Below are 72,089 nucleotides of genomic sequence, written 5' to 3' on the forward strand. Positions count from 1 at the left end.
AACTAGAACAGAAAGTACAGGTGATGAGCAAGCTTAGAACAATTGATTTTTATCTGCTGATCTTAAACTGCAACATAGCCTATCTCATTTATTAAATATAGTAGCTTTTTTTGTAAATACCATTGGGCGTTCTACAAAAAGACTCATGTTGCTTGTGAATAAAGACTTCTTTTTTTCCCTAATATGAATCCCTTTCTTTGTGTATTTATTTTGCTTGCCTTATTGTGCCAGCTAGAGCCTAAAGTATAACATAGAATAGACATGGTACAAGCAGATACTCTTATTTTACCCGAATTTAGGGGAAAAGCATTCAGTCTTTCCCCATTAAGTGTGTTAGCTATAGGGGTTTTGTGAATATTTTATTAGGCTTAGGAAATTCATTTCTTTTCCTAGTTTGCTGAGAGATTTTATCAGAAATAGTTATTGGATTTTGTCAAATGCTTTTCCTGCATTTATTGAGAAAATAATTAGTTTTTTATTTTTAAATGAGTTAATATGATCAACTACATTGTTTAATTTTTAAAAATATTCTTTTGTCTTTGTGGTATAAAGCACATTTAGTTATGATGTATTATCTTTATATTGGTTGGTTTGATTGGCTAAAATTGAATTTAAAATTTTTGCAACTATGTTTATGAGGGATAATGATCTATTGTTGTTCTATTTTGCAATGTCTCTGAGCTGTTTTGGTATCAGAGTAATGCTGGTATTATAAAATGAGTTGCAGAATGCATCCTCACTCTAGTTTTCTGGAAGACTTGGTATAGAGTTGCCAGATGTAGTGAGTCTTACTTTGTTGTGTATATAAGTATAACCATATCATACTACTTTATTAATACTTACTTTGTTGTGTATATAAGTATAACCATATCATACTACTTTATTAATACTTACTTTGTTGTGTATATAAGTATAACCATATCATATTACTTTATTAATACTTGCATTTTATTGGCAAGCAATGTAAATTACATAGAGGTTAAATAACTTAACTTGCCTAAAGCCACAAGTTGACAAATGATGACTCCAAGATGTCAAAGAGGAGGACTAACTCCAGAATTCATGATTTTAACCATTATCCTATACTCTCTCAATTATAGCAAGATTTCCTAGGTCTGTCTGCCTCCTTAGGATTTTAAAGAAAATAATACTGTCTCTCCCAGAATGATCCAATGTTATAAGACGGGCCACAGAAATATATTTTTTAGCCAACTTCTCGTCTCCTTCCCAATATCCTTTCTTCACTATGCTAAAATTAGGAATATCACCTCTCAGGCTAACATAACACATCAGCTTGAACATAGAGTAAGTACTCTCTAAGCTTGCTGTGTCTACCTCATAAGTATTTGGCAGAAAGGCACTGAAGTAATTAAAGGCTTTGTTTCCAATATTACTTTTCTACTTGATGAGATGCATTCTGGGGAAGAAAGCAGCTATTGAGCTCAGCTTCTGCATTTTTCCTCTTCCCATAGCTAAAGACACTTGACTTCTACTTGTAGGCTGAGTCCCAACCTGGTCTTTAGAAACACTTCTTGGAATAGACAGGAGAAAGCAGGAACTCAGTCTCATATCACTATTATTACCTCTAGTGCACATTTCGTGGTCTATTTTGGTAACTACACTCCTACTATATTCCCATATTATTCCTTGACTTGATAAAGATATATGGTCTTTTCCTAAACATCTACCTGATTGTGTCAATCTTATCTCACTTTTCCAAGACTCTCTAGTTCTAAGACTGGAAATAGACAAACTTCTAGCTCAGAATTAGCTGAACTTTCACATAGATGGCATTAGATAACATTATGCATGAAGTCCTTGACTGTGGCCCTATTGCTTTGTTAGTAGGTTTACCATCTACTGAGATACTTACAGATGCCAAGGACTTAATCTGCTGCTTGACTCCCTGGCTTCATCTGCCCAACCCTCATGTAACTGCATGCCTGAATTAATACCTGAAGTCTAGTGTCAGGTTCTATAACATTATATCCCACTCTGAGATTGCATTTCTTTCAAGCAATTGTAACTAGGTCTTTTACCCTGACATTAAGTTAGCCAAGTGGATTGTGGTGGTTTCAGGCCCTTGATTTCTTGTTGCCCAGTGTTATTGTAGCTAACCTAGCTATATTAAGCCATGAACAGAACAACAAATCCAAAGCAAATAGCACTTGAGAATTTATCACCACCTAACTGATTGTGAAATTTCTTCTCTAATTCTGCCCACAAGTCATTATTCTATCTCTGCTTAAAGAAGTCTGGGAACAGAAAACTGATTGTCTAAGGAGCCGCTGTCTTCTAGCAAGGTCCCTTTGAAAATTAACCATTCCACGGAGTCAGATATTGCTTTCTTTTAGTTTTTACCCCTTATGAAGAACCCATCATCAGGCTTAAGGCCATTAGTTTTAACAAAACTTTAAACTTACACGGTTCTTGAGTTTCAATACAATTATAAAGCAAAACTCATAGTCTAGACAACAGCCTGCTGGGCTTGACTTTGGAATTAACAAGCTGGTAACCATGGGCAAATAGCTTAGATCCATTTCTTTTTCTTGTAAATTGAGAAGCTGAACTAGATTAGTGGTTTCAAAATTGTTTATTGAATTTCTTAAGATGGTTATAGACTTTCTAAAAAATAAAAAGTGCTCTGACAAATAGGAGTAGAAAATTCTGGGTTAAAAAAATTAAAGAGGTTTATTCACTGAAGGATTTCTTAAACCTTTAATAAGCTGATATGCTTTTAGAAGTCTTAGAATGAAATGCATTAAAAATGTTTCACAAAATATTGATCATAGATATTGTTTATTTTTCATTGACTGCCTATTAACAGAGTTCTACTGAACACACCAGAAAATGTTGGATGTCTGATGTCTAAGGCTTAAGTGATAAGTATTAGCCAGGCTTCTTCAGAGAAACAGAACCAATAGAATGAATGTGTGTGTGATGAATGTGTGTATGTGTGTGTGTGTGTGTATTCACATAAACACACATAATATATATATATATATACACACAAGCACATATAATATATAGGGCATAAATATATAACATGATATTTATTACTCAATATTCTCACTGATTATGGAGGTTGAGAGGTCCCATGGTCTGCTGTCTGCAAACTGGAGACCCAGGAAAGCCAGGGGCCTTGGAGCTGGAGAACTGGTGGCACAGATTCCAGTCTGGGTCTGAAGGTCTGAAAACCAGAAGTACCTAGGGCAGAAGAAGCCAAGTGTCCCAGCTCAACAGCCAGACACAGTTAATTCAACCTTCCTCTGCATTTTTCTTCTGTTCAGGCCTTCGAAGGATGGAATGGTGTCCATCCCAACTGCTTTACTCAGTCTACCAATTTAAATCCTAATCTCTTCTGAAAATATCCTCACAGACACACACAGAAAGTGCTTTACCACTTATCTATATATTATGCAACTCTTAAGATTAAAATATCAGTTACTATACTTTTCAAATATCCCCTTTAAATCATAGTGTAAAACTTACATATTTTAGTAAGACTTCCTTGATTAACACCTATGTATTCAGATCACTCCTACACTCTGTGCCTTCAACTGGTAAGGAATCAGTATGCATTTTTTGATTCTTGTTACAACCATGCTTACCCTGTCTCCCTAATTAGACCCTTTCAAGAGTAAGAATTACCTGTCCAGCTTTCTTTTTTGTCAGAGTGCCTAAAATAGGGCTCAGAGTACAACAGAACTTCACATGGAGATGCACTTTTTTGTGATTTATATATTTTCCATTTTACTAATAGACCAATGTTTCTTTTCTGAGCAATTTCTTTCCTGAGAGTTTATTTAGTCTCATGATTTTTTTTTCCAATTTTGGGATATGAATTTTATTTAAGGCATTGTTTTATTACCTAGGACTTTTTTTCTTTCTTGACATTTCTTTTTCTTATTGTAAAGATGTGGGGTACAATTCAGGGTTAGGTATATAAGTGGTCATAGTACAGGTGAAGTTTGGGCCTCCTGTTGGTCCTCACTTCGCCTGGGTTGGCATCAGGTACCCTTATTAGTCTTATGTGCCCCCTTCTCTTCCCTGGCAGTAGCTTGCTACTGCCAATCCCTTTCATGTAGTATTATGATTTTTAAGAAGTGACATTTGCAATTGCTTAAATAATTCCTGTCAATTGTCTAAGTTGTTCAAAAGATGGGTTGAACTTTAGGTGGTATTATTTTCTGAAGAGAACTTTAGTCTCGTTTAATACCATTCCCCGAGAAAAATATGCCATGCCATTTCAGACAGATTTCAAACTTCCTGTTTATCCCTCCTCCAGTGTGCCAGCTCCTCTGCAGAATGAAATGTCTCCAAATTGCTGAGACTGTAATTTCCATGACAGTGTCGTCCATCTCATTTCTTGCCTGTCCTTTCAGTTTTATGAAGGTTAGAGACATTCTTCCTGGGTGTTTGTCAAATTGTTTATCTGGTCTGGAACCAGCTACCCATGCTTCGCTCAGGCTCAGAATATTTTATGCAGATTTTCTCTTCTCTTGTTGCTGGGTGCCTCTGAAAGCCCACAGCCACCGAGTCAGGAAGAGAAACATCTTTGATGGCTGTTTCATTTGCTTTTAACCATATTCATTCATGTCAATGTCTGCTGCTTACTGGTTGGGCTCAGAATATATGCTGCATCAACAGACTGGGGCATTTTCTGTTTGGTCACGAGTCTGCTGTATTTTTCTGTCTCACTCCAGTTCAGTGCACACAGTGACTCTGAGGTTCCACTTCATCAATATTCAAACCTGTTGTGCCCATAAGGAGGACAAACATACATTCACATATTCCCTCTCTCCTCTCTCTCTACCCCCACACCAAAGGATATTTTGCAAAACTGAAATATTGTTTTTCTTACTGAACTACTCTAAATATTTCATGGAAAGTGGATTTACATAGTAATTTACTGATTAATGCACTTGACAAAGGGTTATTGAGCATAACTGTGTACCAGGCTTTTTAAAAATTTTTTTGGACTAGGAACAAAAAACAACTAACAACATTTTTGCCTTTGAAGAGGTAGCAGTGCTTTGTTTGGGGGGGGCAAACACTGTAACAAAAAAATGGAATTTCTAGTTAGGGATCAAGTTTTTGAAATCTTTTTGGCCAGAAAAGATAAACTTTTATTTTAAAATTGGTGGCAATTCTTCTGTTTCTATGGGGGAGAGATTTGACTTCCCTGAAAAGAAATTTTCTCTTGTATTTGGGCAAATGTTTTCATGTATTTTATGTTTGTTTCTTTGTTTTTTTCCAGTATGAAACTTTTATGAACCATCATGTAGAAATAAAAACAAAAAAATTATAAATATTTGATAAAATTTTTAGAGTTAGTTTGTTCTATGATGAGTTTTTAAAAATTATTATTATTTTAGATTCAAAGCTGGGCTCAAAGGAAAATTTATAGCACTTAAGGCCTACATAATAAGACTGAAAGATCATATATCGATAACCTAACATCACTCCTCAAGGAACTGGAAAAACACGAACAAACCAAACCCAAAGCTAGCAGAAGAAAAAAATAATGAAAATCAGAATAGAACTAAATGAAATTGAAAGTCAAAAATTCAAAGGATCAATGAAACAAAAAGTTGGTTATTTGAAAAAATAAAATTGATAGACCACTAGCTAGATTAATTAAGAAAAGAAAAGACTCAAATTAGCTCAATCAGAGATGACAAAGGAGACATTACAACTAATATGACAAAAATTCAAAGATCATCCAAGACTATTAAGAACACCTCTATGCAAACAAAATAGACAATCTAGAGGAAATGGATAAATTCTTGGAAGCATGCAACCCACTATCCTTGAATCAGGAAGAAATAGAAACCCTGAAGAGATCAATAAGGAGTAGCAAGATTGAAACAGTAATTAGAAGTCTTCCAACAACAACAAAAAGTTCAGAACCCGATAGACTAACAACTGAATTCCACCAGACCTTCTAAGAACTGGAACCAATTTTATTGAAGCTATTTCACAAGATTTGACAATGCCACTATCACTCTGATACCAATGTCAGGAAAAGAAACAACGAACAAAAGAAAACTAAAGACCAATATTCCTTATGAACACAGATACAAAAATACTCAGCAAAATATTAGCAAACCAAATTCAACAGCACATACAAAAAATAATCCACCACGGCCAAGTGGGTTTTATCTAGGATATAATGGTAGTTAAACATATGCAAGTCAATAAATATGATCCACTACATACATAGAATTTAAAATAAAAATCATATGATTAATTCAATAGATGCAGAAAAAGCATTTGATAAAATCCAGTATCCCCTCATCTTAAAGACCCTCAACAAAATTAGCATAAAGGCATTCCTCAAAATAATAAAAGCTATATATGACAAACCCACAGCCAATGTAATTCTGACAGAGAAAAGTTGAACACATTCCCTCTCAGAACTTATGCAATTTTGGATATGCAGAGGTGAAGCTGTGATACTATTCCAAAATGGCAAGGCTCTAATCCAAAACATTCTCATAAAACATGAACAATTATCTTCACTATTGGTAGAGCTGCATTCCTGCAAAAAGTCTGATAGGAAGCCTGGACTACTTTGACTTAGAGTAAAGAGATTTGGAAAGTTAGAAACAGAAACATGTTGTTTTGGGGGTAAAACAGGATGTGAGGAGCCGCAGCAACTCATTATGCTATGACAAAAGGTGACTGAGGGAGCTGAACAGCACTTGGACACAGTCTGTCAAGCTGGGTACGTGTAACATGGAATTGTTCTCCACAAATGCCCAGAGATATCAGACAAAAAAACACAGCAAAGGACTGGACTTCTTGCAGTCACATGATATGAGTTCTCAGATTATTGCTGTTTGAGAAATGAAAGGAAAGACCACTACTTTGGAGGAGGGTCCAGAAAATTATAGGTATCTTGGTGAGGTACACTTAAGGAGTACTTAAGGAGTTAAGGAACCCTCCATGTACATTACATCTAGATCCTAAATATATTATAAGAAAACTACCTTCTGATGATTTCTATGTCTCTAATGCGAATACAGTAAGCTCCCTACATATGTATGAGTTCTGTTCCATGGCTACATTTGTAAGTCTAATTTATTCATAAGTTCAACAAAGTTAGCCTAGGTACCTTACTAACATAATCGACTATGCATACCAGCTACAGCACCACTGCTTTTACACTTACTCTTGAACATCCTTGGTTTGAAATAAAAATACTGTGCTACTGTACTCTATACAGTACTATACTGTAAAGTACACAAAAGCATAACCACTTGTAGAGGATGCATGTATGTGACAACGTGCACTAGACATGTGAACTAACTTACATAATTGGACATGTGAATGCATTTTTACATCTTTGAAATTTTGCAACCTGAAGGTTTATATGTAGAGGACTTACTGTAAAGAGAACCCCTGAGAGTCAAATCAACCACAGTTGTTTTGAAACATAGTGAACTGAAACTGCAATGAGTAGCCATGAGCAATGAGCAGTAGCAAGCACTAGGATAGCCCTGTCGACACTGGGATTGCAACACTAAGTTTTGTGCCCAATTCAAAATGAGAAAATTGAACTTGAAACGCAAATTGTTCCCAAACCTAACCTCTCTATTCCTCTGGGATGGGTTGAGGGGGATGGGGGTGGGGGTGGAGACAAATAAACATACAAAAATAAATTCCTCTCTGTAGAAAAATACCTTTAATTTAGGACTCAGAATTTCCCCAGGCTACATTCCGTGATATGTGAGCCCATAATAACAATATCTAACATATAAAGAAATAAGATATCATGAGGAAGAGTCAGTAGAACAAAAGGAACAACAGATATATGCCCCTACAACTGAAGATACTGTGATTATCAGGTACTTATTAAATATTGGTGTGAAATGTTTAAAGAAATACAAAAGAAATTTAGAAAAGCAGGAAACAGGAGACTATAAACAAACATATTGAAATATAATCAAGTATAATATTTAAAGATAAATATAATTTAAAATTATTATTGCTGAAGGCCTAAACAAACGATTAAAACTAGCTAAACAGAATAAGCTAGAAAAGCACAGGAAAAATATAGAAAGCATGAAAAAGATATTAAATGATATGAAAGACTGAATCACTAAATTTAACATATATCTAATCTGAGACCAAAAGGAGAGGACAGAGTAGAGAGGCTGCAGAGGAGGCAATGTCAAAATAATTTCTAAGAGTTTTCCAGAACTGATAAAAAAACATAAATCCATGGATAGCAGGAAGCTTAACTTATGCATGTATGTATGTGTGTGCACGTGTGTGTATGACAAAGTGATCATAAAAAAGAGTCAACGAAATAAAGATGTATAATTTTTAAAGGAATGGCCATTGGACTGATAACAGTTTTCTCAACAGAAACAATATTTGGAAAATTTTCAGACATGATTTATAAAAAACTGCTCTGCTCATACTTTATCTTTTCATTTGGAAATTCAGTTCGCTATGTTGGGCTTCTCATCCTTTTATCCATGGATCTTTTTTCATATCTTTGTATCTCTGGCTACTTTCTAGATATTTTCTTCTTCTTCTTCTTCTTCTTTTTTTTTTGATAGTTTAAAAGTCATTTAATATTTTTCAGTTTTCACTTGTGAATATACATACAACGTTTCTGCCTCCCCCATCCAGGGCAAAACTGGAGTCATCAACACTCAAGACTTCTATTCTAAGCTTGTGGGTGCCCCTTTCCAGAGCCACTCCCTTTCTAAATTCTTGGTCTGTCTCATTTCCCTCGGGCTTTTGTATCTGACCTGGTATCTCTTTCCCAAAGGCAGGTGACCTCAACAGTAATTTATGTGGTATTCAAGGGCCAGTGAAAGGCTGAAAAAGAATTTATGTAGGAGGAGGCTCTCCAGGTTGAAAGAGAAGCAGCTTCTTCTACCACCTACTCTTTAAGAGTAAGGAGAAAAAGATGAGCTCTGTTTAAATTTGTAATACAAAAATTATTCTCTACAGAATTAAGATTTCTTCAGTTAAAAAGCAAGCAATCTGTCAAGAAGAGTATTTCATTTTTATCTAGTGTATGTGTTTTTAAAGTATTTGTGATTTGGGTAGAAAGAAGTAAAATATATTACACATAGAAAGTAAATATTTAATAGAAGAGCTTTTGAAGGAAAAGATAATAGCATTACGTGAGTAGTTCCTTAGTTTAAATCATATAAACATGTATATTTTGTATAATGCCTATTAATGTAATATAAGATTATTTTAGTAAAACTTCTCCCTTTATCTGCTATTGAGATATTACTTTTACAAGACCTGTCCAGTAATGCTATTGTCTTACTCTTCTATTTATAATATTATTCTCAAAGAAACATTATGGAAAACAGTCTATTAAATATTGGGATATCTATTAGTCAAAATTTGTTAAGGCATTGGATATATTATCAACACCACAGAGTGTTGATTATATTCTGTACACCATTTCAGACTCTGTTCTGAGCATTTAGTGAAGGAATACCTTTTTATAAATATTTTTTAAAGATATGGGGTACAATTCAGGATTAAGTATGCAAATGGTCATCATACAGGTAAAGTTTGGGCCTCTCTATGGTCCCAGCTTCGCCTGATTTGAGATCAGGTACACTTATTGATGGCGTGTGCCCCCCTCCACTGCCTCCCTTGGCAATTTCCCACGACTACCAATCCCTTTCTTATTGTATCATGGTAAATGTTCAGGGTCTGCTTATGAGTGAGAACATGTGGTACTCAGTTCTTCGTTTCTGTGATAGGCTCTAAATCCATCCAAGTTGCTTTGAAGTCCATAATTTTGCTTTTCTTTATGGTTGCATAATATTCTGTCATATATATATACCACATTTTTTAAAATCCAGTCCAGTTTCACTGGGCAACACTGTTGGCTGCATGTTTTTGCTATTGTAAATAGTGCTGCAATAAACATGCCTAGGTATCTTTTTTTGTAGAGTGACTTGAGTTCCTCTGGGAATATTTCCAGAAGGGAATTGCTGGGTCATTTGGAAAGTCAGTTTGTAGTGCTTATAGGAATCGCCACAGTGTTTTTCAAAAAGGTTTAACTAGTTTGCATTCCCACCAATAGTGTAGAAGCGTTCTCTTTTCTCCACATCCTCCCCAGCACCTGTTGTTTCTTGTTTTATTAATGATGGCCATACTTACTAAAGTTAGGTAATAGCTCAATGTGGTTTTGATTTGCATTTCTCTGATGATTAGTGAAATTGACCATTTTTTTATGTGTCAGTTGGCTACCTGTATGTCTTCTTTTGAGAAGTGTCTATTCATGTCTTTTGCCCAACTTTTAATGGGGTTGTATCCTTTTTTCTTTTTAGCACATTTGAGTTCCTTTTAGATTCTGGAAGTTAAGCTTTTGTCAGATCTAGATTTGGCAGATTTCTCTCCCTGTTTGTGGGCTGTCTGCTTGCTCTGTTGATGAGTTCTTTTGTTTTGCAGAAGCTTTTCAGTTTGATGAGGTCCCACTTGTTTATCTTATCTCTTATATCCTGGGTATCTGGGGTTTTGATCAGGAATTGGTTGCCTATTCCAATCTCCATAATGGTGTCTGCTGTGTTTTCTATGATTCTTACAGTTTGAAGTTTTATGTTTAGTTCTTTGATCCATTTAGAGTTATATTGAAAGTCTTAGCTAGAGCTATCAGAAAAGAGAAGGAAGTCAGGGGTATCCAAACAGGAAAAGAGAAAGTTAAGTTATCCCTCTTTGCTGATGATAAGATTCTATACCTCAAAAACCCAAGAGAATCTGTCAAAATCCTCCTTGCACTGATAAAGGACTTTGGAAAAGTCTCAGGGTACAAAATCAACATGCAAAAGACAGTCACATTCTTATACACCAACATCAAACAGACAGAGAACCAAATAAAAAGCACAATACCATTCACAATAGCCACAAAAATAAAATAAAATACCTTGGCATCTTCCTTATCAGAGAAGTGAAATATCTTTACAACAAAAACTACAAGACACTGCTCCAAGAAGTCAGAGATGACACAAACAAATGGAAAAATAGTCCATGTTCATGAATTGGAACAATCAGCATTATTAAGATGGTCATTCTACCAAAGGTAATCTACAGATTTAACGCAATATGCATTAAATTACCAACATCATTCTTCTCAGGCCTGGAAACAATGCAAAAAATCATATGGAAACATAAACAACAATAAGTAGACAAAACAATTCTCAGTAAAAGAAACAAAGCAGGAGGTATCACACGTCCAGACTTTAACCTTTATTATAAGGCTATAATAATCAAAACAGCCTGGTATTGGTACAAGAACAAGCATATAAACCAATGGAACAGGATAGAGATTCTGGAATAAAAACCTTAATTTTTCAACCAAATCATCTTTGACAAAGCCTCCAATAACACCACTGGGGAGAGGAAAACCTATTTAGTAAATGGTGCTGGGAAAAGTGGCTGACCACATGCAGAAGAATGAAACTAGACTCCTACCTATCACCATATATAAAAATCAACTCCAAATGGAGAAAAGACATAAACATAAAGCCTCAAATGTTAAGAATCTTAGAAAATGCAGGAGATACCCTTATGGAACTTGTAATAGACAACCCGTTCTTGATCAAAACCCCAGAAGTCCATGCCATAAGAGATGAGATAGACAAGTAGGTCTTTATCAAACTGAAAAGCTTCTGCAAAACAAAAGAAACCATCAAGAGAGTGGGAGACAGCCCACAGAATAGGAAAAAACATTTGTCAACTTTGTATCTGACAAAGGCCTAATATCTAGGATCTATAAGGAACTCAAACATGCTGAAAGAAAAAACTCTATATATTTTCTTCCAATCTATCTTTCAGTTTATGAATTTCTCTTCATTTGTGTTTAATTTACTTTTAAGATAATTCATCAAGATTTTTAGAATTCTGTGTTTTTTAAAAAATTTAGGCATTTGATATTTTTTTCTAACTCAAAGTTTCAATTTCTTTTTTATCTTTTTCTTTTCTTTTCTTTTCTTTTTCTTTTTTTTTTTTTTTTTGAGTTGAAGTGTCACTCCATCATCCAGGCTGGAGTGCAGTGGTACATTCACTGCCACCACAGTGTTGACCTTCTGGGCTCAGGCAATCCTTCTGCCTCAGTCCTGTAGCCGAAACTACGGGTGTGCACTATCATGTGACATCTTTGGTTGAGGTATTCTTGTTTTCCTGATAACTTTGCTAATGTGTTGTGAAAGATTGAAAAATTGAGTATGTTGTGTATATGATAAGTTGTGAGTTGGTGGGATGTATGTAACAGCTTATCAACATTTGAAGATACTGGTAATTGATATCCTCTTAAGGAAAATTTGTCTCCAAATTTTAAGCCGGAAAGTCACTGGAATAACTTTTTAAAAATAGCAATACATGGCCTTTTCGATTTTTGGTACATATGTTAAGAACTGTGTACAGACTGAAATGTCTGTACTGATCCTTGACACAACCAATAAACTCAGTTATGAAAGACAAAAAAAAAATTTTTATTTTTTGGATTTATTGTAGAGATGAGGTCTTGCCAAGCTGCCCAGGCTGTTCTCAAACCCGTGAGCTTGGGCAATTCTCTCAGCTTGGCCTCCTGAAGTGCTGGGATTACAGGCTTGAGCCACCACTCCTAACCCTTTTTTTATCTTTTTAAACAAATTGAGTACATTTATTTTGTAGTCTATGTTTGATAATTTTAATATATGAAGTTTTTAAGGCATGATTTTTATTTTTCTGCTGTCTTTATTGTGTTGTATTTGAGAAGGAGTGTGTGTGTGTATGGGTACATGTGTTGTGTGTTATTGTGAGCTCATATTTCTATGAGTTTATTCCATGATAATACCTGGAAACCATCACAGAAAGTGACTTCCTTACGGAAGACTCTTCATTATCTCCTACCAAACACTTAATTTTAAACTAAATTATAAACTCTAGGTTTTTCAAAGTACTTAGTAGAATCCAAGCTTCATATTTGCATGAAGGTCAACTTGTGGTTACAAATATTCGGATAATATCTTCCCTTTGTTCAGTACTAAGTTCAAGATAGATAATTTTATAAACAGTTCCCTGCAGAGTAGGCTTATTTCTTATTTATCCTTATATCGAGAGCATAGAGCATTAGAGTTTTAGTTTTAGAGTTTTAGACTCCTGACATTGGGTAATGCTCAGCTGGGGCTTTGTGTCCAATCCCCTGTCTTGAGCAATGAAGCTGAAGTCCATCCAATTTGATCAATTTACTCAGTGTGAAAGACAGTTTGGTCCTCTTCTTTCTCCTCAGGATTTTTTTTTGCCCCTAATAATTTTTTTTTTTTATTTTTTACTTTATTGCTAATTCAGTGTATTTTAAAAAATTCTTTACTTATTGAATTAGAAAACCCACAATGATACATTTTTTTAAAAAGATGTTATTTGCCTGTTACTCAGCATTTTAGCTGTTTTTTGGGATGCTTTATTCAGATAAGTTCACTTCAAAACTGGAAAAATGGGAGAAAATATGTAATCAATAAAGAACAAAGTAAATAATTAAACAAGGACTGGATATTTTAATAACCACCATGTACACAAGTAATCAGAATCAGCATTTAAGGCAGAACATGACAAAATTGATTACAAAAAACAAGTCTAGACATAGCCTTCTTTCTGGATATACATTTAAATAATACGAACCCAGAAATAATAAAATTTTTAAAAAATGGAAAAAGTTATGCTAGTTGAAAATTAACCAAAAATACTCTGGAAGTTTATATTATTAACATATAAAACAAGTAGCCTTATTAAGAATAAAGATAGTCACTGTGTAATGATAAAAAGAGACTTAACTCACTTAGAAAGGCAATATACCTAACTTGATTGTGTTTAATGAAATAGTCTCAAAATATATGATGCAAAAAATTGATAAAACTATAAGGAGAGGTTGACTAATTCAAAATCAGTTAGACAAAATTTTAAAATATTTAAATACCAAAAGTATTGAATATTTAATAACATCGACGAGCTTGATTTAATGAGCATATCTAAAGCCTCACAGGTAATGGATACAAAAACACATTCTCCTCAATCACATATAAAATATGTACACCAGTGAACTAGATATTAGAGTATGGAGCAAATTTTGACAAATGTAAAAGAATTGGCCACAAGAATGATATTCTCCAACCACAGTGCAATTAGGTTAGAAATTAGTATCAAAAAAGACAGGTAAAAACTCCTATGTTTGAAAATTGCAAAATATTTCTAACTAACTTGTAGATCAAAGAAGAAATTATTTTAGAAATTGTAAAAATAAATTTTACAATTGTAAATTGTAAAAATAAAGAAATTATTTTAGAAATTGTAAAAATAAAGTAATAATGAAATATTGTGTATACAAAAGTTGTAGAATGAAATAAAAATGGCACTTCAAATAAATATATAAGCTTCAATGCTTACTAGGAACACAGGCAGAAAATGAATGTGTTAAGTCTAACAGATTAGGGAAAGAATTCCAGAATATAGCCAGTTAAAGTAGAAAAAAGGTTATAATAAAGCTAAGTGCTAAAATAGCCCATATATGGCATTACTGATAAAGGAAAAATATCTCTAAGAAGTTCCACCAAATTTTCAAGAACTGGGTAATTTTTTATTCAGATGGTGAAATAAAAGAAAACATTTCAAAATTCATGTTGTGAGACTAGAATAACCCTGAAATTAAAACCAGCTAAACACAGCAAGATGTTGAAAAATTATAAATCATGAAAATAGATTCCAAACTGGATCTACTAGAAAATAGATCAAAACAAAATATTATTAAATCAAATTCAGAAGTGGATAAAAATATAGATAAAACAACATGATTCAATGTGATTATTTCAGGAATATAAGGAGAATATAATATAAGAATGTCTAAAAAATGCTTTACCAAATTAGTTTACTATTTATTTATTTAATTTTTGAATTGGAGTCTCACTCTGTCACCCAGGCTGGAGGGCAGTGGCACACCCCTGCTCACTGTAGCCTCAACCTGCTGGGCTCAGGCGATCTTTCTGTCTTAGCCTTTCTAGTAGCTGGAACTAAAGGCATGTGCCACCATGCCTGGCTAATTTTTTTATTTATTGTAGAGATGAGGTTTCGCCAAGTTGTCCAGGCTCAGACAATCCTTTCACAACGGGACTTCCTAAAGTGCTGGGATTATAGGCATGAGCCACCATGCCCAGCCTCAAATTAATTTATTAAGGAGAATATATGATTATTTCAAAGGGCACAATATAAAAGTTTAACACCATTTGTGAAAAAATAAAAACATAATAAAACACATAACATTCTAGATGTAGAATTAAACTGTTTTAGCCTAGAAAAGAATATTTTTAAAAGTCTCATAAAAATGATCTTTACTTATTTATTTTTTTACCAAGCACAGTGTCTCACACCTGTAATTTTAGCACTTTGAGAGGCAGAGGAATGTCAGAGGATTGCCTGAGCCCAGGAGTTCAAGACCAGTTCAGGAAACTTGGTAAGATCTCGTCTCTACAATAAAATAAAAAATAAAAATTAGCCAGGCATGGTGGTGCAGGACTGTGTTTCCAGCTACTTGTCCGGCTAAGGCAGAAGGATCGTCTGAGCCCAGCAGATTGAAGGCTGTGGTGGCCGTGATTGTGCCACTGCATTCAACCTGGGCGACAGAGTGAGAATCTGACTTTAAAATAACAAAAACAAAAACAAAACACATTTAAATCTGAAGTATTAGAAATCCCTGCTAAAACTTCAGAAATGAAAAAATGGGTAAATGTTTTACTGGAGGTCCTAACCAGCAAAATAAGACAAGAATAAATACACAAAACATATAAATATTTGAAGTAAAGAATAAATTCTTAGCCTTCCAAATGATTTGACATAGAAAATCCAAAATAATTTGTCAATAAATTTTAAGAATCATTAAAAAATGTATTAAGTTAGCTGGGTCTAAAATTAGTATACAAAATAAAATAGGATTTCCAGATTCCAAAAAAAGCAGGCAGAAAGCCAACCTTTACATTATATTAACAAGATTTTGACAAATAGCTCAATGCAACTTAAAAAGCCTAGATAACACACATGTCAAAGTTGAATTATGATAAAATTAGTGCTTTATGACAGTGAAGAAAGGGTCATCTTTTCAACAAATGGTGCCACATGAAGGCAAGGATGTGGATGAGTGGGAACCCTTATACACTGTTGATGAGGGTGCAAATCATTTAAAATAGATCAGAAAACTATATTACCGTCAAAATTTATTTAAAATTAACAATTGAACTATCATATATTAGGTATTATTCTAGGTACTTGTGATTATAGGTGAACAAAATACGAAAAAATATGCTTTCGAGTAGGTTATATTCCCGTGAATATTCCCATAGTCTATGTCTTAGAAATTCCATGCAAGGACAATGCTGGAAGATTCCCCTAAGAACTAAGCCCTATTCCCCAAGGCATCCAGTGAGTCTAATAAATTAATTTTTTTCTATGCATTTAGAAAGATACTAGGTATATACCATCCTTGGGAAAATTGGGAAAATAATCACTTCTATAATTTTCTGTGTTCTGTGGTGCATTTGAGGAATCCCAGATGAGAAAGCCTGCAAAAAACCTTACAAATGTGCGTTAGAATGAAGGTCTAGGAATGTTGCTATGGTGGAATTGTCAGATCCAGCAAATAAAAAATTAGGACATCCAGTTAAATTTGAATTTGAGAAAAACAATGAATGTTTAGCATTAGGTGTATACTTTCCAAGAAATACTTGTATTTTACTGGCAACTCTATTCATAGGAACATTGTTAGACTTACAAACACTTACCTCTCCCACAAACAACAAAAATGCCAGCAATTAAAGAAACTGCATTTTGATATATTGACAGAGAAGGTACTCATGAACTAGGAACCTCACACATAGAAATGTCTAGAAATAGGAAAAATCAGATCAAGTCTTTACAGGATTACAATGAAAAAACAAAACAAAACAGAAAATGAGATACAAAATATTTCAACAAATAAAATGGCCCCTAAAAACTAACCATGAAGCAGAACTATGAAATGTTATTCCTAACTGGATTAAATATCATCAAGCAACCATTGTGAGAAATATAAAATATGTCTACTATATCAGAATTAAACCAGAGAAACAGAATAGGTATACATAAAACAAGGAATTGGCTCAAGCAATTGTAGAGGCTGGCTAAGCAAGTCTGAAGTCTGTAGACCACTACACCAGGAAAGAAAGAGAACAAGCAGATTAGAACTCCATTGGCGCAGCATAAAACTATTGTCTACAGTAAGGACTTCTTCTCTGTCTTGAGAAAGTTTCAACCCTGTTTTGAAGGTCTTTCAACTGATTAAATCAGGCTCACCTGGGATAATCTCCCTTACTTAAAGTCAAATGATTGGAAATTTTCATTCCATTTGCAAAATCTCTTCCCCAATAAGTAGATTAGCGTTTGACTGAATAATCGGGAACTGTAGACTAACCAAGATGACTCATCAAAAAACCATTACAGTCCTCCCTTTGTCACAGAGCACATTTCCTTAACCATTCTTATTGTCCAAATAAAGGCAGGGATAAAATTATGCTGCTTTTTAATATGATGTATCCTGCATGCAATTCAAAACTTGCTAACATTTTCCCCAGAAAAGGATATTCTTCTTAATATGATACAAGTATCCCGCATACAATTAAAAACTTGCTAACTTTTTCTCCAGAAAAGGATATTAAGTTCTTGGGTAATGTTGATTCTTCTTTCTTTAAAATACTGTAACTTAAATATTGAGGTATAAATTTAACTACTATTAAAAGCCTATGTTTGATAAGAAAGGGAAGAGAAAATATTTGGTTAATATATGTGCAAACATAATTCATATTAAAATAAGAGAAAATCCTCATAACTATTGCTGTCCTCATTTTGCAATGTATTTATAGTTAAAACTTGTATTTATAACTACCTTCTTTGCTTAGGCAAAAAACTTCAGATAGTCATAGTTTGCTCTCTGGAAAGGTGAACCAAATTTTTACTTCTGAAGAATCTGGTTATTAGCAGTCCTGCCTGAGCTGGGTTTTGATTTTTTCACTAACCTTAATTACAGAACATGGAAATACTGAGACATTCTAAGGGATCTCCTGTATTCAAGACATATTCCTCCTTACTTCCATTTGTGAAATAGCAATGCAATTTCACCTTAATACTAGGTATTAATTATTCCCAACTGTAATCCTCTTCTTTGTTGATTCAGAGATAGGAGGAACTCAACATTATTAGACGGTAGTCTCAGCTTCATGGGCTCATTGTTTTGGCTCTAGGTAGATGCATTTTTCTGTTTGGAACCAATGCCTCTAGGTCAGAAAAGCTGAAGGTCACTGAAATATATATATATCAGAGAGAACATATATATAATCAGTTAGAACACTGGCCCCATCCTGCAAAGTATTACCATCTAGATGGCACATAGCAGAGTCTTCAAAAGGGCTTTCCATAATACTATCACACCAGCTTCTTCAGGGTGTTGAAGAACATGGTAAGAACAGTGAATTTCATGACTGTGAATCCATTGCCACACTTTATTTACTATAAAATCATAGTTTTGGTTAGAAGCAATGCTGTGAGGAATACCAAGAAGGTGGAAAGACAGTCTATACACACACAGAAAACAGTTTGGACAGATGCATTATGGGTAGGGGTGGCAAATCCATATTTAGATCAAATATCTCTTCCAGTAAGAGCAAAGTGCTACTCCTTCCATAATGAAAATGGTCCAATGTAATCAACCTTCCATCAGGCAGGTGGCTGATTATCTTAGGGGATGATGCCATATCAGGAACCCAGTGTTAGTTTCTGAGACTGGTAGTCTGGACACTCATCAGTGGCTATAGCCAGGTAAGTGAAAAGCCATGTTGCTGACCCCATGCATAACCTCTATCTCTGTTATCATGAGCACTTAGTTTATGAGCACATCGGACAGTGACAGGAGTGGCTGGGAAAAGAGACCACTTATTATTCATAGAATGAGTAGTATATCCACTTGATTATTAAAATCCTCCCCTACTGAGTCACTCTTACATGAACATTCACATGGAGCATAAGAATCTGCACATTATTTGCCCATTCAGAGAAGTATTTGCACACACCTCTTCTCCAAATTTCCTTGTCACCAATTTTCCACTCATGATCCTTCCAAGGCTCTGATCAACCAGCTAAATCATTGGTCACAGTTCATGAAATGGTAAAGACTAATAACTATGATCATTTCCTCTTCTAAGCAAAATGGACAATCATGTGCACTGAATGAATTTCTGTCCAGTGGAAGGATTTCCTTTCATCATTGTTCTTCAGTAGTAACCTAAAAAGGGGCTATAATTATTCACTTTCAGCTAGTGCTTTCATTGTATACAGAACTACCAGCCAACCAGACCCCAGTTATTTTCCTCTTAGTCAACTTAATATGGAAGACTCTCCATTAGAGCACAAGTGTGGGCTGACAGAGAGAAAGTAGTATGTAGCGGTATGAACCTTTGTGTCACTTCCTCATGATATTTACTTGTTCAATCTCATAGATATAAACTTCATCTGACATTAGTGTTCGACTATGCAAACCCAGTTTTATGATTTGGTGAGTAAGACAACACCCAGTTCCTGATGGGAAACTCAAGTTGCATGGTAACTGGGTGCCCATGGTTAAGTGTTCATTTTTTATTAAGAGCTAGTAACAAGTCAAAAACCATTTCTCAAGAGAAGTTATTCACATGTGATATGGCTTTGCTTCAAAATCTTAGGGATCTGTGTTGTAATAACTCATATAAGGTTCCCAACACCTCTAAACAGCATCTGTATTTGCCACTGAGATTTCAGGAACCACTATATCTGCTGGATGATATAACCCAGTTGTCAAGGTGGTTTTGCTTGGCAGTCTTGGCCTATTGAAAAGTTTTCTCTTATTCTGGACCTCCCTCCCAAAACTATCATCTCTCAAGTCTCTTGGTAAATAGGTCTGGTGGTACATTCAAATGAGTGATACCAAAATCTGAAGAGGTCCATTGCAGGAGAACCCAGTTGCAACAATTAATATACCACCTTGGGAAAAGTATTCTGACGTGTCTCCTGGTCACTGGGTCCTTAGAAGTTTCACTGAGGTAGAATGTCTCCGAATGTTTGTGGGAATGGCTATTAGAAGAGTGGGACTAAGGTAGATTGTTATGCAGTAATAGCAAGCTAATTTACCTAAATTCAGAAGTTTAAAACTAAGAAAAATTCAAAAAAACAGAATAAAGTGCAGTGAGAGTTGATCAAACTAAAAAATAAAATAAAATAAAAAGGAAAAGGAGCTGTAGCACACTCTTAATTTTTTTAAGAGAAAAATAAAAGAAAACAAGTATTTATAATTATAATCTAAGAAAACATGCTTGAAATATGACAAAATTACAAGTACATATTAACAAGAGCCAATTAAGTACCTGGAAAATCAAAACAAAACAGTCAACTCTGGGGCATATTTTAGTAAACCATTAGACAAAGAAAAATAATTTGGTACCAGAATCTTGAAACAAGAGAAGCATATAATAAAAGACAACTGTAGCCATATTTTCAAGAAATTCCCCAAAATAAAGTATGAGTCCAAAATTTTATATGCAACCAATTTATCCTATAAAAATCAAGACTATGCAAAAACAATTTTAAGTATAAAAGAACTCAGGAAATACTACCTTCATGAACATTTTGTACAGCCAAGATCAGTCAACAAGGTAATAATAGCAAAAATGTGTGATGGTGGGAATTTGTCATCTATAATCTTAAATTCAAAATTAACACAAGGGAAAAGACACAATTAAAATATTAATATGTAAACATTATATGATCTGACAGAACAAATAATATAACCAAAAATGTGAAGAGAAGGGAAAGAAATGAGAGAGTAAAGCTTATTTACAGTTTATAAAGCTACAGTTTATAAAGCTTATAAAGTTAACAGATGAGAGTCAAAGAATACTATGTATGACAATTTAGTTAGCTGAAGATTGCATTAGAAAAAAGAGTGAACTAAGACCACTATGAAATGTACAGACATAATTGTAATCATTAGAACTAAAATGTAAATCAGTAATACAAAAGAAAAAGAGAGAGAGAGAAAGATAGGAGAAAAGACACACTATTTAGAAACACAGTAAATATATACAATATGTACAGTAATTACAATATAAAATAATAAGGAGATTTTACACCAAACATTTTAGCCTCATCAGTAAAACTAAATGGACTTAACTGTCATAGTAAAAAGACAAAAATTTAAAAGTTGATAAATAGAGCAAAACTATATTTATATTGTATAGGGATACACCTAAATTAAAGTGATCCAAAAAGGCTAAAATTAAAGGAATATATACATATATATCAGACAAATAAGGAAAAAAGTTAAAGCAGATTTTATGATACTGTTATCAACAAAGTAGACTACAGGTCTAAAAGCATACATTGAAATAAAGAGGAACATTCTAAATGCTAAAAGTCATGATTTTCAGTGAAGATATAATAGTTATGAATAGTTCTGCATCAATGACATCACAATGACCTAAATCAGAAACTGCCAAGATTCAAGGAGAAATCAATAGAAGCTTATTAATAAAAGAGACTTGAACATCACTATCATTCGATGACAAGTCAAATGGATAAAATCCCTAAAGATATTGAAGATACAAATGACATCAATCAGATTAACATTATGGATGTGTGAATATGTGTATAAAACGCTGAAAAAAGAGAACATATCATACACTTTCTTCTCAATTGCTTATGGAGCACTCACAAAAATTGAACATAAAGAAAAAGCATGAATTTGCATAAAATTTTAAAAGTACAAATGACAATTCTGATCATAACTAGAAATAAAAAATATTAAGTTTAAAACGAGTTTCATGTGAAAGTTGAAATCTTTTTTAAAACTCTTGATTTAAAATAAAAATACAAATAGAAATTACGAAATATTTTTTAAGAAGTGATAATGAAAATACCACAAATCAGAATTTATGAGATTTAAAACTGTTTTCAGAGGAAAATTCAGATATAACATATATCAATACAAATAAAATAGTACAAATTAAAAGATTAAATTCCTAACTCAAATCTGAAAAATGTAGAACAACAAAGTAAACCAAGAAAAAACACAGAAAATGTAATAATGAAAAATAATGAAACAAATTTATGAGATAAGAAACAGGAAAACAGCAGGACAAATTAATAAGTTAAAGCCTTGCCTAGGCAATGTAGTGAGAACTCATCTTAACAAAAAATAAAAAAAAAATTAGCAGAGTGTGGTGGTGTATGCCTGTAGTCCCAGCATTTGGGAGACTGAGGCAGAAGTATTGTCTCAACCTTGGAAGTTGAGGTTGCAGTGAGCTGTGATCATTGCACTGCATTCCTGCCTGGGTGACAAAGTGAGAACTTGACTTAAAAAAAAAAGGTTCTTTGAAAAAAATAGACAAAACATTAGTCAATGTAATCAAAGTATAAGGAAGAATACATAGAGAAAATAAGAAATGGTAATAGGTAAATAACTATTGGTACAAGAAAACTTGCAAAAATATGAGTGTGAGGCATTCGTTTTTATGTAAATAAATTTGAATACCCAGGTGACATAGATAATTTTCTAGAAAAATGCATCATATCAAAATTAACATTAGAATCAGAAAAGTTAAAAGTTCATTTTCCACAGAAGATATTGAAAACATTAACAAGGACCTGTTTTATTCAAAACAAAACAAAACAAAAACGACACAGCAAAATACTCAGGCCCATATTGTTTCAGAGGGGCATTCTACCCAACCTTTAAAGGCCAGATTATTCCAATATTACATAAATTATTTCAAAGTATAGAAAATGAAGGAGAACTTTCAAATTTTTTATGTAGTAAATATAACATTGATAGACATAAACTGGATAAATATGGCTAAATAAAGTAAAATAACATAATAATATCACTCATGAAATTGATGCAAAAATTCTAAATAAGGTATTAGTGAACAAACATCAACATCAAATTGAAAATATAAAAGAACATACCTAAGTGAAATTTCTGTCAAAAACGCAAACATGATCCAAAAGACAGTTGCATTTCTCTACACCAACAACAAGCAGGCAGAGAACCAAATAAAAGGCACAATCCCATTCACAATAGCCACCAAAAAAATGAAATACCTCGGCATCTTCCTAACCAGAGAAGTGAAAGACCTTTACAATGAGAAATACAAAACACTGCTCAAAAAAATCCAAGAAGACACAAACAAATGGAAAAATATCCCATGCTCATGGATAGGAAGAATCAACATTGTTAAGATGCCCATCTTAACAATACAGAAATTTATATGGAAACATAAATGACCACGAATAGCCAAAACAATCCTTAGCAAAAGAAACAAAGTAGGAGGTATCACACTTCCAGACTTCAAACTTTACTATAAGGATACAGTAATCAAAAAAGCCAGGTATTGGTAAAAGAACAGGCACATAGACCAATGGAACAGGATAGAGATCTGGAAGCAAAACCTCAATTCCTTATCTCTGACAAAGCCTCCAATAACAACCACTGGGGAGAGGAGAACCTATTCAGTAAATGGTGCTGGGAAAACTGACTGAACACATGCAGAAGATTGAAACAGGACCCCTACCCATTGCCATACACAAAAATTAACTCTAAATTGATCAAAGACCTAAATGTAAAATCTCAAACTGTAAGAACCTTAGAAAATGCAGGAAACACTCTTATGGAAGTTGGAACTGGCAACTGATTCCTGATCAAAACCCAAAGTGCCCAGGCCATAAGAGATAAGATAGACAAGTGGGACCTCATTAAACTGACAAGCTTCTGCAAAACCAAAGAAGCCATCAAGAGAGCAGGGAGACAGCTCACAGAATGGGAAAAAATATTTGCCAACTGTATATCTGACAGATGCCTAACATCTAGGAACTACAAGGAACTCAAACACGCAGAAAAGAAAAAAACAAACAGCCCCTTTAAAAAGTGGGCAAAAGACATAAATAGACATGTCTCAAAAGAAGATATATGGGCGGCCAACAGACACATGAAAAAGTGCTCAGCCTCACTCATCATCAGAGAAATGCAAATCAAAACCACATTGAGATACCACCCAACCCCTGTAAGAATGGCCATCATTAATAAAACAGACAACAGATGCTGGCGAGGATGTGGAGAAAAAGGAACACTTCTACACTGCTGGTGGGAATGCAGACTAATACAACCTCTTTGGAAGACAGTGTGGCGATTTCTGAAGGAACTAGAAATTGACCTTCCATATAACCCAGCAATTCCACTATTGGGAATATACCCGGAGGAACTCAAATCATTCTACGAAAAACATATCTGCACATGTATGATTGTTCCAGCTCTATTCACAATAGCAAAAACATGGAACCAACCGTGTTGCTCATCGAAGCTGGACTGGATTTTAAAAATGTGGTACACAATGGAATATTACACAGCCATAAAGAAGGACAAATATATGGACTTTGCAGCAAATTGGATGGATTTGGGGTCGATCATACTCAGTGATTTATCACAGAAACAAAGAACTGAGTTCCATATGTTCTCACTCATAAGGTGACCTTGAACACTTATAATGCTATAAGAAAGCGATTGGCAGTAGCGGAAAACTGTCAGGGGAAGGGTGGTGGGACTGGCTGCTGGGGGAAACTGCTAGGGGAAGGAGGGGCATACCTCATCAACAAGGGTACCTGTATGATCAATGTTTGTATACCTAACCCTGAATTGTACCCCACATCGTTATAATACATAAATAAATTTTTAAAAAAGTAATAAGCAACACACACACACACAAATGCAAACATGATTCAGTATTAGGAAATCTACTATATAATGTTTCATTCTAATACATCTAAAAAGAACAAAAAAGGATTATCTTCTGTAGATACTGCAAAAGGCTTAAATAATTCAATATTTCTTATAAAGACTCTGTGAAGCCGGACTCGGTGGCTCAGCCTGTAATCCCACGCCTTTGGGAGGCTGAGGTGAGTGGATTGCCTGAGCCCGCGGGTTTGAGACCCGCCTGGGCAGCAAGACCTCATCTCTACAATAGACCAAAAAAAATCAGCCGGGCATGGTAGCACATGCCTGTAATTCCGGCTACTTGGAAGGCTGAGACGGAAGGATCGCCGGAGCTCAGCATGTCGAGGCTGCTGTGGCCGGGAGCGACCACTGCACTCCAGTCTGGGTGACAGAGTGAGACTCCAACTCAAAAATAAAATAAAATAAAGACTCTGTGAAAATAGGAACAGAAAGTGACTTCCTTAATCCCCAAACCAACATTTTACATAATGGGAAACCAATTGAAGCATTTCCACTTAGGAAAAAGGCAGTGTTGTACACTAATCTCTTTTATTATTTAACAGTCTTTTGGAGGAGTTAGCCAATGCAATTAGAAAAGAGAGAACATTAGAGTCATAAGAATTGCAAAAGAAAGAAAATTGTCTCTATTTACAAACGATTTGCTATTTCTTTGGTGGAGGGGAATGTGGGCACAAAAGTAGGCCTTAAGAATAAGCAATTTTTAGATCATTATGGACTCTCCACATTTTTCCACAGAAGTTATTAGTTTACACTCCCATCAAAAGTGTAGAAGTATTCTCTTTTCCTCGCATTCTCTCCAAAATTTGTTTTTGAGTTATTGTTGATGGCCATCCTGACTGGAGTTAGATGGTATCTCAGGGTGCTTTTAATTTGTATTTCTTTTCTTTTCTTTTCTTTTTTTTGAGTTGGAGTCTCACTCTGTCACCCAGACTGGAGTGCAGTGGCCGCTCCCGGCCACCGCAGCCTCGACCTGCTGGGCTCCAGCGATCTTCCGCCTCAGCCTTCCAAGTAACTGGAACTACAGGCACGCACTATCATGCCTGGCTAGTTTTTGATTTATTGTAGAGATGAGGTCTCGCCAAGTTGCCCAGGTGGGTCTTGAACCCGCGGGCTCAGGCAATCCACGCACCTCAGCCTCCCAAGCCGCGGGATTACAGGCTGAGCCATGGAGCCCGGCTTAATTTGTATTTCTTTGATGATTAGTGAAGCTGAGCATTTTTTCTGTATCTATTGGCTGCTCATATGTCTTCTTTTGAGATGTGTCTATTCATATCTTTTGCACACTTTTTAATGGAGCTGTTTGTTTTTTTCCTTTTGACCTGAGTTCCTTGTAGATTCTGGATGTTAAGCCTTTGTTAGACAGAGAGTTGGAAAATATTTTTCCCACTCTGTGGGCTGTCTCCCTGCTCTGTTGATGGTTTCTTTTGCTTTGCAGAAGCTTTTCTTTTTGATGAGATCCCACTTTTCTATCTTATTGCATGAGTATTTGGGGTTTTGATCAGGAATTAGTTACCTAATCTAATTTATGTTAGGGTGTTTCCAGCATTTTCTAAGATTCTCATAATTTGAGGTTTTACCTTTAGGTCTTTGATCCATTTAGAGTTGATTTCTGTTGTATGGTGATAGGTATGGGTCCTGTTTCAAGGTTCTTCATGTGGTCAGTGAGTTTTCCCAGCACCATTTACAAAATAGGTTTTCCTCTCTCCAGTGCTAATTGGTGGAGGCTTTGTCAAAGATGAGTTGGTTAAGAAATTGAGATTTTGCTCCCAAATCTCTATCCTGTTCCATTGGTCTATATGCCTGTTCTTATATCAATACTAGGTTGTTTTTATTATTGGAGGCATATAATAAAGTTTAAAGTGATACCTTCTGCTTTGTTTCTTCTTTTGTTTCTTTTGCTAAGGATTGTTTTGGCTATTCATGGTAGTTTATGTTTCCATATGACTTTCTTTATTGTTGTTTTCAGGTCTGAGAAGAATGAAGTTGGTAATTTGATGGGTATTGCGTTGAATCTGTAGATTGCCTTTGTTATGAGGGACATCTTAACAGTGTTGATTTTTCTAATCCATGAGCATAGAATATTTTTTCACTTGTTTGTGTCTTTGTTTATTTTATTTTTATTTTTTGAGAAGTGTTTTGTAGTTTTCATTGTAAAAGTCTTTCACTTCCCTGATTAGGAAGATGCTGAGATATTTCTTTCTTTCTTTCTTTTTTATGTTGTGTCTATTGTGAATGGGATTGTGCTTTCTATTTGGTTCTCTGACTGTTTGTTGTTGTTGTATAAGAATGTGACTGTTTTTTGCATGTTTATTTTGTACCCTGAGACTTTTGACCAGCAATCCCCCTTCTGGGAATATACTTGGAGGAACTCAAATAATTCTATACAAAATATACCTACACACACAGGTTTATTGTAGCATCATGCACAATAGCAAAAACATGGAACCAACCATACTGCTCAATGAAAGTGGACTGGATAAAAAAATATGTTACATATACATGATAGAATATTATGCAGTCATAAAGAAGGATTTCACCACAACTTGAATGGATTTAGAGTCTATAATACTCAGTGATCTACCACAATAACAAAGAATCAAGTCCCACATGTTTTCACTCATAAGTGCACCCTGAACAACTATCATAAAACTATAAGAAAGGGATTGGTAGCTGCAGGAAACTGCCGGGGGAGTGATTGGGCACATAGCATCAATAACTTCATCTGATTTCAAACCAGGTGAAGTGGGGACCAAAGGGAGGCCCAAACTTTGCCTGCATGATGGCCACTTATGTACCTAATCCTGAATTGGACCCACATCTTTGAATGAAAAAAAAAAATCAATGGTAAAATTAATCCAAACACACAAAAAAAGAGCTCAGCTACATATGAAGATTTAACTTTATAAGCAAAATCAATAGCCATTGAGAAGATATAATGAAAGAGAAAACTTCATTTACACAACCCACAACCAACAACAAAAAGTTAAAGTACTTAAAAATATACTTAACAAAAAAATGTTCAAAATTTGTATTAAGAAAATTTAAAACACTTGTAAAAAAAACAAAACAAAACCAAACCCTTATTCTTGAATGGAATATTTCAATATTGTCAGGAGGTCAATTCTCTTTAAGTTAATTCATAAGCTTAAGATGGTCCCAATATGAAATATCACAAATTGTTTTTACAAAGCTAGAAAACTAATATTAAAGTTCTTGTGGTAAATAGACACAAAAATATCTAGAAAAACACTGGAAAGAATGATCACAAATTAAAATATTCTACAAAGTCTTAATAATTAAAACAGTACATTACTGCCACATTAGGAAATAATCAATAAAATATAACAGAGAATTCATAAATAGATCAATTGTGTAAGAACTTTTAGTGTATGATAAAGTTGGCATCCTGTATCACTAGGGGCAAAGTTGGAAACTTTTTGTGTTTTGGAACAATTGAAATGTATAGTACAGAACTGTTTATCACACACTATATACACAGAAATCAGCTTTTAAGCAATGAGAGACCTTAATTTATAAAATGAAACTATAAATGTGCTGAAAGTTATCATGGTTGAATTTCTTTATAACTTGATCATAGAGGAGATTACTCTAAGACTTAGAATTCAGGTGCAACGCAAGAATAATATATTTGATTATATGAAAATAAACATCTTTTGAATGGCAGACAACATTGTAAGTAATGTCAAAAGGCAAATGACTAATTGGAAAATATATTTGCAACATACATTTTGGAAATAGGACTAAAATCTATTGTGTATAATATGTATGACAAATATATACACACATATTGATAAGTAGCTATAACAAATATATACACACATAAAAATGTGTGTATATATACGATGTATGAGTGTGTGTATTAATCTTTGTCTTGATCAAATTTTTGGTGTTTTACATCTGACATTGCATGTGAAAAACATTTGGCTGTGTATATGCCTTTTTTTCCTAAAGAGATAATGTTTTCTGTTAAATAAATATTATTTTTAAAAAACTTAAAAGAAATTTATTGAATAAAATATCCTTCTTGATTTACAGTATATTGGATATACTTTAATTGCCTCTACTTTACATCACTCCACATTAACCATGTTATTCACATACTGAATTCCCAAAATCCTTTTAAGGAAGATGAATTTTGTGCCCTTGTATTCATTAACTGCTTGCCCAATTATAATTTCCATTTTTAGCATAAGAAATTAGGACAGAGTCAGAAATAAAAAAGATTAAAATTTAAAAAAATCGTATCACTGGGGTAGTAAGCCAACCTTAAGATAACATAAAAGGTTGTAATAGTTGTGCTTTGTGATCCTGCATGTATTTACTTTTCCTTCCTCACCTTCCTAATCCATAATTCTCACAAACTTAATGTTATCCATTGTAATGTGAAGGTGACATAGTTGAATTTCTACCCTGAACTAACCCTGTTTATTTTTAGAAACCAAAAGGACTTCATACAGAAGTTCTTTTCTTGACCATATCAGATAAACAGGTAGGTTTCAAGATGGCAGTCCCCTTGACTTCTGAAGAATCTCTAACCTTCTTTTAGTATGTTTTCCATCCTAAGTAACATACCCCTTGGCAGCTATTACAGAAAACTTCCTGTCAAAAAAAAAAAAAAGAAGGGGAAAGGGGTGTGGTCCGAGATCCTCCAAAGCCTGGAGGAATTGACCTTTAAGCTAGATCTAGAGTAGGGTAGAATATTTCCATCAGAAGTGGCAGTGAGATTTACAGCTATGTTCAAACACTTTAACCATTGCTGTTATGTTAGCAAAAAGTACTGAAGTGAGACAATTCAAAAAAGACATGAATATTTCTCCCTTTGTTTTTAATGTCAAACACTATATTTTAACCCCTTTACTTCCCACCTAAGTGAGAAGTTAACTTGTGAACCATATTCCGCTTCCTCGTTTTATGGCTATAGAATCGAAGACCCCCCACTTTCGGTTTCATTCATTGGCTTCACAACACCGGACAAGAAAGAACCCCATTTTGGGGGCAAAGTTGACTTTGTTGGTAACATTGAAGCTCATAAATTAAGTTCTATGGATATTCAGAGAGCCCCATAAATTGTCTCACTTCAGTACTTTTTGTGATCATAATAGCAATGGTTAATTTATATAAACATAGCTGTAAGTCTCACTGTCCCTTCTGACAGAAATATTCTGTCCTATTCTAGGCCACCTTTAATGTCAATTCCTCTTTCTTTTGTTACTTTCTCCAGTCTCTATAGAGCTTCATTCAATCCCTAAATTTCAGTTATTGCTATAATTACTTACAACTTTGATTTCTCCAGGATATCTCCAGAATAATACCTCTTTATTTCTGGAATAATACACGACAATAGACCCAATCAATTGCTACATAAATGCTTGTTAAATAGTCATTGTAAGTATTTGCATAGTTTTATGACATACATGTACAAAATCATATGAATTCATGTGGAGAAGCTCATAAGTTCTGGTATGTCTTTTTATGAGGAAAGAAAGGATATCCTATAGTTGGCTATGCTTGCAACAAGCTAGTTCCTTCCAAACTTTTAGGATCAGTTTGGGTGGTGCAGCTGCCATCCTGTTCCCACATCCCATGTCCTGCTTTCCTTTGTACCACTCAGTGTGGTAGTATTACAGAAAGGGTTGGGTTTGAAGAGCGAGTTCAGTGAATATAAATTGTCAACATGAATACTAAAGCAGCTAATGTAGCTGCCACCTTCTAAGTGCCTTACACATATTAACTCATTTACTCTTGTCATCATCTTCCCATAATGACCATACATCAATTTTTATTGAGAAGGAAACTGAGGCTGAGAAAGGCTAAGAAACTTTCCCAGGGACATAGCCAATAAACTGTAGAATCAAGAGTCAAATATAGATTGTCTGGTTTTAGAGCTCTCTTTTTTTAACCCCTGTTACAATGTTTCCCAGACTCCAAATAGTGACTCTGTAGTGAGTTGCAAAACCAGTTCAGGAGTCATGCCTTGTATTTGCAAAGGTAAAAACCATTAGAGGGCATACCACATATTAAGGGTAATTATTTTTGTGTGTGATGCATTTTGTGTTTGAATTATAAACAAAGAAATACATAAAAAAATACACAGCTTCGGTGTTCCTGTGCCATTTGGGCACTTCACAGAGCCATACTGCCATGAGTAATGGAAGATAAACACAGCCATCTTCACATGTGCAATGTCATGTGCACCAGGGGCTATGCCTGCAAGGGATGGCATCTTTTTCTAATTTACCCACCCAGAGGAAACACCGTCTTATAATTTTCTAATTTACCCATCATAAAAGCTTATCATAACACCTAGTAGTCCCGCTACATGTGTGCTAAATCATGATTTAAAATATATTCTGTATTATGGGCCAAGTGTGAAAAAATCTTCTTTTAAAAAACTCCCCAAACAATACCATAAACATGAAGTTATGTGTTTTAAAAGAATAAGAAAAGAAGCCTGAGCCGGGCTCGGTGGCTCAGCCTGTAATCCCGCGCCTTTGGGAGGCTGAGGCGAGTGGATTGCCTGAGCCTGCGGGTGGCAGGCGAGACCTCATCTCTAGACTAAAAAATCAAAAAATTAGCGCACGCCAGTAATTCCGGGTACTGGAAGGCTGAGGCTGAAGGGTCGCCGGAGCCCAGCAGGTCGAGGCTGCGGTGGCCGGGAGCGGCCATTGCACTCCGGTCTGGGCGACAGAGTGAGACTCCGACTCAAAAAGAAAAAAAAAGAAAAAAAAGAAAAAAAGAAAAGAAGCCTGTAAACCTCATATCATTATTTCAAAGATAGGGTTCACTAATGCTGAGTGAAGCATAGGGATGAAGCAGATATTGGCAGGATTTAGAAGCAGCTATCACGTTCCAATCCTAGGTATAAAATTCTTGAATTTTAAAGGTGTTCTTAGGGCATACATAATTTTCACCATCGAACTTGGGTTTAGCTTAATTACATTTTAGGAAATTTCCTTTTGAAAATAAAATGCACTTGGACTTTCTGGAATAATAAGAAGAAGAAGAAGGAGAAGAAGAAGAAGGATGAATAATAAATAGCAGCTAATAGGTATTGAGCACTGAACGCATTAAAGGTACTATTCAAAGTGCTTTGTGTTTAATCCTCACAACAACATTATAAATAGATCCTCTTGTTATCCTTATTTTGCACATGAGTCTACTGAGGCACATGGAGGAATTAGAGAACTTGCTCAGGTTCACATAACTAGTAAGGGCTAGACCTTGCGAGGCTAACCCAGCCGCTCTGGCTTCAGAATCCAGATGTCAACCATTTTTCCATTCTGACTCTCAAAACTAATTATCAAGCTATTTTGTTCCCATGACGGTCACTGAAACTGGTAAGTTATTTTTCTACTTTCTGGGCTAAATGTTCTTGAAATATTTGTCATTACATGGCAAAATTCTAAGTAATCCCACTAGTGATTGCATATCACAGAACGATTACTTCACCCTCTTATTATTAAGACTACCATGAAGAAAACAGGATGTGATTGTTAAATAATTAATAACTTCAGACTGCTCGTCAAGTGCAATGTCAGGCATTGCCCTTGGGAGTGTGACATCATAATGTTTGCTACCTCCACTAAGTACAAGATTGCACTTTCAATAGAGTAAGTCTTTAAGAGGCCAAGGAAAAAGAGTGCTGAGACCTCATGATCTCATTTCAACACATATGCCAGCAAGTGATAAAAACCTGAGAAGTGAAATAGAGAACTATCAGTTGATAAAGAAATAAAATTGTCTCTAAATGCTATGTCTTTCAAAGTTTTCCTGGATACATCCCTGTGTCTGTAAAGACAGCCTTTCCTTCTTTAAAGACAGGGTCAGTCAAGGGCAGCTAGTCATTTATCTCTGAGGTGGCAGAAGTCTATAACTTAAGAACACCCCACTTGAAAATGACAGTCATCTGGAGGCCCCTTTTATGATATCTTCTTCTTTTAAGCTGATAATAGAACAGAACTTGGTAAGGGCCACTCGTGCCGTGAATCAAATTGTACTTCACAAAAGTCATTTCCTATTGATGTTGATGTGCCTGTTCCTCATTTATATTGATCAGTGGACATTTGTTTGCCAAGATAAAACTAAAAGAGATTGCCTGAATGCCCTGTGACATTTTCGAAAAGGAAAATGCATTTTTTTTTCCAGCCTTCTGTATACGACTGAATTTTGGAAAGAGAGTTACAAATCTACTTTAGAGATGTCTGGGATGGAATGAGAAAGATAATATTTCTGGGTCACTTTCTGTTTCCCAAGGGTCATTTTTACAAAGTTGGAGTATGAATCATTTTTAAAATAAAATTGAGACCATCTCTTTATTGAATTTCATTAGGTTCTAGAATTTAGATATGTGTTACCAAATATTGGCACTTACCACACAGAAAACAGCTGAGTTCTAGAAAATCTTTAAAGCTGTGTAACTGTGGTGGATGATATAATAACTTATAACACATATAACACATACTGGATTAAAAGTCCTAATGTTTGTTGTATGCATACACACACATACACACACATCTACTTGTCTATGTAGATATATATAAATATATCTAACTATACAGAAACTTATAGGTATAGATATATGATAAATAAATAGGTAGATGGAAAATCGGTAGATCAATTGATTTATAGATAGATATAGATAGATATTCAGTGACTCTTGAAGCTGAGCAGAAAAGCTGAGTAGAAAAGCTGAGTGTTGATTTGGGTGAAGTACTTATTTATATTCGGTTTATAAAAACAAGTAGTCAAATCTGTTGCACTAAAAACATTGATATCTGTACAACTGTTATATCACAACAAAGTTCTCAGTATAAATGGGTTATCAAAATCAAGTATCTTCTTTAATTAGAAAGAGGCTACTTTGAGAAAGAAGCTAAAAGTCATGAATTAATGCATTCAGAAATGGAAGCTTAAACCAAATGCCCATTAAGCAACAGTTATTGTGTTTCATCTTGACAATAAAATGTATAAGGGCACAGAGAAACTGACCTTTTGTGACAATACTGTATGATAACCCTTATCTCCAATTGATCTTGGTGATACTTCAGGTCACATACAAACCTTTTATGACTACCTGAAGAGGCTAGCAATCAAATTCAATCACCAAATTGAGAAAAACAAGGTGCTTTTTTTGAAGGTTATCACTAATCTTTTGGTTACAAAAATCTACGACTTTTTCTTAGTTTTCATGACTTTTATATTTTCTTTGCATCTGAAACTATTATTATAAAGATGTAAGGTATAAGTCAGGATTAGGTACATAAGTAATGTATGTGCAAGTGAGGGTTGGGCCTCCAACTGGTCCTCACTTCCTCTGATTTAGGATCCAGAACTCTTTGTGACGTTCCATGCACTCCCTCCTTCATCCCTCTCCTGATAGTGTCCCTTGACTGCTGATCCCTCCCTTGTGCTACTCTGATTAATGTTCATGTCCCACTTATGAGTAAGAACATGTGGTATTTCGTTCTTTGTTTCCGTGATAGATCGCTAAGAATGATTGTCTCCAGTTCCATTCAGTTTGCTGAGAAATCTATGATTTTGTCCTTCTTTATGGCTGCATAATATCCCATCATATATATGTACCACACTTTATTTATTTATTTATTTTCGATGGGCAATGGGTTCCATGTTCATGCTATTATGAGTAGTACGGCAATAAACATGCATATGCAGGTGTCTTTTTTGTAGAATGATTTGTGTTCCTCCAGGTATATTCCCAGGAGGATGATTGCTGGATCATATGGAAGTTCAATTTCTAGTTCCTTTAGATATCACCACACTATTTTCCAGAGAGGTTGGACTAGTTTGCATTCCCACCAACAGTATAGAAGTATCTCCTTTTTTTCTGCACCCACACCAGCATCTATTGCTAACTGTGTATCTGACAAAGACCTAACATCTAGGATCTGCAAGGAACTCAAATGAGTCAAAAGGAAAAACACAAATAGCCCTATTAAAATATGGGCAGCGGACATGAATAGAACCTTCTCAAAAGAAGACATACAAGTAGCCAACAGATACATGTAAAAATGCTCAGCCTCACTAATCTTCAGAAAAATGCAAATCAGAACCACACTGAGATCCCACCTTATCCCAGTAAGGATGGCCATCATTAATAAATCGTGTAGTGATTTTATTTGTTTTTGTGAGTAAATGCCCATTTGTGTTATTTGTGCTATAATTTCTGACCCTTAGGCTTAGGCACAACTGACTTTTAGGCAATGCTAGAAAACTAAAATAGCAAGTTCAAGTAAACCCACAGAGCCAAGAAATGACTAGATTTTGCAATATTGGAGCAAGATGATTTGTCGGTATATATATAATATCATACATACATATAAGAAAGAATATCAAACCTATACCACCAGCCCTGGTTGTTTTCCCTGAAAGCTAATTCTAAATTTCCAAGTATTTTTCTTGGGATCATGTCTAAATGTCAAATTCAAGGTATCACAAACCTAATTTAGCTGATGCTCATTGTGGATTTGCTACTGTTCTTAATTTCTCTCTTTGTGTGAATAGTTCCACAACTGTGGAAAGGGAAACACATATCTACTCCTGCTTTGAATAGGCTCTCATATCTTAGATTAGGTAAAGTTCTTTGGCTAACAATGAATCTAGTCATCCAGCCATATTTAGGCCATTATCCTTGGTTTTTATATATTTTAAAAAACAAAGATGATCTTGTTCAAATATTCTAAAATCTAGTCTTTGCCAGGCTATTTACTTCTACTTGGATGTATGCTTTCATTTCCTCAACATTTTCTAAAGCTCAGGTGTGACAAGGCATAATGGTAGAGTCCAAGGCACAACACTAAGATTATTTCTCTGGAGTAGCCTCATCATGCAATACTTTGAATATTATTATTCAACAACAACAAACTATGTATCCAACACTTTGGTTTTTCAGAAAATGGTATTTTTTCCTTACTATTTAATTTCTTTTATGAAAAATGTTATGTGTATGGGGTATTTATGGGGTATATGAGAAAATTTGTTATATGCATTTGATGCATGGTGATCAAATCAGAGTATTCAGGGTGTCCATCACCTGAGTACAAAACAATTTTGTTAAATATAGATGTCCAGCTCTGCTATCAAACATTAAATTTATTTCTTTTATCTTACTGTATATATCCAACACTTTAATTTCACCTTTTTTAGTGTTTTTTAATATTATATGTCCACCCATTCACTCATTTATTCATCAGAATGTATCACCTACCTATTTCTTGCCAAGTACCATGCTAGGCACTGGAAATACAAATCCAGATAATACAATATTCCTACTTCAAGAGGCTTCAGTCTCACAGAATAAAGACACAAATTAATAAATCAAATACAATATGATAATGGTTAAATCAAAGTATGGCTGGGGTAATATATGAGACAAAGAAGCAGAGTTGCATCCTTACTAGATGAGGGGACTTTGGAGCTGATTTTGAAAAATTATTAGGTTTCAGCACAATTGAGGGGAATATGGGATACAAGGGCCTTCTCTGTGAAGGCTGAAGCATGTGCAGGCCCCCTGACATGTGTAATGCTATATACTAGATCAAGTTATGAGAGTAGGATCACCAGAGGATGGATATAGAACATGATCAGAACCCAGAATTGGGTCTCAGAGGTACTACAACCTGATTATTTGAAGGAAACATAAGCAATGACAGACAGGAAGGAAAGAAGGAAAGAAGGAAGGAAGGAAGGAAAGAAATGAGCAAAAGGCATTTGTTGAAAATTCATAGCAGATGAGTATGAAGAGGAAGGCTTGAACTATACTTTGAAAGAACTCATACTTGAGAGTTGTGCTAATTTGAACATTTTTCTGAAAACTGTGAGAGACCACTGCATACTATAGTGCAGAGGAGCATGGCTTCTCTATATAAGCATTCTAGGAAGGTCATTTTGGCTCAATATGGAGAATAGATTGTAAGAAGTCAAAACAGGAGGTAGAGAAAATCATTAGGTGAATACAATGGCGATCAAGGACAAATATGTTGAGGATCTGAATTCATGTTTTGACAATAAAATGGAGAGGCAATGACAGATTTGAGAGGTATTTACTGGGCAGAATTACAGGTGGTGATGAATAATTGGATTAAACAATTGAATGATTGAGAAGAAAAGTCTATGATGAATTCTAGGTTTCTGATTTACATGATTGCATATGTAGTGATATTTTTCCCTGAGATAAATCATAGAAGAAGAGAAACAAGTTTTGGCAGAAAGATGGTAAATTAAGATGTGTACCTTTGGAAACCAAGATGTCTATGGAACATCTAAGTGGAAGTGCCTGGCAGCTCATAAAGTTCTGAAGCTTAATAGGGAGATATCAACTGTAGATATAAATGTGGAAGTCATTAACATCTATATACCAGACCAAGACATGAGAGTAGGGTCACCAGAGAATGTATGTAGAATGTGATCAGGGGCCAGAATTGGGTCTCAGAGGTACGACAACTTGATTATTTGAAGGAAACAAACTATGACAGACAGGAATGAAGGAAAGAAAGAGAAAAAAAGAGAGCAAAAAAGGTAAATGCTTTTTCTTACAGTTGAATGCTAGCTAATAAATGTAGAATGAATAAAATAATCAGTAGTTAAAATTAGTGGGCAAAGTTTAACGAGGAACAAGATATTCCTCACAGAACCTCTCAACGATTTACGTATTAATTCCAAGAGAAAAGCAGTAACTTTGTAGTAGTCAAACCTTGTGGGCATCATCTTAACCAGTCAAAGTTTGAAATAGCACTATTGGGACAAGTCAACATCATACACCTGCTACTATGATGATGTTCTGAGGAAGACATCACTGCACTTCTGTAGCACTCCTGCAGAAATGCATAACCTGAATCTAATTATAAAGAATTTTCAGAAAAACCTCAATGGGGTTCTACAAAGCGCTTAGCCTATTCTCTTTAAATGTAAAGGTCAATAAAAATAAAAAAGTCTGTGGGATCATTTTATATTAAAGGAGATTACAGTAACATGACAACTTCATGCAGTGGTTAATCCTAGTCTGGATCCTAGGCCAGGATAAAGAATAACTCTAAATATTATAACTGATGACATTTGAATATAGATGGTGGATTTGATAATAATGTTATACATGTCAAAATTTTCCTGATCTTGATCATAGTTCTAGGTGATATGGGACAATATCCATGTTGTTAGAAAATACACACTGAGGTATTTAGGGCAAAGAAGAATGTTGTTTCCAATGTGTTGCTAAATAGTTCAGAAAAATTATGTAATAGATATATACAGAGAGAATGAGCGATGGGTAATGATAAAGCAAATTGTCCATAATGTAACTAATTTGTGAATCTTTTTATGAGGTGTAAAAAATTGCTTGAAGTGATCTTGCTACTTTGCTATTTTTCTTCAAGTTCAAAATTATATCAAACAAAAATAACCCCAAATACATAGTATGGACAAAACCGTACACTGACAGTGGATCAAAATATTTTTATTTTGTTTAATTATGATACCCCTTTTATAGTTATTTTCATATTTCCTAGGCTCAGTCCATTCTTTTAACAACTTCCTTGTATTATCTTACATTCTCTGTCAATCTTTTGAATAATAAAGCCACATGGGACAGTGGTTAAGAGTGAGGGTTTCAGAACTAGACCATCTGGTGTGGCTTTGTGACCTTGGACAAGATATTTAATATCTCAGTCCATTTACTGTCGTTTAATCTAAAAAGTGAGAAAAATAAAAGCACCTATTTGATAAAAGTATTATGAAGGTCTTAAAACATTGCCTGGAATACACTAAGCACTCAATAATTTGGATCCTTGTTGTTTGCTTTTCTCTTGTTAATTTCTTTATTTTCCTTTCCTTTCCTTTCCTTCCTTAACATAGACTAACAGTAGACTTATACAGGATGTTAAATATGTTGACTGAGGTAAATATTTTCTCATGCATTGTGTTCAAAACATTTCTGTTACTATCTCAATAAGGTATAGAATACCTCACTGCATTAATGCAGCGTCAACCCTGAAAATCTCATTAATTTAAATAGGCCAGGAAAGAATCTATATAGGATTATCCCTTAACAGCACTCAAAATAGAACAATTTCTGCTTTGAATTTTTCTATTCATCAACAAAGAAATGTAAAGTAGAGCAATTTCTGCTAGTATTAATTAAATTTTTCTATTTATCAACAAAGAAATGTAAGTGATATTCACATAAATATGACTAAAAAGAATATACCTTAAGTTGAAAATATAGTTAGTAAATATAGTTAGTAAATATGAAAGAACAAATATTTGCAACTACTTTTACAAGAGATGAGATTTTTAAACTTGGCTTCTTTGGCACAGCCATTTTAAGGGAAATTTTTATAACAAGGTTGTTTTGAAGTCCTTTTACATTTTATAAACTACTTTGATTTGATTTCATTTTAAAAGTTGCCCCATCAAATGGGTCAGGCCTACTTCCTCATTTATTTACATTATCTAATAATGTAAATAAAAGTATCACATGTTTCTCCTCAGCCACTATCATACCCAAGACACTTTCTCACATTGGAAGAGGGGAGAAGTGTGAACTTTAACGGGATATCTTTGGAGGATTTTTACATCTTCTGATTACTGTTTTTAAGGATATTACTTTGGTTGTTATTTTAAACAAACAAGTGACATATATCATGCAGAACCAAGTTAAGAAGGTATATCAGAAGTTCAGGTAAGAAATAATAGTAGACACGACTTATTTTTTGGGATCTCAGAAATTTCTTTCACCATCCCAATAAATCATAGGAAGTAGAGTAGACAAGACTTGAACAAATTTGTTGTGGGGATTCAAGGGATTAGAATCAAAGATGAGAATCAAAGATGACACCTGGGTTTTGAACTTGAGGACCTGATTGGACAATGGTGCTATTTAGTGATTGGAGAAGAAAAGAAACAGACTTAAATGTTAGGAAAATAAAAATTTATTTTTTTATTACAAATCATTGTGTGTGCAATTTCACCTTTGCTCAAAAGATATTTACTTTTCATGGCTTGACAAATGTATCAATAAATAATTTAGTATATACTATTATTAATTCTATGGTTCTGTTTTAACCTAACATACTTTCTTAGTGTAGCTATATAAAGTTAATTCATAGGACTCTCATTTAGAATTAAAAGCAATAATAATATAATAGCCAAGATATTTTTATGTTATATTTCCAACTGTCACTAGTATGACATGTACTTTGAGTGTAAATTCATATCCTCTTCTGTAATGTCCTGCCAAGACCAACACAGCAACAGTTCAGAGTGGAATCAAAGACATAAATTGCCCCTTTAAGACAGGAGATTAACCAAGAAACTAAACTCATCTTCATAATAAATATCAGAATATAATGAATTTGTGGCACTGTCAAACTGAGTGTGCAGAGTCACCCAAGCTGCTGAGACAGCTGGCTTCTAAAGGCTGTCACTCCTTTCCACTTTGGGTTCAGTTTCCATGCCAGAGGACAGACAATCTCGGGCTGCTTTAGCCTAGTAGTGCAGCAATATCAATAAGCTCTACTGTTTTATTAGGTTTATCAAACAGCAGTCTATCTGGTCTGCTGGCCAGGACATGCCGAACTGTTATCATAACTTTATCCCACTTTATCTCACAGCAGTTATCTGTGAATAGTATCTCACGTTCATGCTTAAAATATGACTGACATTCCATTAAAGCTCTAGAGAGTCCATTCAAAGCACCACAGAGGCAAAAGTAGAGAGTTGTACATGTGAAAGGAAATAGATTATGGTTTGATTCCCTTTTTAAAGTAATAAAATTAAGTTCTGGGACCTTGTCTCTTCTAATGAAACAACTATGATCTTGTTTGTTACTTTACAGGAAAAGAAATTATTGGCATTTTTGGTAGCATTTTATATTTTATAAACTACTCTGATTTGATTTCATTTTACCAACAGCTCAAATTTGTGGTAGTATTAACTACTTTTGCAGATATGAGAGCTACACAGTGCCAATCAATTAATTCACTAAAACAAGGATAGTCAGGGTGTGATCATAGTAGCAATATTACATTTAAGACTATAATTCTCAGCAACCCGAGTAGCATGTTGTCCATATACATGATCTATTTTCTAATGCACAAATGCTGTTCTTAAATTTGTAGAATGTTGTTGGTAGATGCCATTCAAGCTCTACCCATAAACACACTTTCAACTTAATCAAGTGCAGACACTAAAGAAGTTTTTTTCACTGACCAACTAGGAGAAAGAAGAAGGAGATGGAGGTGAAACCAGTAGCATTTTACTGATCTATTTTCTCCAGTATTTATTTTTTATGGGGTTATGTAAAAGTTTAGAAATATCAACTGGTAATCAGCTTTACCTACCGTTGATGACATTTATCTTCTAATGTAACTTCAAATCATGTATCATTTTACTTCTTGTACCTGGGAGTCATAAAATATTTTGTGTGGTCTGACAAACTATACCTTTTTCCTAAAGAAGCCTTTCATATCTCTCCAAGGCAGAGTTTCTTATTCCATTTGTTGTGTTAAATTTGTCCCTCTTATGTTCCTGCATCGTCAGATGCATCATCCTGTTCTGCAAGACATTGTAAATAAGGTTTCTTTCCCACTAGACTTTGAAACTCCTGATGACTTTTAAGTTTACCTTTGAATTCTGGCTACCTAGCATAGTGACAAACTAGCTCTAAGATGAATCCCTAACATATAGAATGATAGACTATTAATTTAAATAGAACTCCTAATCCAACTTCTCCCCAGAGATCAATACAACAGAAATTAGATACATAAGAGATTGTGAGAAAAAACCCTTACCAACATCACCCAAACCCCATGTAAAATTTGCAAGGGAAAGATCTGGAAATCAGGTAATTCGCAATTTTTTTACCTTTTAACAGATCATGAAAATAAACTATGGAGAACGAGTTTTTGAAGAGGTTTTCTTCCAAGAACCACTATACTTTGATCCCCTCCAAATTGGGATATGCTAGGGGAGTGCCCCCTCTTTACCTGACAGCCAGAGTATAGTTCAGAGTTAAGCAGAAGTAAAAGGTGGTTAGCAAAACACCTAGAAGTAACAAATCATATATCTCAAATTTTCCAGGACAGTATAATATCATATAGCCTGTCCTGTTGTCCCCCATAAGTATACTCATGCTGTCAGGCCACATGTTACATTTTTAGCAGTGTAAAATATAGTCACTCTATCTAAAGATGACTCTGAAATTTTAAAATGGTGATAGGATTTTCAGATTTTATGTCTGAGGAGCTTGAAGGAAATGATAAGAAGGAAAATAGTTTGGCAGTTCAGAAAAAGCTGAGCAGTTAAGAGATATTTCTGATTATCCCGTTAGTCATAAAGATTTAGAATACTTGGGAGTTTATTTCTAAAAGGCATCTTCTAGTTTGAACAATCAGCCTAAATTTTTACTAAGGCTGATGAAATTTCAAGTGTGTTTGCTTTAGTTAGAATTAATCAAACCTAAGAAAAGGGGAAAGGAAGTGTTGGTATGAGAGTGAATTAGAAGTCTAAGGGAATATGCCAAGAAACTCAAGGCAAGTAATGTGGCTGGAATTGAAGAAGTCATAAAGGACATAAGGAATATTCTTTTCATTTCTCATTCTGATGTCATCTGCAAGTCTGTTTCTTTCTTTTCTGTCTGTAGATTGTCTTTCTCTAGTACTCAGTAAGACTCATATTGTTACTAGCAGTTATTGAGCACTTGCTTCATGCTTCATTTACACAGTAGCTAATTTAATAACCTATGAGAGACACCCATTTTACAGATGAAGCAATTAAGGCTCAGAGAAGTTAAGAAATTTTCCCAAACTCTTAATTGACAGAGCACAGTTTTGAAAATAAGCCAGTCTGTCTCCAGGACTAACACTATTAACCACTGTAGCACATTCCTTCTACCTGGTAGTAGCTGTTCTCTGTCTGCAACCATCAAATTTACACATTATAAGTCAAAGTACTGGAAAAGTATAACTGTAGTTTCTCATGCCCAGTTCTGGCTCCTTGAGGGACAATTTCTTTCCTGTCAAGATTGAATGAGATGGCCATCTCTGATAGGGGTGATCATGTTTTATAAACATCCTATCTAAAGTTGCATTGCGTTTAACCAGAGGATCTTGGCCTGAGGAGTGGTCCGCTTCCTGAAGATGGAGACTCACATCCCCAAATATATTTATGTTCCTTTGCAAATGACATTCCAAATATCTAATTACAAGCTAGTTTCATTTGTTCAACAAATATTTATTGAATACCAATTATGCATCTGGTATTACTAAGGTCGCCTGATTATACAAATAAAAACACAGGACTTAGCTAAATTTAAATTTCAGATACACAATGACGATTTTCTTTCTTTCTTTCTTTCTTTCTTTTTTTTACCATGAGTATGTTCCAAATATTGAATGGGTATCCTATATTTTATATGGCAACTCTAAGCATTATTTTGTGCCCTTCAGGTTATAGAGACATGAAGAAAAAGGAAGTTTACCACCATTCTTATTCATTTAAAACTAGACTCAGACAGTTTAAATTAAAATTGACAGTGTTGACGAGTACTATTATCTTTCTCTTTATTTCCATTTGAATTCATTCAGCTATCACTTTATTTTCTAGAAGGAAGAGATTATTACCCAGCTTATTACCTGTGGGGATATTTTGGTAGTTATAAAAGGAATTAGCCCATTGAAGAGCCCACCAGCCAGATATCATTAAAATCACAGACCTTTGAATGCAGCATAGGAGCCCAAGATTTTGAATCTGTTCCCATGTCTTATTTAGGAAATTAATTATTTAGAAATATTAAATGGATCAGGAATGGCTAATTTAAAATGATTAAATGGTCACTAATTAAAAATCAACTTTATGTCCAGAAGAGACTTCTGTCCAGATGTATGTTATGACAACTTGGCTCTCTAAATATCAACTCATTAAAAAGTGTCTTCACATTGCCTCTCTTACCTCCCCTTACTTCATTTCCACTTCCCACCTCCCCTCATACACACACACACACACACACACACACACACACACACACTCTGACACACTCACACACATGCATGGCTGAGCGCTGAGCTAGGTGGATTCCCCAGTTTTTGCTACAGAAAAGTATATATGACTCCAACAACATGCACCTGCCTTACCACGACATTCCCCTGCAAAATCCCCCCCTTCTTTCGTGTCTGGCTCCAGACCATATCCACTCTACCTGAGGCACTGGCTGTGCTTTATGAAGGCTAAAATTTTCGACTGGTTGTGTCTTTCCATGCAAACTCATTAGGCACTATTTACACCCGCTGCAGCTGCAAAGAGAGAGGTTCTGAACTCTGGCATTCTACAGTAGGCTTTGTTTCTCATTTACATTTGCATATTAAAGTGTTTGCCTGAAATAGGCTATTGAAATTAATTCAGGATTAATTGGTGTCTTTATCTCATTAGGACAATCTAATTTAAGGATGATGAAATTGTTTAGCCTCCCGTTTGCATAATTAGATTGCTTTGAATTGCTGTCATTATTGGCTCTTTAGCATCATCTGTAGGCCTCAAACAGACAAGAGCTTCAACCTCATAAAGACCAATCATGTGTTACAGCAGAGGGCTGTTAACCCCTTTTAACCCAAACTTACTTGGATTAGCAGTCACAATAGACAGGCTTGGTCTCTGAGAGCCTTGGATGCCTTCTTTTTCGAGTTCTTGATGTTCAAATTGATAAATTTTCCTATGTCTACATATTTGGATGTGGAAACAGTTACAGTACCTCTTCTGGGATCCAAAATGTTGAAAGACTCACTTTTCTCCTTTGAGCACTACCTGCAATGTTATGGTGATCTCTCTTCACTGTAAATTGCTACCTTTCTACTTCCTTAGCTAATTGGAAATTCTTCTATGACCTAAAAATGTGATAACATTCCTAGAATCTATGAAAGGATGTTGGGCTTTTACCAAGTCTGACACTGTTTACTTGTCTCAATGCTCAGCAGCAAGTATTATTGTTTCAATGACATTACAGCATAAATGAGACACAGGGAGCTATCTAACATTCATTCAGTTATATATTCACTCAACTTTTAACACGTTTTATGAAATATCTTTGATGTGTCTCATATTGTGCACAGCATTGGGAAATCACTGATAAATAAGTCACTGGTTCCTTCTGCATTTTGTTTTGGGCAAAAGGAACACAGAATAAGCTACAGAACCTCAATGAGCTTGAATTTCTTTATGTTGTTTTATTAATGAAGGGTTGTACTACAAGTGATTCCCACTACTACCTACACATTACCATGAATGCGAGCTTTTGAAAAATACCTATGGCTGGGCCCAATTCTCAAGTAATGAAATCACAATCTTTAGGGATGAACATGAATCCCTATATTCTTTAAAATTAGTTAAATACAGTTAGTGAAAGTCAGTAACCCAAATGAATTTTTTCTTTTTCTTTTTTTTATTATTATACTCTTAATCAAACACATGAGAAGCAAGGAGCAAATTGACATCAAAGGAGAAGACCAACCCCTAGACACATAGTATTTCATCTATGCAAAGTAGGCACAAAAGAAAAAAATCCTAAAGGCAGCAAGAGAGAAAGGTCAGACTACCTACAGGGGAAAACCAATCAGAATAGCAGGAGACCTATCAGCAGAAACACTACAAGCAAGAAGGGACTGGAGCCCTATATTCAAAGTCCTCAAAGAAAAACAATTTCAACCAAATGATTTTTAAGGTTGCATCTAATAAAACAAGCAAACAAAAACAGTATTTTCACTTTATGCTAAACTCTTGGTAACATAGATTGTTGGAATACAAAATTTGAATTTATTTCCTTCAGGGACTAAGAAAAACTAAAATTAAAGAATAAAGAGGATTTTTAGATTTCAAACTAAAAAAAACCAAGAACTCCAAAAAGCAATGCTTTCTTTGAAGAAAACATGCCTTCAGAAATTAAAGAGACAGGGAGGCCCAAACTTTACCTGTACATTGACCACTTATGTACCTAATCCTGAATTGTACACCATATCTTTTAAATAAAATGATAAAAAGAACATACATAATATACAATGGAACAACAATAACAAAAACAGGATATAGAAATCATTTGGTAAGCATTTTTCTTTTCCTGAATTCTTACCGTACTCAAAGATACTTGATTCTTATGTCAGCTTTATTGCTCTTGTACTCCTCCTTAGCTTTGCTGGTCTTAAAGGAATAGCCAATGGATTGGAATTATCAGTTAACAAAATAATCCTAATAATGCCAATAAGAGTAAGAGTAAACAGGAAAAAAAGGGACATAAAATTATAAACTAGTTAATGTTGTGGATCTTTTTCGCAGATAATTCAAAGAATAATAAACATAATATTGTTTGTAAACAATATAGTGATACAGTATTACTATTATTCCAGTTTTGTAAAGAGATAACTAGAATTCAGAAAAGGAACTATTCTACCATGAAGGATTATAACATCTGATTTTTAAAGAGTGTTTTGCTTTCATTGAACTTTGCTTTAAATTTAGCCTGACTTTATATATAAAGGGCTAAAATTACAATTATGTATTTGTATTATATCCAATAATAAACTCTTGGTTTCCTGAAGAAGTGCAACGACATACTCAAACAGGAGTCTGGAGCCTTGGGTTTGAGTAACAAATTGTTTGAGCTTGGGTGATTTACTTAACTTCCATGGCCTAAGTTGCTTCAACTTAAAATGAGGGAAATATGCAACAGCCCCAAAAACTTCAAAGATTCTCTAGATCTAGAACCATATTTTGAAACATTTACTGAAATTGACTATGTTTTAGAGCATAAACAAGTCCTAACACACTTGGAATTATTGGAGTCATATATAAAATTAAACCACAGATTTAGGAATGGGAGTAAGGATTATAGATAGACACAACATCTTTCTTCATTATATACAGGGAACAATAGCATGACAACAGCCACCACTGCAACAACTAAAAGTCAAACAAAAGCACGTCCAAGAATGGCAGTAAATCTTGCACAGGAGTTTAAGTAACAGAAAATATCTATGGAGTACGTAATAATACCCGCACCATTATTCAGCTTGAAAAACTATAATTGGTTCTGAAAATGATTGACTTCAATCTGGACCACAAATCCCCTCAACTGAGTATGAAGAACTAAATGGACCACAAGCTTCTTTGAGTTGGGAAGAAAGGGCAGGAGAGAGGCTGCTTTATGAGTTAATTCACGTTTGGCAACATCTGGTTATGTCTCATCACATTGCAAATTTATGACCCTGGAAACAACATGTTGATGTTGATGATCCTTTGCAAAGAGAAGCCTGAACTGTAAACTTATGACCAGAGAACTGGCAGGAGACTGTGGCTGTTTTCTCTGATCTGACAACTCTCCTGCTTGGGTCAAACAGATAAAGGCTTGGACTCCTGACCTTTCCTAAACAATGTCATGGTTGAATGCTGAATGAAGAGGACTAGCTGACAAAGGAGCAGAAGGTTATGAGGAAGTAAGGCCTGACTTTCTGCAGGAGAAACCTAGTGAGATTTAGTGGTGGCCAAACCTAACAGAAGTCAAGAAATGAAGGCCTATCACAAATCAAGTCCGGAATATGTATTAACCCACACAATGGCCAATTCATCAAATGACAAAGTAGATCTGTTCTCAGAAGATACCTGGGTTTACTTTTTGATAAAACAGAAACTCGGAGGATCAAAGGCAAGTGGTTGTGTATGTGTGTGCATTATAATTATCTTGAATTTCTCATCACAGCCATGTTATAAGATGACATATATTCTAGTTATCAAGCACTATGTTTTCAACAACAGGGGAAGAGAAAGATCTTTTCCATGAAAAGTTCTCCTTTGAGAAATTCTACCATTCAAATGAAACCCAAGACTAAAAATTTGTTATTTTAACTACACTGCAAAATTATCTCGATTTTTGCTTAATAATCTAAGTGATAGATGAATGATTTTATTGCTATGGTAATATTGTATTAAAATGCCCTTTATAAAGGCTGCTGGTAAAAAAATGGTGAGGTAAAATATTTGTTTCAAATCGTTCCCTGAAACTTACTCCACAAAAAACAAAGGATGGAAAAAAATAGGAATATGTCATTTTCTAAGAAGATAAGAAAAATGTTTGCCGAAGAGAGTGAAGACTGTAAAATTAAGGCATAGTCAATTAACATGTATATTACTCATTCAGGGTGAATAGTTTTCTAGAATAACTTAGAAAGTTTAAAAATACTCAAAAATTATAGTTTTCTTGGAGTGTTATAGAATAGGTGTATATATGAGAAAGAAAGGTGGACAAAAGAGAAGGGGAAGACCTTTCTCAAGCAAACCAGTTTCACCCAGAAAGGGCAGAGTGGAAGGATGTTAATGGAAGAATTTTGACTTTTTTTTTTTTTGTACCACACCTTTCCCACAGAACAAACAAACAAACCAAACAACAACAACAAATACCATAATGGTAAAGCATTTCTAAAGAGAGCATTGCATAGTAAACAACTCTGCAGTTGCTGGCACAAGTCAACTGAACAGAGATAAATATAAACAGATAAAACAAACAAAAAATTTCAAAGTCCATCATGCAGTCTTTTTTTACCAGAATAATTTATTCATCTTAAGAAGTAAACTTGGCAAGCTTGGAAGAATTTTTTAACCAGATTGAAATATATAGCAGTTTTTGTTTATTTGTTTGTTTAAGTATTTTACTTACATTGAGGAGATGCTGACTTTCTCAGCTCATTTTTTCAACTCTTCTCTATTGGTGGGCTTCGATGGAATTTTCATTCTTAAAGAGAATTAACATGCAAAAGTATCCAATATTAGTCCTATACAAAGCAATATAATGTCTTTTCATAATTTGTATTTCAAATCACTTAAATAAAAATAATAAGTGAGTTGAGATATAAATTATGAAAGATTTACATATGAAAATATATTCAGCTTTATACAGAAGTAAATTATAGAGAGTATTGTCTCATTCAAAGAAGTAATATGGGCACTCAAGTAGAAAATATAGACAAGTTGTTAAAAAAGTATCATAGCTAATGAAGTGAAATAAAATGAAACAAAGAAAGAGAAAAAGAAAGAAAAAATGAAAGAAAGAAAGAAAGAAAGGAAGGAAGAAGCAAGCAGGTAATATCTATATATGTAAATATATATACATGTATATATACCTGCACATATATTTGTGTATATAAAAACACATTTGAAGTATTCAGAATTAGAATAGATGTTGCTTAAAACAGTCAATGTCATAAAATATGACTTGGTAAAATATGCAAAAATAAAACAGAGAAAAACATAAAGGTACAAACTATATTATTGGGAGAGAGAAAATGGAGAGCCAATATTATTGTGATTGATTGAATACAGAAAGAATTGAAACTATAGATCAATGGAACATGACTTAACACAGTACGAGGGGAAGTTACTGAAAGAATTATACAGCAAAAAAATTGAAAAATAAACCCCAAACTTGATATTTCAAATAGAAATGCAATACCATGTTAAATGGTGATGCATAGCAACATTCACATTGAAAGCAAGGACACAAGAAGCATGTTCACCATCATTATTATTTAACACTTCACAGCAAATAAGTGATGAAACCAGTTTTTAAACTGTGGTATTCTGATTCATAGAATTTATAGGAAGTCTATCTGAAATTCAAATTGAAGTTATTTTATGCCTGAACTCTAATTGCCTACAGTTCACCACAATTCTTCAATAAAATCTGTATAATTAGCAGCATTGATTTAGTGTTGTTATAAAGAAAGAAGCAAAAAAGGGTTACAGCCTCAGAATTTTAAACATGTGGAGCATACAAATGAGCAGAGCCCTCATTTACAGAACTAAAAAAGGATAATAAGAGATTATTATGAACAATTGTATGCCAGCCAAATAGATAATGTAGATGAAATGTACAGTTTCCTAGAAAGATACACACTACCAGAATTGACTCAAGAAAAATTGATTATCTGACTAGATCTATAATAAGAGATTAAATTAATAATTTAAAACCTCTAACAAAGAAAAGCCCAAGCTGATTTTAACCATGATTTCTATCAAATATTTAAGGATGAATTCATATCAACTGCTCACAAACTCTTCCAAAAATTAGAAGAGGATGGAGCAATTTTTAATTCACTTTTTTGTGATTAGGGTTACCCAGATAACAAAAGCAAAGACATTTCTACAAAAGAATGTTATGCATTATTATCCCTTGTGAATAGATATACACAATCTTTAATAAAGTATTGATAAACTGAATACGGCAACACATAAAATGTGTTGGAATACACACCATGACCAAATTGATATCTCTCTGGAATACAAAATTACTTAATATCCAAAATTTAATCAATGTATTGATAGAATATTAATAGAGTAAAGGTCATACCTCATGCAGAAAAAGTTTTTGTCAAAATCGAATGTACTTTTGTGATAAAAAGTCAATAAAAAAGAAATAGAAAAGAACTTCCTTAACCTAATAAGAGGTATCTATGAAAAACCCACAACTAACAATTTAAGGAAAATGATTAAATGCTTTCCCTTAAACAAAGATAGCTATAAACTGGATTTGTGCCACACCAAAATTTATATGTTAAAATCCTAATCTTCGGTGTGATGGTGTTTAGAGATGGGGCCTTTGATAGGTTATTAGGTCATGAGAGTAGATCTCTAATGATTAGGTTAGCATCTTTATAAACAGAGGTATGAAAGCTCTTGCTTAATCTCTGATTCCTTCCAACCATATGAAGATATAAGAAGATGGCTTTCTACAAAGTGGGAAGAAGGTCTTCAGACATGAAATCTGCTGGCACCCTGATTTTGTATTTCCCAGCTTCTAAGACTGGGAGATAAAAAAATGTTTTTGTTTAAGCCACTCAGTCTCTGGTATTCTGTCACAGCAACCTGAACTGACTAAGATAAAGATCAACATGAACGTCTGTTTTGAAACTTCTAACCAACACTCTACTGTAAGTTCTAGGGTATAGGCAAACCAGGGGGGCCAAAAAGAAATTGCAACAAGATATAATTTATTATTTCAAAGAATAATTTATCTCTCATCCTTTCCAAGGATAAATTAAATTATCTCTTATCTCGCTTCACAGATTGCATGATCTTGTCTATAGAAAAGCATAGGAATTCCACAATAAAATCTACTAAAATTTAATAAATAAGTTCATCAAGGTGGTAGGATACAAGATTATATACAAAAGTCATTGCATTTCTAAACATGAGCAATAAGCAATCCAAATATAAAATAAATAATTCCATTTATAATAACACCTAAAATAATAAAATATACAGTAATAAATTTAGCAAGGCAAATGAAAAATTTGTACACAGAAAACTGCAAACATTTTGAAATAAATTATAAAGGACCTAATAATATACTCCTGAAATTGATCTACAGATTCAGAAAAATCGTTCTTTAGGTGATGACTGTCCCTTTTTTTTTTTGCAGAAATTGACAGGCTGATGCTAAAATTCATGAGGAAATGCAAAAGACTTAATAAAGTCAAAACAATATAGAAAAAGGAAAAGAAATTACATGTTTTTAAATTGCAAGCCTACTACAAATTACAAATCCACAATAATTAAAACAATGTGGTAATGACATAATCAAATATATACAGATTAGTTGTACAGAATTGAGTGTAGAAATAAACCCTCAAACCAGACTCGGTGGCTCAGCCTGTAATCCCACGCCTTGGGAGGCTGAGGTGAGTGGATTGCCTGAGCCTGCGGGTTCAAGACCCGCCTGGGCAGTGAGACCTCATCTTTACAATAAATAAAAAAATTAGCTGGGTGTGGTAGCGCATGCCTGTAATTCCAGCTACTTGGAAGGCTGAGGCGGAAGGATCTCCGGAGCCCAGCAGGCGAGGCTGCAGTGGCCGGGAGCGGCCACTGCACTCCAGTCTGGGCGACCGAGAGAGACTCCAACTCAAAAAAAAAAAAAAAAAGAAAAAGAAAGAAACCCTCAATTGATTTTTCAACAAGAGTGTCAAGACAATTCAATAAGAAGAGTGTTTTCACAAATGATGTTGGGACAACTGGATAGCTGTGTGCAAAAGAATAAATTTTGTTCCTTACCTCCCACCCAATATTTAATCAATTGGGTCATAGTTCTAAATATGAGAACAAAAGCTATACAATATTTAGAAGTAAACAGGAATAAATCTTTATGTTGTTGGGTTAGGTAATGGTTGTTCACAAAAGACACAAAATAGGCAACAAAAGAACAAAACCAGAGAAATAAGACTTTAACAAAACTAAAAACTATGTGTGTTAAAGAACATCATCAAGAATGTGAAAAGACAATTCGCAGAATGGGAGAAAACCCTTGCAAATTAGGTATCTGATGAAGGATTGTATCCAGAATAATTAAACTATACTTACAACTCACCAATAAAACAGCAAGTAATCCAAATAAAAAACTGAGAAAGGATCTGAATGGATATTTATTTTATGAATATATACAAATAGCCAATAAACACATGGAGAGTTACTCATTATCATTTGTCCTCAGGAACTTGGAAATACAAAATACAATGACATGTCACTCTACACTTACTAAGATAGCTCACATTTATAAAAAGGCAGATGATAAGAAATATTGGTAACATTGTGGAAAAATTGAAGTCTTCCTACATTGCTGGAAGTAATGCAAAATGGTGAAATTGCTTTGGAAAACAGTTGGCAATTTCTCAAAATGCTAAACATACAGTTACCATGCAATCCAGTAATTCTACTATTAGATATACACTCAAGAATAATGAAAATGCACATTCACACAAAAATTCAAGCACAGATTTTTGTAGATACATTATCTTTATAGCCCCCAAAGGAAACAATCTAAATGTTTATCCATGGATACACATGATTGGTGTCTACCTTAGTAAACCATGGGTGATGAATCATCATCCAGAATGAACACAGATAAACAAAATATAGCATATTCATATAATAAAATATAATTCACCAATAAAAAATGAACTACTAATACATACTACATGTATAAACCTTTAAAATATGGTGTTAAGAGAAAGAAGCCATCACAAGATATATGTAAGATTCCATTTATAGAAATGTGCAGAACAAGCAAATTTGTGGAAACAGAAAGCAGATTCATGATCATTTACCTGTGTCTACAGCAGAGTTGGAGTAAGAAGGAATGGAAAATGAATAAAATCTATTGGACTTTACACTTTAAGTGAAGAATTTTGTGGCATATGAAATATATATTGATATAACCATTAAACAACAATAACAATAAATGCCATCAAACCAATAGGGGAAAAATGTTTAGAAACCCAAAGACACAGATAAAAAAATATAAATTTCTAATATTTGCATATAGAAATAAACTATATTCATTAAAAAAATAAATTAAAATAATATACTATTTTTTATTTGACATGGATGTAAAAGTTTGATAATACTCTATTAGAAAGTTCAGGAAACATAAACTAGAGCAAATATTTTGGAAGGTAGTTTGAATAGACAGATAAGATGTAGATATAGATATAGAAAAATCACAACATTTGAAAATTTATGTTTATGTTGACCTAGCAATTCTTTCTAGAATCTATGTTAAATATGTGTGAGTAGGGCAACCTCTTTGTGTCCCCTTCCACTGTGGGAGGTTTTCTGTCCTCTCAATAAATCCTGCTTTCTAAAAAAAAATATAAATATATATATATATACTTAAATATATATCTTTTTAAATATATATATATATTAGATATAGATATATCTGCGAATAGTTAAGCCTGCAAGAATATTTAACTCATCATTGTTTGATGTAATGAAAAAATGTAATTTATGGTGTAAATATCCATAAATATATTATACTCTAAATTCATTATATCTGTTTATACAATTAAATAGTCATTATTTGTGAAAGAATATCAATAAATTAATATTGTAGCACTATGAAAATGATGAAAAAGGTAAACTGTAGTAGAATTAAATTATATGATACCTACTGAAAAATAAAGAGAATTCAATAAAGGATTAATATATAGAACATACAAAAAACTTAAACAAGTCAACAACAAGGAAACAAGTAATTCAATTAAAAAATAAATACAGAATTTGAATAGACATTTCTGAAAAGAAGACCAAAAAATGGCCAAGTATATAGAAAAATGCTCAACACCACTTATCATAAGAGAAATGCAAACCAAAACTACAGTGAGATATTATTTTATCCCAGTTAGAATGACTATTATTTTAAAAAATCTAAAAATTATAAATGCTGGTGAGGACATGGTAAAAAGAGAATTCTTTTTTTTTTCTTTTTTGAAACAAAATTTTTTTTTAACTTTAAAATTTTTCATCTTAAAGATGTGGGGTACAATTCAGGGTTAGGTATACAAATGTTCATTATGCAGGTACCCTTGTTGATGAGCTGTGCCCCCTCCCTGGGCAGTTTCCCACTACTGCTAAACCCATTCTTATAGTATTATAATAATTGTTCAAGGTCCATTTATGAGTGACCTTGAACAATTATTATAATTCTATTATAAAAAGCTATGGCACTCTGTTCTTTGTTTCTGTGATAGATCACTGAGTATGATTAGACTCTAAATCCATCCAAGTTGCTGCAAAGTCCATTTGTTTGTCCTTCTCTACGGCTGTATAATATTTCATTGTATATATGCAACACATTTAAAAAGGGTATTCTTATACAATGCTAGTGGAAACATACAGTAATACAACTATTATAAAAAAGCAGCATAGATATTCCTCAAAAAGCTAAAAGTAGGACTACCATATGAACCAGCGATCTGGTTATTGGGTGTGTATTCAAAAGAAAGGAAATCAGTATGTGGAAAAGATATCTGCACTCCCATGTTTATTGCAGCAGTATTCAAAATAGTCAAGATAGGGAAATCACTTAAGTGTACATTTTTCTGTCCAACAGAGAAATGGATAAAAGATGTGGTCTATATATACTATGGAATATTACTCAGACATAAAAAAGAATGAAATTCTGCCATTTGTAGCAACATGGATGTGCTGTGAATTATGTCAGGAACAGAAAGACAAATGCATTATCTCGCTCATAAGAGAAGCTAAAAAAGTTGATCTTGTAGAAGTACAAAATAGAATAGTGGTTAATAGAGACTGGGAAGGACATTGGGGAACTGGAGAAAGGAGATATTGGTTAGTGGACACAAAATTACAGCTAGATAGGAAGAATTTTTTTGATGTTCTATAGCACTATAGAGTGACTATAGTAAACAATAATTTATTGTATTTTTTTAAGTAGCTGGAGGAGAGGAGTTTGAATGCTATGAACACAAATAATAAATATTTGAGGTGATGGATATGCTCATTATCCTGCTTTTATAATTTTACATTGTATACATGTATCAAAATTCACATTGTTCCCCATTAATATGTACAATTATTACATGTAATTTAAAAATATATACTACAAATAAATGAAATATTCAAATGCTTTTATATACTTACAAAATGTCAGAAAAGATGATAGATGTAACCATTAAAAGTAGCTATCTCTAGGAACTTTTGTTCTATATATATCTCCAGGTTTATAATTTTTACAGCAGTTCATAAAAATGTTTGAGATTTTTCAAGATGGAAAATTAGAGGCGTATAAGCATGCCTCAACCATCAGAACATTGTGAATTAGTGTGGAAAGACCAACACAATAAATCCCAGTTCAAGAAGGAAAACAGATACTCATCAGAATGGTAAAGGACTCCTCAGTAGATCTCAGAAAGGAGAAGACATAACTCCCACCATGGCGTTCTGCAGGGGAAAGTGAATGCAGCCCCAGAACCTGGGACAGGAGTGAAAACTCTTCTCTGAGACACACCTTCCAATCAGGGATTTGCTTAACCCAGGCCAAGAGAGAATATCTCATTTCTTCTGGAGCCCGGGCTATTTCAGAGAAAGCCTGAGAGTTGGTAAAGGGAAGGACACCCACTAATGCCACAGGTGTTCTCTTAACTTCATATTGGTGAGAAATGGACCTTTTGACCTTGGTCCATTGTGTCAGCAACAGCCACTGCCACAGTCATTTGGGTCCCTGCCCAAACAAGGCTATTAGCTCTGGGGCAAGAGAGGGGTCTCCCACAGCTGGGGCAAGGTCAGAAACATGGAGATCACCCTAGGGTTTGGAGGTTGTCCTGAGTTTATCCCAGCTACAGGCTGGGAGCAGCAGGGGACCATCCCCCAAAAGCCCTGTTTCCCTTTCAGAAAGACAGGCTGCCAGGGTCAGATTTGTGATGTGAAATTGGTCTCTGTGTCACTGCCTGGGTACATCACTCTGTTTTGCCCCTCTGGGCAATTGTAGCAAGGGGCCCCAGCAATACTGAGGAACACCAACAATAGCTGCATAAACAACAGGAGCCTAGCAGTGGGCCCCCACTCCCATACTCCAGAACCCGCACCCTAAGCAGGAGAGTTGCTATAGTCACAGTTTCCGATGAACAGTGAGTCCCTGCAGCCAATGTCTGTTTTGCAACCTGGAACTCTCTTCTATAAGCACCACTGTTAAGAACCCCAGCCTCCCTCTGGACTAGTTGGCATAGCATATCACAGCAATACTGAGGAAAAAGAGGGCTCCCCACTCTCTCACAACTGGGAAAGCAGTCTAAGTGGCAGGAGACCAACAGGAGGGAGCTCACTCCTCTGCACTTGAATCAGCAGCCTGATTGGCAGAAGAGTTTCTGATCCCATGGCTTCTCCAGGATGGTGAGGCCTTAAGCTAATGTCAGCTACATGACCCAGAATTGGGCTGCAGGTGTCACTGTGGGGGTCCACAGGCTTGCCTTCTAGTCTGTCAGGGAAATGTGCTCCTCCAGTATCAAAGATCAGGCAGCTCCTATTCCTACACAGCCGGATAAGTAGCCTATGTCACCCTGTTTTTCCTGGTCAGTGATTCGTATTAGTGAGGTCCACATACTCCACACCCTAACATACTCAAGCACCTGGAGTAGAAGCCTGAGCCACTCTTACATCTGAAGATAGAGTCCTTGGTGTTGTGGTGCCCAGACATATCCTTCCTGGTACCTGGAGATCCCACTCTTGCAGAACAAAAAGTTTAGGCTGCTCTCCCCCTCCTGAACAGAGGACTTGAGGCAGCAGATGTCCCCTAACACCTCACCAAGGCACATCTCTAGGCACTTGGAGGCTGCACACCAGACCCTACCTCAGAGCAGGTGCCTATGCCTGACTTAGCTGGACCTGTCCAGTCTGGCTCCACCCATCTTGGTTATCCCCTCTAGGGATGAACTGGAATCCCAGACCACAGTACACTCCATAGATGTTCATGCTGAGACAAGAGAACACTCCTTCTAGTAAACAAGGATCAAGTAAATACCCATTTACATCAACGGTACCCAGCTCTTAACTATAGGCACTAATTGCTGGCCTAGAAGTTGGACAACAGATCATAACAGGTAATTTGTTGACAGCAGCACACACCACCAAGGAGGAAGTTAAACCTCTACAGATCCCTGCCACCTCAGCCTCACAGCAAATGGTAAACCAGACTATAACCCCACTACATCATTATTATAGCCAACCCTCGGGAAAGCCTGCATACACAAGCTATCTATATCAAGGAACTCATACAGATTAGCCACCATAGTTCATCCTGATGAGAAAGGACCAGCAGAACAACTCTGGAAGTATGAAGAAACAGAGTGCTACCCCTCCAAAGTGGCAAACCAATTCTTCGACAGCTTAACCTAACCAAACTAAAATCCCTGAAATGTCAGATAACAAATTCAAAATACTGATTATAAAGGACCTCAGTGGCCAGGCATGGTGACTCATGCTTGTAATCCAAGAACTTTGGGAGGTGGAGGCAAGAGGATTGCTTTAGCCGAGGGTCCGAGATCAGTCTGGGCAACTTGGCAAGCTCTTGTCTCTACAATAAATCAAAAAGTTAGTTGGGTGTAGTGGCACACACCTGTAGTTCCAGCTACTTGGAAGGCTGAGGTGGTAGGATTGCCTGAACCCAGCAGGTTGAGGTTGTGGTGGCTGTGAGTGTGCCACTGCACTCTAGCCTGGGGGACAGACTCTGATTCAAAAAAATACCTCAGTGAGATGCAAGATAAAGCTGATAACTAACACAAATAAATTGGCAGAACAATTCAGGACTAAGCTTCATAAATGAAGAAGAAAGAAAGCCCTTTCCTGACAAGCAAACACTAAGGGAATTTGTTTGGGTCTATAAGAAATGCTCAAATGAGTTCCAAACTTGGAAACAAAACAGTGACTCTCAACACAAAATCAAGTACAAGGCTCACAGAGCCTATAAAGTAAGTACACCTTTGAAACCCCAAGTCAACTATCTTATAACACTATGGCAGAAACTAAACCTCATATATCAATATTAGTCCTAAACATAAATGGTCTAAAATCCCCATTTAAAAGAATCAGAGTGGAAAACTGAATAAAAAACAAGACTCAACTATACGCTGCTTTCAAGAAACCCAATGGGACAAGCTCAGCGGCTCAGCCAGTAATCCCAACACTTTGGGAGGCCAAGGTGAGTGGATTGTCTGAGCCCATGGGTTTAAGAACAGCCTGGGAAACTTGGGAAGACTTTATCTCTACAATAAATCAAAAAATTAGCCGGGTGTGGTAGCGCACACCTGTAGTTCCGGCTACCCAGAAGGCTGAGGTGGAAGAGTTGCCAGAGCCCAGCAGGTCAACACTGGAGTGACTGTGAGTGTGCCACTGTACTCCAGTCTGTGTGATGGAGTGAGACTCCAACTCAAAAAAAAAAAAAGAAGGAAAGAAAAAGAAAAGAAATCCAACTGCTGACCAAAGACAGTCATAAACTGAAGTCACTGGATGGAAAATGCTATATTAGGCAAATAGAAAACAAACATGAGCAGGAGTGGCAATCCTCATATCAGATAGTTCAGCCTTTAAATCCAAAAACAGTTAAAAAAAGCGGGGGGGTAGTGAGGACATTATATAATTATAAAAGGCGCAATTCAACAAGAAGATTTAACTATCTGAAACATATATGCACCAAGCACAAAAACACCCAAATACATGAAACAAATACAACATGACCTTAGAAAATTTATTGATACAATTTCATAATAGTGGGTGACTTCATCACCTTACTGACATCACTAGACACATCATCAATGCAGGAAATTAACAAAGAAGCACTAGACTTAAACTGGACTATAGACCGAATGGACCTTATAGACATCTACAGAACTTTGCATCCAGTGACTGCAGTATACATTCCTTTCATCTCCACATGAAACATTCTCCACAATAGACCATATGTGTGCCCATAAAGCAAATCTCAATAAATTTAAAAACATGAAAATCATAAAAAGCTTTTTCTCAGACCACAGTGGAACAAATTAGAAACTGACTCTTTGAGGAACTCCCAAAACTACATCACTACCTGGAGACTGAACAATTTGCTCTGGAATGGCCCTTGGGTAAACAATGAAATTAAAGCAGAAATCAAAAAATTCATTAAACAAATGAAAATGGCAACACAACATACCAAAACCTCTGGGACACAGTAAAAGATGTTCTGAGGTGAAAGTTTATAACATTTAATGCCTACATCAAAGAAAGAAAGATCAGAAATCAACAGCTTAACTTTGCATCTCAAAAAAAGGAACAATCTAAGCCAAAAGCTAGCAGAAGAAAAAAATCAACAAAGATCAGGGCAAAATAAAATGAGAGTGAGGCCAATAAAACAATACAAACAATCAATAAATCAAAAAGTTGGCTCTTTGAAAGGATAAACAAAACCAACAGACTACTAGCTAGACTAACCAAAAAAGATAGATAAATAAATTTAATCAGAAATGACAGCAGTGGCAAAATAACTGATACTACAAAAATAAAAACGATAGTCAGAGACAACTATAAGCATTTCTATGGCAACAAACTAGAAAACCAAGAGGAGATGAATGAATTCCTGGAAACATACAACCTCCCAAGACTGAACCAGGAAAAAATAGATACCCTGAAGAGCAACAACAGCAATGAAATGGAATCAGTAATTAAAAAAACAAAAATCTCCCAACAACAACAATAGAGCCCAAGGCCAGACAGATTCACAGTCAAATTTTATCAGACTTACAAAGTCTGGCAGCAATCCTATTGAAGCTATTCCAGAAATGATTTCCTCCTCCATAACCCATTCTATGAAACCATTATCATACTAATACCAAATAATGAAAGGACACAAGAAAAAAAGAAAACCTCAGGTCTATTTCCATGATGAATATAGATGGATGTAAAAATCCTTCACAAAATACTAGCAAACCAAATTCAACAGATGGTTCAATATCTGCAAATCAATAAATGTGATTCACCACACAGAAAACACCAAAAATAAAAACCATATAATCATCTCAAAGATGCAGAAAAGTCATTCAACAAAATCCAATATCCCTTCATGATTAAAAAAAAAAAAAAACCCTCAACAAACTGGGAATTTAAGCAACATATCTCAAAATAATGAGAGCCAAAAAAAAAAAAAAATCTATGACCAACATATGTAACTGGGAAAAATTTAAAACGTTCTCTCTTAGAACAGGAACAAGACTTGGATGTTCTCTCTCACCACTCTTATTCAACATTGTACTGGAAGTCCTAGTAAGAACAATCCAGCAAGAGTAGAAATAAAAAGTCATCCAAATTGGCAAGGAGTTAGTCAAACTACCCTTTTTCATAAATGACATGATTGTATGCCTAGAAAACCCTAACAACTTCTCCAAGAAGCTTTTAGATCTGATAAATGATTTCAGTAAAACTTCAGGATACAAAATCAATGTACAAAAATATGTCATTCCTATAACAAACTCAAGCTGTACCTTATCCTGACTTGTACCCCACATCTTTACCATAAAATAAAGAGCTCAATCCCATTCACATTAGACACACACACACACACACACACACACACACACACACACACACACACACCCCTAAGAATACACCTAACTAAGGAGGTAAAAGATCTCTCCAAGGAGAACTATGTAACACTGATGAAAGAAATTGTACATGACACAAAAAAGGGAAGAACATTCCATATTCATGGACTGGAAGAATCAATATTGATAAGATGACCATACTGCCCAAAGCAATCTACAGATTCAACCCAATCCCAATCAAAATACCAACTTCATTCTTCATTCTTCATAGAACTAGAAAATACAATCTTAATATTTATATGGAACCCAGGAAAAGCCTGAATAGCCAAAGGAATTCTAAGCTGAAAGAACAATTGTGGAGACACCACACTACCTGATTTCAAATTATATGGTAAGACTATATTAACTGAAACATTATGATACTGGTTCAAGAACAGATAGATCAATGGAATAGAATAGAGAACCTAGAAACAAAACCCCATAATTACAACCAACTGATCTTCAACAAATTCAGCAAAAATAAACAATGGGGAAAGGAAATCCTATCCTAAAATGGTGCTGGGAAAATTAGCTAACCATATGTGGAAGAATGAAACTGGATCCCTATCTCTCACAAGATATAAAAATTAACTCCAATGGATTAAAGACTTAAATGTAAGACCTGAAACTATAAAATTCCTAGAAGTAAACCTAGGAAACATTCTCCTGGACATTGGCCTAGTCAAATAATTTATGATGAAGGCACCAAAAGCAATTGCAACAAAAAGAAAAATAGACAAATGGGGCTTAATTAAAGTAAAAACTTCTGAACAGCAAAAGAAATACTCAGCAGAATAAACAGAACCTCTACTGAATGGGAGAAAATATTTGTAAATTATGCCTCAGACAAAGATCTAATATCCAGAACCTACAAAGAATTCAAACAAGCCGGGCTCGGTGGCTCAGCCTGTGATCTCGCACCTTTGGGAGGCTGAGGTGAGTGGATTGCCTGAGTCCGCGGGTTCGAGACCCACCTGGGCAGCAAGACCTCATCTCTACAATAAATCAAAAAACCAGCCGGGCATGGTAGCGCATGCCTGTCATGCCGGCTACTCGGAAGGCTAAGGCGGAAGGATCACCGGAGCCCAGTAGGCGAGGCTGCAGTGACCGGGAGCATCCACTGCACTCCAGTCTGGGCGACTGAGTGAGACTCCAACTCAAAAAAAAAAAAAAAAGAGAACTCAAACAATTCAATATGAAAACAAACAAATAGCCTCATCAAAAAGTGGGTAAAGGACATGAATAGACACTTCTAAAAAGATGATACACAGGCAGCCCACAAACATGAAAAAGTGCTTAACATCCCTAATCATCCGAGGAATGCAAATTGAAACTACAATGAGATAACACCTTGTGCCAATCAGAATGACTATTATTAAAAAGTGAAAGAATAATAGATGTTGACATGATTGTGGAGAAAAGGGATCATTCATTGTTGGTGGGATCATAATTTAGTTCAACCTCTATGGAAAACAATACAGAAATTTCTCAAATAACTAAAAATTGAATTGCCATTTGACCCAGTGATCCCACTACTAGGGATCTACCCAAAGGAAAAGAAATCAATACATAAAATAGAAACCTGAACTCTATGTTCATTGCAGCGCTATTCACAATAGCAAAATTATGGAACTAAACTAAGTGCCCATGAACAATTGACTGAATAAATAAATATTTTTATATATATCATCCTAAATGAACTGACTCAGAAACAGAAAACCAAACCCCACATGTTCTCACTTATATGTGGGAGCTATATGAACACAAAGATGGAAATAATAGACGCTGGGGACACCAATAATTGTAGCATGAGATTAGAGTTCAGAAATTACCTATTGGGTACAATGTTCACCATCTAGGGAGTAGGCCACCTGAGACCTAATCCCTGTCACTACACAATATGTCCATGTAACAAACATGCATGTGTACCCCCAAGTCTAAAAAAACGGGGAAAATGTCTGAAATATATGTTGAGTTGGTGTCACTGTGTTGAAACATAAATGATATTTCATATCATTTCATATTGATATTTCATACTGATGTCTACAAAGTGGAATTTTCTTTTACTATGTTAATATTTCCAGTGATTGGTCATACTCTGTGTTTCTGCTGTGCTATCCTAGCAGATTCCAGCCAGTAGGCCACCACATAGTCTAAGATGCAGACTGGAACTCAGTCATCACATGCTTCTTCCTAGCATCTCAGTCCTCTATTTAAAATGTACTTAAAGAGCCGGGCTCGGTGGCTCAGCCTGTAATCCCGCGCCTTTGGGAGGCTGAGGTGAGTGGATTGCCTGAGCCCGCGGCTTCGAGACCCGCCTGGGCAGCGAGACCTCATCTCTACAATAAATCAAAAAATCAGCCGGGCGTGGTAGCGCATGCCTGTAAATCCAGCTACTTGGAAGGCTGAGGCGGAAGGATCGCCGGAGCCCAGCAGGCGGGGCTGTGGTGGCTGGGAGCGGCCACTGCACTCCAGTCTGGGTAACCGAGTGAGTGAGACTCCAACTCAAAAAAATAAAAAAATAAAAAAAATAAAATGTACTTAAAGTTGAGTGTTAACAACAATTATCACAAGGATATTATAAATGGTTGATTTCTTTTGTAATTAAAATATCTGAGGTTAAAAATTATATTCACTTTGGCCCACCATTGTTTGGTCCTTCTTTTGGCTTATAAATAAAAACAAAAAAGGAACAAATAATTTTATCAAGTGACGTAATGACATCAAATATATTCCATATATTTTTCTGTTATTCAACAATATATATTGTCTATTGGTTCCCTCAAAATTCGTATCCAGTAAACCCATCGTTTTTCTAATTCTCCATACATTCACATTTAAAATCTGGGCATTGTATAGCAGAAAATTAGGTTTTGACAATTGGTACATCATCTCTGATATTCACATCTGGCAGCATTATAAAGTGACAGGTCTTTCATAATTTCTTTTGAATCTGGTAATGTTAATCATAAGTGATGAACTTTGTGTACTCTATGGACATAATGGGCAATTCTATATGACTGAAACTCTAATTTTACTTTATACTAATGGGCACTAATTGTAACAATCAGTGATTATGTCAGTTAAAAGGAGTGCTGATGGCAATTGATGACAGCAGTGAAAGCCCTGACACCATTTTGGAACATTACTTGGAATAGCCATTTGTAAAGATGGGAGATCTAATTGAGTATCAAGGAGTTATTTTTCTATACTAGCTTGTAAGTTTCTTCTATTTTTGAAACCATGCAGCATGTTCTTAAATGCCGATAGCTTTCTCAATTCTTTTTTCTACCTAGTATAGTATATTTCTATTATAGTAGACATATCACTCCTGAAACCACAGTTACTTAACAGACTTTTGAGAGGAAGATATTTTTTAAAAGATAACCATGAACATAATTGCTAAATTAGAAGCAAGTTATGACTAAAGAAACTGACAGATAACTATAAGACTGCCAGTGGAACATCTGAATTGAGTGACATGCTAGACTTATTGTCTACTTTCTTGTCAATACTTCTCAATGTTTACAAGTCTTCTGCTATCTACAGATAAAGACAATTCTTTTCATGGATATTTAATTTGTGTCCCAATTATAGATAGGGTCTAGCTCCAAAGTGATAAAATGTTTTCATAAAAGAACATTATTTGCCAATTAGATAGAGAACATAGTATTCATGCACACAGAATAAAGTAAGAAAGTGTCACAGTCAATAATAGCAAAAAACAAAGCAAAACTGACTTTTATGAATATCTACTATTTATAGGTACCACATATAGAAACTAAGGCTAAGACAGTTTAGGTATTAAGTGTAAGTATTCAAGGCCACACAGACTATTAATAAGGGCATACCTTCTAAACATAATTTAAGACTCAGTTTGGCTTTGGTGTCATATCCTTCTTTGAACACTCTTAGGCTGGACATGGATCGCTAGCTGCCTGTTTCCATAGTGTCTAGTGCTTCCCTTTATTGTGTTTATCACAGTACACTTCAACATTCGCTTCACTTAATCTCCTTGGTCAAATTCTAACTCTTTAACACAGTGAAGTTACTTATTAATATTTGCAGCCCAGGTCTTTTAGCATAATATAGGGCTTATAGTGGGTGCCCAGTAAATAATGAATAAGTGAATAAATACATGAATGAATAAGTAGTGCAAAAATTAAAAAAAAAAACAAGGTTAGAAACCCAACACACTGTATGTGATCAGGGAAGAGTCCAAAACATGCAACCTCTCTGAACTCATCTCTGTCTAGGTAGTGTGATTTTCTAGGTGGATGCATAGAATCTCCATGGTTCTTCTTAGATTAGCCTAATTTTACACTGTACCAAATATTCACCATACTATAGTGAAAGATTAATGAGATAGTGTAATTATAAAAGACTTGACAACCTTTACAAGTACAATTCAAAGAAGAACTTTTGTTACACACTTTATTTTCTGTAATTGATATTCAGTCTGAAGCTGATAACAAACCTACTAAACTTGAGTTTCCTTGATTCATCTTTAAATTCTTCAGGTTAAAGATAGTATTAGAAACTAACAAATTGGTAATTACTTGCAAAATAATTTTTGCTTAGAAAGTCAGTTTTATTTTATGTTGTGAATTCAATAATATAAAATAATAATATACAAATGTGTTTAAACATATAAGTACATGTGATATTTTCTATGAGTACATGTGTGTACATGGTATTAACAATGGTTATCTTTAAATTGAGTGATTACTAGTCATTTTAATATCATACTTTATCTTTTCTAGCTTTTCTACATTTCTATAGTAAATGTGCATTACTTAAAGTAATTATAATAATATCTAATATTTGTTAAACATGTATTATGTGATAGATACTGTACTGAAATAATTCCATGAGTTATTTTGCAACCCTGTAATGTGGGTATTATCCCTATTTTATAAATTAGGAAACTATAACTTGAAGAAATTCATTGACATTCCTGAGGTTAATAAATGATAGAGACAGGATTTGAACACAGAGCCCTTTTTTCTTTTCACCCTATATGCCATATTCACTGGAAAAGGTCATGAGAAAGAGATTGAAAGAGAGAGAGAAAGACAGATGAACATGGTTGATCATTATGTAATTTTTTTTGCACTAGTAGGGAAATATAGTATAATGAAAAGAATTTGCTAAACCAAAGTTATTAAACTAAGGATCCATTTGGATATATCTTTTTTTAAAGGAACCAGTGTGAACTTGGACAAGATATGTTCTAATGTGCCTTCTGATCCTAAATTCTGACATTTCAAAGCTCAGAGAATGTGGATTCTTGAGCACTTGATAGGCCCAATCTGAGGGTCTCTAACTTGATAATATACACAGAGAAGACATTACTCTCACTTAATAATAATCATATTTAGAGCATCACTGTCTTTTTCAACTAAGTGGGGCTTTTTTGACTCATGACAACATAGCTCAATAACTGCATAACCTACTTCTGATTGCTTAAAACAATTTTAAGCATACAGTTTTCTACTGTACTCTAGACAGAGCAAAGGAATTGAAAACTTGGCGGGAGGAGTAGGAAGATAGGCGAAAGGATGGGAGAGCAGAGACAGCCATCCAAATGATAATAATCATTCTGAGGTATATAAGCTGTGATTTTGTTGTCTTTCACATGGTCATTATTTTTCAGATTAAAAAATATTTGGGAGGCTTTTGGTTTAAAGCATAGTATATATGACCTTCAATCCATGTTGCTTTATCTTTATGATTTTAAATGTGCTGCTTTGTGCTAAATGTGCACACACATATTTAGACCTATATTTAGTTTTACGTATTTGTCATAATTTTGCTATTAAGATATGTTTTGTTATAGCTAGAAGTATTTAGATCTTCTATATATTTGACTCAATACTAAACAAAGTTAAATATTTAAAAGTTATTCTCAGCTCTTTTATTCAAGCATGGGATGGGCACCTTGAAGTTCTAGATCAGGTTTTAGATTAGAGCTAAAAGAGAAAAAAACAATTAAAAAATAGTAACTTTTGGAAATATTCAATCTACATGTATAAATAAATGAGAAAACAGATATGAACACATATTAGAAACAGATGTGCATGTTCTTAGTTAATAGCTACAAGGATACACACATTCAAGTATTAAGGGTTATTTCTACAGCAATTGTATGACTAAAACAGTTGCATGTACTTAAACATATAAGTACATGTGATATTTTCTGTGTACATGTGTGTACATGGTATTAACAATGGTTATCTTTAAATCGAGTGATTACAGCCTCCACTAAAAAACTAAAAATGAATTGCCACCAAAGAATGAAGAAAATAAACTCCAAAAATAAAAACTGACAAATAGAAAAGATATAATATGATGGTTGGTAAGATATATTTGGGAGGTCAATGAGCAAATTATTCTGATCACATAAATGTATACAAGTAAATATTAGACTAAATAATCATTTTCTTCTATTTTCTATAGTAAGCAAATTAGATGTGTGTAGAAAACTGCACAAGAATTTGTGTCACAGATCAACAGAAAGTGCTTGGGTGCCCTCCAAGTTGGCTAAATTTGAAAGGTGATCTGCCATAATTTTTTTAGAGTTAGTAAAGTGAATTTCTTAAAATGACAATCAAGAGTAGGAGATTTTTCATGTTAGGGTCATGACAAATAAAACATAATGATGAACTGAACAGTTATAGCCAATACAAGGAAGAAAATTGAAAGAATGGTTAAAAAATTATGAAAAGGAAATATTTAAATCTGATGATGGAGAAAATACATCTCTAATTTTCAAACCTCTTATTCTTCAGAAATTGAAAGTTGATTAGTAGAAGTAGAGACACTGTAATTAGTCTGGGATATAACAAAAACAATGAACAGAACATCTACTTCAAATATAAAAAGCCCAATAAAAGAGAAATGGGTTTAGTTTTCATTGAAGGATATAACTAGGACAGAAAGCAGATTACACAGGGAGGACTACATTAGTTTCATATTCGGAAAAAAATTTCAATTAGAATTGTTCAGTACTAAAATAGACTACTATGTGAATTGGGGGAAGTTTTTCAATGGGATGTGTTGAAGCAGAATCTCTTTGCTCATCTATATAAATGCCAGTGAAAAGACTGGTAAAATTACTTGGAAGTTTTTTCTGAAATCATGTCTCTACAATCCTTTTAATTTTAGGATCCCGAGAAAAATAAGAGCAATGGTTTGAGATTGTAGCAACAATAATTTAGAATTATAGAAGGATGTAGACTCTTTCCAAATCTTCAACTTTGTCTAGAATCAGTGTTTATGGGGTTTGTGGGCGAGTGAAATGACGCAGAGAACAAAAGAAAGTATAACAGCAAACAACTACAACAATAGTTGTGGAATTTAAATGGAATAAACAATTAATTGTGATCATAAACATACATAAACCTTCTGCATATCTAAATTCTATGCATTTTTCAAGGTCTACTTCAAGGATCAATCCTTGAAGGAACACTTCCTAACTTTCAGCGGTTCCTGGATGCAAGCACTATCCCAGGAAGACAATCTAAGCTGATTGTTTAAACACTTGTAGTCTTATCTCTCACTGAAAATCTGAAGACAAATACAAATTTCAAATACTGAATATTCTTTAAAAACGTTGTTTTAAGAGCGCTGCAACTAATTTGATCACCGAATTGCATTTTTTCCATTTTTACTTTTCTTTCCCTTATTAATCTCCGTTCTTAGATATTTGATGATAGTGATTCTATGAAATCTTATTCCTCTAAATACTCAACCTTGTTGTTTGGGTATAATTAAGTTTCCAGGTTGCTTAGGAAACTAAACCTAGGCAGCAGCTGCCAGGGTTCTACAATGAGGTCCCACTCCAAATCAGCTTTTTTTTTTGTCGGAGGTTAAATGAACAATATATTTTGTTTCAGAAAAAGCATTTTTTAAATAGTGCATTCAATTAATGTTTAAAAATATTTTTTGTAATGTAATAGTCCAAGATATCCTTTTTTGCTGATCCGTCGCTGAAGAAAAAGAGGGCTGTGTCACTGTTAGAACCACCTATTCCAGGCGATAACAAGTCATTGCATCAGATGCAGGCAGTGTTGGGGACCTGGCTGGGAGTGAGATGGGAGCTGTGCTTGCAGGAGTGCCAGCTTCTCTAGACAGCAAATGAAAACCACCTGCCAGAGCAATGATACCCAGGAGCCTTTCCCAGGCCAGGCAGGCAGAGTCAATTGTTCTTCGAAAATGAAGGAAAAAAGAGTTCAGTGTCAAATAAATTAAAATGGTTCAAGAGATGAGCAACATAAGAATAATGGCTTCAGCTGTAGCTTTAGCAGAGTTATCAACAGCTCATGACTTTCTTTTGCATGTTTTATCATCATATTTCAAAATGATTTATTAAAGAGTTAGCTATCTGTATCAACTGGTTAGGCACAATATTAAAAAAAGCATATTATTTACCTTCAAGTATCTTACCGTTATTGGTTGTTGTTTGTGTCATTTATGTGTATGTATACATACATATCTGTGTGTGTATATATATATATTTATTAGTTTAGTCATTAAACACATATTTACCTAATGCTTGGTATGTTACAAAAACTGTCAGATGCAGAATGACACAGAGGATGTAACCTGAGATAAAGTTAGTAAAAAAAAAAATCAAAAGGAAAGTTATGCAGGATTTTGTAGGTAATGTTGAAGACATTTTATTCATGTGAAGGAGGATGAAGAGTTATGTAAATAGAAAGTAGGAAGAAGTATAAATAATTTGGTTTTGGGGTTATAAATAATTTATTTTCTTTATGGAGCCTGGATTAGGAGTAGAAACTTATGAGAAGCTGTTCCTGAAATCCAGTGGTGAGATACTGGTTAAATGAATGTAGCAGCAATGGAGATGCAGAGAAATGGCTAAATTTGAGAAGGAATTTGGAGGCATATTTGACAAAATTTGACTCATGGGTATGGACCATGAGTGAGAGAGAGAAGCTAAGGTTTATGCTAAGGTTTCTGACATAAGCAGGTGGTGTGGTGTTAGGACCATTATTTGAAAGAAGAAAACACCAGAGACAAAGCAAACAATGGAAGAAGATTTACTAAGCACCAACCCTGGGTTGTGCTGTTCCAGGCACTGGTGAAATAGTGAAGAGCAAGCCTGACAATGATCTTGACCTAAAGTAATTTATATTCAAGTGAGAAAGCGAAAGGAAACAAACTGCCAAATATATAAATGTGCTAATTATATGGTGGTAAGATATCAAAGTTATACGTGGGAAGTGCTAAGAAGAATGATAAGAGGGTGATTGTAGAAGGATGAGAGGAGAAATATTTTGTTGCTTGAGTGTAAGTGAATAATAGATATATATTTGGATTTATCCAGATTTAGAATTTTGTCAGGCTAGTATTGATGGGTTAAAGGATTAAAGAAATCGAGGATTTTTGAAAATTTGGGATTATAATATTGTATTATAGATAAGTATGAAGAAGCGATAAATAGTGAAATAAACAGAATATTGGTAGTCTTTAATTAAATGAGGGGGATTGTTGAATTTGTATTATTACAGAGTTATAATCAGAGAAAGTACGAGAGAGGAAGAGAGGGAGAGAAGGGAAAAGAGAGAAAGCAAGTGCAAGAAAGAAAATTGGAATTGAGATTTCAGAGACAGTGCATTTGGTTGTAACATGGAATTGGGTAAGTGAGATGGGTGGAGAACTTGGCGATGACAATAAGACCAAGAGAATGAGAGGCCTGGGCATTGGGCAAACCATTTAATCAAGTGGTTATTGAAGTTATTAGACATTATGATGGGAGGAGTAGAGAATAAAGTGTGCCAGATGCTAAAGTCATCAGTCAATAAAAGAGGGGTCACCAGGATCACAGGCAAAGGGAGGAAGAGCTCACCTCATAATTTGGGAGATATGTTTTTAAAATTTGATTGCATGAACTTCAAATTTTCTTGGATGTTTGCAGGAAGGTTGGGAGAGAGTCATTTTGCTACAGCATGTGACTTCATGATCAATTCCTCATGCACAATGTGTTTACTAAAAAATGGAAGTCTATAGGCTACCTTAAAATATTTTAAACATAGATCTGGAAGTCAAGAGGTGAGATGAGTAAGAAATATAAAATATTTGTTTAGTTAATGGCAGTGGTTGATGGAAATGGTGAGCTCAGTGAATGAGAATTTTGAGGAGTATCATTCTTCAAAGGAAGCAGAAAAAAAGAAGACATATAGAAGAATAGAAACATAGAAGAGATACCACAAAAATTTAATAGAATCTAGGAAAAGAAAACACTTCAAGAGGGAGGTAGTCATTGGTAGTATCAAAAACTGTTAAGGTATCAAATAAGATAAGAACAAAATAGTGTGCTTTGGATATAAAAATGTGAGGTCACTGATGCATTTGGCAAAAGTAATATAGGTGGAGTAATGAGGGTGGAAGACAAATTATCTTACATCAAAGAAAGAATTGGATATGAGAGCAGTGATGCCTCTTGTAATTAGAAATATCTAGAGAGTGGTGAGGCTTAGAAAGGATTTGTTGTTGTTTTTAATTTGTTTTACTTTAAAGATGTGGGGTACAATTCAGGGTTAAATATACAAATGTTCATTATGCAGGTACCCTTGTTGATGAGGTATGCCCCTATCCCCCAGCAGAATCCCACTGCTGCCAAAACTGCCTCCCCTCCCTGACAATTTCCCACTACTGGCAATCCTTTTCTTATAGGATTACGATAATTGTTCAAGGTCCACTTATGAATGAGAACATTTGGTATTCAGTTCTCTGTTTCTGTGATACTCACTCAGTATTATAGACTCTAAGTCCATCCAAGCTGCTGTGAAGTTCATAATTTTGTCTTTCTTTATGGCTGCATAATATTCCATCGTGTATATGTATCACATTTTTTTATCCAGTCCTCTTTCGGTGGGCAGCATGGTTGGTTCCGTGTTTTCACTATTGTGAACAATGTTTCAATAAACAATGTTTCAATAAACATACCTATGAAAGTATCTTTTTCATAGAGTGATTTGAGTTCCTCCGGGTATATTCTCTGTAGAGAGATTGTGGGGTTGTATGGAAGGTTGATTTTTAGACCTTTTAGGAATCACCAAACTGTTTTCCACAGAGGTTGTACTAGTTTACACTCCCACCAAGAGTGTAGAAGTGTTTCCTTTTCCCTGCATCCTCTTTTGTTGTTTTAGATAAAGACCTTGTAAATGAATAAATTTCTCCCTGTTCATATTCTTATGACATCTTATAGAACAAAATATATTTAATTACAACAATGT

Source organism: Carlito syrichta, unplaced genomic scaffold (assembly GCF_000164805.1).
Source record: "Carlito syrichta isolate Samal-C Ts95f unplaced genomic scaffold, Tarsius_syrichta-2.0.1 Scaffold308261, whole genome shotgun sequence".
Lineage (NCBI taxonomy): Eukaryota > Metazoa > Chordata > Mammalia > Primates > Tarsiidae > Carlito > Carlito syrichta.